Source organism: Tachyglossus aculeatus, chromosome 3, assembly GCF_015852505.1.
Source record: "Tachyglossus aculeatus isolate mTacAcu1 chromosome 3, mTacAcu1.pri, whole genome shotgun sequence".
Taxonomy (NCBI): Eukaryota; Metazoa; Chordata; class Mammalia; order Monotremata; family Tachyglossidae; genus Tachyglossus; species Tachyglossus aculeatus.
In genome coordinates this window covers 74,097,010-74,149,177 of record NC_052068.1, presented here as the reverse complement: position 1 = coordinate 74,149,177, position 52,168 = coordinate 74,097,010, and the positions used below count along the sequence as shown (strand labels likewise).

The following is a 52,168-nucleotide window of genomic DNA, read 5'->3' as shown; positions in this document are numbered from 1 at the left end:
TGGTGGGAATGGTTGACTCTGAGCCAACTTGGCCCCTTGGCCCCAGTAGCGTATCTTGTGATTTTGTGAAATAGTTGGTAGGGAGATCTGGTGCAGGCTGGGATACCAGAACAAAATGTTTCAGAGACCTCAAACACAGCACACATCCCTGGGCACTCCACCCTTTGGTAAACCGTCATTTGGGAAACACTCCATAAACATCATTGATTGATTAATTGAATATGATGCTTCCATGGCCTAGTTGGGGTGGACTTCGTTTGCACTTTCTTGCACAACCAAAGGAAAAGCAAGAAACAAAAGAAAGGGGGAAGACGAACACAATAGCAAGAAAAAAAATGACAACTATCCTCCATAAAACTAGATAGACGGAACCCAGAAAACAGCTAAGACATCAGAGCAGGGTCCATGAGTTTGGTTGTTGTTTCACAGAGGCATTACAGCCTCAGGAGGGGGGAAAAGGTGTTTCCTAGTTAAATTAGAGCACAGGCCTGGGAGTCAAAAGGACCTGAGTTCTAATCCTGGCTCTGTCACTTTGCTGTGTGACCGCAGGCAAGTCGCTTAACTTTTCTTTTCCTTAGTGACCTCCTCTGTAAAATGGGGATTAAGACTTTGACCCCTACCTGGGACAGGGCAGTGTCCAACCTGATTAGCTTGTATCTACCCCAGCACTTAGAACAGTGCTTGACACATAGTAAGCACTTAAATATCCTTATTATTGCCATTATTGTAAGTCGCTTAGATCACTGGGTAATTTTGGATAGCCCTACCCCAGCAATAGACTGGGAAACCACTCCCCATCCCCTTATTTCGAACACGGCTCTGAAGTTGAAAGACCTCTCTCAAACAGCACTTATGTACAGCTCTATAAGTTATTTACTAATGCCTGTGTCCCCCTCTAGACTGTAAGCCCGCTGTGGGCAGGAAACGTGTCTACCAACTCTGTTGCATTGTTCTCTCCCAAGTGTTAAGTACGGCGCTCTGCACACAGTAAGCGCTCAATAAATACCATTGGTTGAGTCCAGCTCCCGTTCCCATGAGCCATACCTCGCCAGGCTGAAGAGTCTCACCCAGTATGTGATAATGACTGCATATCTGGCCAATCTGGGCATCGTGAGTGACGTCAACCCTCTGGGAGATGAATTCTTCTTGTCACAAACTGCCCCGGTCAGAGGGAGTACAACATAGAAGTGACACTTGGGGATAGAGAAGGAATTTGGGGAAAAAGTTCAAAAGTTACTTCCAGCACCACTGTAGCCAGAGCCAGCAGGGGTTGGAACATGATTCCTCAGTAGCCCAGCTTTTTCGGGTCGGGCCAGTGGAAGGGCACAAAAGAGAAATAGCTTTCCCTACTATTGTCCTGTTGCCTGGATTCAGTTTGCACACTATCGCTGATGGAGACTCTCACTTCCAAGATACAGCATACTGGCAATCACTCAGTAATGGAAGGTGCTCAGTAATGGAAGTACCAAAGCAGTATGAGAAGCAGTGTTGCCTAGTGGAAAGAGCACTGGCTTCGGAGCAACAAGGACCTGTGTTCTAATCCCAGCTCTGCTGTGTGACCTTGTGTGAGTCACTTAACTTCCCCATGCCACAGTTGCCTCACCAGTAAAAATGAGGGCTAAATCTTTCTCCCTTCAATTTAGACTACAAGCTCCAAGCAGGACATGGAGTACCTGTCCAACTCTGTTTGCTTGTATCCACCCCAATGCTTAGTACAGTGCCTGGCACATGGTAAGCGCTCAACAAAGAAGCACACTGAGAAGCAGCATGGCTCAGTGGAAAGAGCACGGGCTTTGGAATCAGAGGTCAAGGGTTCAAATCCCAGCTCCGCCAATTGTCAGCTGTGTGACTTTGGGCAAGTCACTTAACTTCTCTGTGCCTTAGTTCCCTTATCTGTAAAATGGGGATGAAGACTGTGAGCCCCCCGTGGGACAACCTGATCACCTTGTACCTGCCCAGCGCTTAGAACAGTGCTTGGCACATAGTAAGAGCTTAATAAATGCCAACAAAAAACAAATACCATCATCATCAACTTGATAAACTTGTACCTGCCCCAGTGCTTAGAATAGTGCTTGACACATAGTGATTGCTTAACAAAGACCATTACTATAAAATGGAGGTTCCAATTGAAGACATTGGGTGAGAAAATGAAAAACAAATTTAAAATATGTGGAGTCTACATGAGCTGAAGCCTAAAGGTATGGGTGTTTGGGAAAGGGGTAGAATTATACTTTCCCAGAAGCCTCCATCTCCCAGGGCAAATCAGCAGTGCAGGAAAAATGTAGTCCAAACAGACAAACAAAAAAGAACAAAACAGGAGGGGTCATACTCCACTTGCTGCTTTTGTGCACCTGCCTTCCCTCAGGCTTTTGATTTTAGAGTGATTCTTGTAAAAGAAAAGACAAAGGCCACATGCAAGAAGGAACACTGCAAGAAGGACACCTATCAGATAATTTGTAAGTTTCAGAAAGCATTAAAAATTCATGTGCCCTTTCTCCCCTGCTCCAAACTAGACTGGATTGCTGAAAAGGGAAAGAGGAAGCCATGATCAGAAGGAAGAAAAAGGGAACTTGAAAGATAGCCACGATAATTGAATTCAGTTCCACTGTTTGGATTTGAGGGCTCTGACTTTTTCCAATAATAAGAGTTTAACGTCCAGAAGGGTATATCTACTCAGCTCTAAAGTATATAGTAAGAGTGTCTGCTAGTTTCCTTTATTAAATTTATTGTTTCCCCACTCTATACTGTAAGCTCATTAGTGGCAGGGAAGGTGTCTGCTAATTGTTGGATTGTACTTCCCTAAGATCTTAGTACAGTGCTCTGCACATAGTAGCCCTCAATAAATACCATTGATTAGATTGTAAGTTTCTTGAGGGCAGATACCATTTCTTCTATCTCCCAAGGGCTCAGTACCATGCTCTGCACAGAGGAGACTCTCAATAAAGACCATGAAGGATAAAAGTGATGGGAATCTCAAGGTGCAAACCATTAAATTAGTAGTTCTCTTTTATGAATTTTTTCCCCTGAAGGACAGTAATGGTTACCTGCCTGCAGATAAGGAAATTCCTAGGTAGATTATATGTGAGAAGCAGTATGGCCTAGTTGAAAGAGAGGACCTGGGTTCTAGTCCCAGAACTACCACTTGTCGGCTGTGTGATCTCAGGCAAATCACTTCACTTCTCTGTCCCTGTTTCCTCATCTCTAAAGTGGGGATTGAATACCTGGTCTCCCTCCTCAAACTGTGAGTTTCATGTGGACAGGGACTGTTCCTGACCCGATTAACTTGTATCTACCCTAGCACATAGGATAGTGCTTGATGCATATAGTAAGCACTTAAATAGTATTATTATTATGACTGCTTAGAAATCAATGCCAACACTTCCCCATTAAAGGAGAACAATGTGAAAGAACCACAGAAAATAAAGCTAAACTTAATTATCATGTCCCCAAATGACTGCCTTGTAATTGCTTAAAAACATTTCAATTATTATTACCATAAAACTAGAATGAACATTGTTTTGAAAATCTTCTTTGAATGAATGGAAAGTTTTGAAAATTACAAGCTGAGCCCAGCTATTGAGTAAAACTGCAGGGATTCAGGGAGGCATCTAAGCACTGAGTGATGGCATGGGCTAGTTTGTTATTGGAGTAGCAGGGGTTGGAGGAGAAGGGGTTGGTGAAAAAATCTAAATTTTCTCTGACACATAAGCAGGCTAGAGAAAGACCAGGACAACAAGACTGAATTTCCGAGCCAGGCAGATTGAGCTAACCTATAAGCCAGTGTAGGGCAGAGATCATGTCTATCAATTCTGTTGTACTTACTCTCCCAAGCACTTAGTACAGTGTTCGACACATAGCAAATGTTCAATAAATTCCGTTGTGATTGATTGAACTGATGAAGGCTGGGTGTTTGTTCTGGAGACCATCCAATTATCCACTAGAGTAAACTCTTCTGTGGGGTCTCCTCATCCCCCACAGCTAGCCTGGGGACCATAAAGCCCCCCATCCACCAGGAAGGGGTTTTAGAAATGCCCCAAGGGCAGGCTGTCAATCACGTAGATATATGTCACCCCTGCCCCCTGTTTCCTCTGATCGCTGAGTCCCACAGGCCTCAAAGGGAGGAAAACTTGAAGTGGTCGTGGGACGGGAGCCAAGATTCAGTTGCGTTTTCTGGGAGAAAACTGGACCTAAGTAGCAGCAACTGCTCATGACAGATTGGGCCCGTACCCAGAAATAACTGACCATTCAAGCTGGTTCTCTGCCCTGGTCTAATAACATTTTTTGGGACATTGGTAAAAACATGTGGGACCAGGCTGGTCACTTCCATTTGACCGAGTCCAAATCAGAAAATTTTGCTCGTACACATCTCCAAATCCGTTCTTTGCATTCCTTTCAAAACTACCCCACCGGTGTTCAATCCCAGATTCCCCAAAGCAGCAGCAATAGCCAAAGTCATAAATTCCAAGAGTTTGTCATCATTAAAATGAAGTAGACATCAGAATCGATGGAAGCACTGACGCCGGAGTAATACTCCAAAAACTCTTCTTTTGTAACCTAAATGCACAGCAAAAGAAAGAGGAAGAGAGACATTGTCAACATGACTGAAAAAAAAATGCTAAAAGGCCCAAAGACCTCCTAAAGGGCTTCAAATCCCAACCCGAAAATTCAGATGACAAATTCATTACTTTTTGGGTAAAGCAAGGTAGTTGTCCCAAATTCAAATCTAAATTTTAGGATAGATAGCAAGTGTGGATCTTAAAAATCACCCATGAGAAAGTTTGATTTAAATAGCACCGCATCCCTTGCAATAGAAAATCAACATCAGCAACTCAAAGATTGCAAAACCAAGATTTAAAAATGATTCCAAAATAATTCCACTTCCATTCCTTAGAGTTATGTTGTGCGATACATTCGGGAGAGGAAATACATTTGGAAATACTTCAAACTGCTGCTACAAAGACAGTTAATTCTTCATAGTCAAATAGTTGGTGCCTTAAACTTCTTTAGTTGGTTAAAATTTCTTCAATCAGAAATGTCCTCATTGGAACATATTGTAATCCACATTAATACCAGATGCCAAAATAATTATGAATAACAGAGACATGAAAGAGTTACTAGATTCAATTATGCATACAGTGAACACAAGCATATTATATATATGAATATATTACCTGGATAATTGACATTGTCAGGGGCCACCTGTTATGTACTATTAAGCATAATTGTTTTGTATTCTGCAGCAATATATCATATTTTAAAATAAATGCCACGAAGAGCTGGAAAATATATTTTCAGAACCTCTTAAGAACAGTCCTACTATGGACTTTTTACATCTTATAAGTCCATGAGCTAAACAATTCCCTGAAAATTACAACAGGGATCCAGTATATTCTGTGTGAATGTCAAATTGAATGAAAAAAAAAAAAAAATCTTCATTTTAAACAGGGGACTACTCAATGGATTCTTGGCTCAGTTCATCCATTGTGAAATAATTCATTATGCACTCCTATCAAGCTATTTGGCCTATTTGGAATTCCCATAAACTCTTGGAAATCTTACGGGAAAACAGGGAGTCGGGCACGTATGAGCCAATTTTTTAAGGTATTTTTTAAGCGCTTACTATGTATCAAGCACCATTCAAAGTGCTGAGGTAGATACAAATTAATCAGGCCGAATTCAGTCACAAACCATGACCCCTATGTCGTTGCTCAGATAAGGTAGTAAGAGAAGTTAGAGAACCAGCATACACAGGCCTTGGAATCAGAGGACCTGGGTTCTAATCCCAGCTCTACCACTTGCATGCTGTGTGGCCTTGGGCAAGTCACTTAACTTCTCTGTGCCTCAGTTACCTCATCAGAAAAATGAGGATAAAAACTGTGAGCCCCACGTGGACAAGGTCTGTGGCCATTCTGATTATCTTGTCTCTCCCGTAGTACTTAGTACAGTGCTTGGCATACAGTAATCACTCAAGAAATACCTAATAATAATAATAATATTGGCATTTATTAAGCACTTACTATGTGCAAAGCACTGTTCTAAGTGCTGGGGAGGTCACAAGGTGATCAGGTTGTCCCACATGGGGCTTACAGTCTTAATCCCCATTTTATAGATGAGGGAACTGAGGCACAGAGAAGTTGTGACTTGCCCAAAATCACACAGCTGACAGTTGGCAGAGCTGGGATTTGAACCCATGACTTCTGACTCCATTGAAAAAAAGGTAAATGGCATCTCTGCTTCCTGCCATCTTCCTGGCTTTCTTGAGCCATATAACTATAGTGATGCCATCTTCCTGACTTTCTTGAGCACTACTATAGTGAAAGAGTCACTTAGTTGACCTGGAAGCTCACTGACCATTCAGTTACTATTCTTCCAGAGCAACAGTAGTCATCTGGGCTACATCTTCAAGTGTATACTGATTGGGTCAGCTTCTGCTCAACTAGGTAACTTACAGCTGAACCTGTGTTTGGGTTTTTCCTCCAGCTGTGAAGAACGGGCATTTGTATCATTTGGAAAGGGGGCTCTGTAAGGGTTGGACCTAAACGTCTCTTTCTGCGTGTGTGACTTTAGACTCTCTTTTCTGACACAGAACAGGGCTGCATTGTGGCTCCGGCTCTCTGAGTCAGTTGCTCTTTAAAGCCCACAGGCGTGTCATGAAGTTGTCCACGGAACCTATACCACTCAAGGAAAATCAAAAGTTAAAAAGGGAAAGAGAGGGGGGAAAAAAAAGAGAAGAGACGCCACATCTTGATCCATCATTTCACATTTTGCTTCAATCCTCCGGCCCCAGAGCAGGTCGTGCTGCGTCAGATCTGTCACTGGATCTAATGAAAAGGCCCAGGACTCCATCTCAGGTGAGTAATTATGATGTAGGTCCATTTACGTGGGAGGTGGTTTGCGTCTTTGGAGAGCCAGCCGGTTCTAGATCTGTACGACGAACCCGCTAGCTTTGAGGAAGGCATGCCACAGAGCAATACTTACTATACGTGTTTGTAAATACAGAAACTTTATTAGTGTTTTTCCAGGACAGCTCTATGTTGGTCTGTCTGTTAGGAAAATAAAGCACTTTTAGTGGGTGATGAATTATCTTCCAAATTCTGCTGTGGAAAGGAAAAAAAATCAGTTGTTTTGATAGATTCCCCGCCCCCCCAGAACAATGTACCTTTCTGTCAGTTACTTTGGAAACCGGTCTGAGCACATTTTCAGTAGGGCTTTTTGCCCCCCGCACCATATCTTCCAGCCTCTTTCAAAGGAGAAAAGAGTTTGTGAGACAGGTGTGAGGACGAGGGAGGAGGGAAGGCTGGCAGCCTTCACGTAGAGGTGGGCTGTTTCACCACAGCCTCTCACCACATTAACTGTGAAGGCCCCATAAACCAAACCCATGCGTGCCTGTCTCACAGTCCAGAGTCATTAATTTGCGTATTAAACCTCTCACCAGGAGTCCCTCCCCTAACAGCACTTTAAAGATCAAAAGGTGTTCGTTCTACTGATTCTGTGTTGTTTTTTTCATATTTAAAAACATAAGCAGCCACCTTTAAAAGTGGGCAGCTGTTTCAGGGAGGCCCTTTTTCAGCTGGCCTGATTTGACATTCTAACAGCACACAGAAAAAACAGAATCCTTTAATTTTGCCTCCCACTCTAGATACTTTTTTCCTTTGAATGATAAACATGCTCAGATTTCTAGCATTGAAAACAATCTTGCTGAGGCAGGCAGCGCAACCCTCTCTTGCAGGAACAGTGAAGAAAGAAAAATAATCCAGAAATCATAATTTATTCTCCATCTTGGGAAACGGTGAAAGTTTTCACCCTGCAGCCAAAGAAATATTTGTTTCAGAAAGGTATATTGTCTGGAGGCGTGTTAGTAGAATTTTAAAAAGTTAATATTGGAAACACACACAAGTGAGGAGGAGGAGGAGGCTTAAAGGAACACTTTTCACTGCACCTGATTAAACACTAGCACGGCAGATCACAGCTGCTATTTAGTTATTGGAAACACAGCCAGCCCACTTTGGATTTTTCACAACTCAAATAAGTTCCAGAAAAAAGTGAAGTGGCAAATTGAAAAGTAAATGGCCCAAGTCATGGATTCCCTGACATTTGCTGAAATTATCTTGAATGATCTAGATTGGGTGTCTGCACCGATTCAACGCTGTTGGGTAAGGACCATCTCTATATGTTGCCAACTTGTACTTCCCAAGCGCTTAGTACAGTGCTCTGCACAGTCAGCGCTCAATAAATACGATTGAATGAATGAATGAATTTTCCAGATAGTTTCTCAACTCTCCTCCTCACAGACTCCACCTGAAACTGTAAGCCCCGTGTGGGCTTAATACAGTGCTTGGCACATAGTAGATGCTTAATAAATAGCTCCATTATTACAGATTCCAGTCTGAGGGGACTGCAAACCTCTTCATTGAAATTATTTCCATCCTGAGTTAGGAGGAAATCTTAGACAAATTGTGCTTTTCTAGTGTCTACGGGGCATTTCTTTAATTTATATCAATTACTGCTCTCCTTGGTCACCAAAAAGTCCAAGATGTCAGGAACGGGTACCCTCAGCCCCACCTCCAGGGTGTTGCACATGTTAGGAATCACTGCTTCAGAAACAACCAGGACCAAACAGTTTGCTTTCAAATTGCCATCTACAACTCAAATGGTGTTTTCAGGGCACTGGGTTGGTTATGCTCAGAAATCCAGTTGATGAGGCAGAAACATTCAATCTATCCCTTCAGACCACAGATTTTGAGGTCGAAGGACAGATATCAAATCACACCAATTCCTCTACAGTTCAGTTTATGCTGCTGTGCTAGAGGCATCTCAGAGGTTCTGAAATGGTCTGGATCTGGGTTATCTCAGAGATCCTCTGTCTTCATGTGTGAGGCCAGTCTCCCAGGCTATCACCCATGGACTCACCCAATAGATCCCCAGGCTGATTCTTGTCAGGGGAGGGGATCAAGTGTTCTGGTCTGGCTAAGTCCCAGACACTCACATTTGCCCCGCACCCAGCTGCTTCAGTAGGGTGACAAATGTGGCCACTAATTTGCCTTGTTTACATAACTGCTTCCTCGGTTAAATATTGAGTCTGTGTGGACCTCCGAGAAGGCTCCCTTGCTGGGTTTTTTTCCAGTAGTTTATATGAATATTTTCTGAACGGGTGGCTTGCGACTGTTCAGAAAAAGGATGTAATCTAAACAATCTCAATCATGAATAAACAATAAAAAGCCCATATTTTAGAAAAAAACTGGGGCTATTGAGAACAATCACTAACCTCTCTCTCGTCCTTCGGGCTGAGAACTCAGTATCTGATTCTGCTAGGAACCTGACTGGCAGGCTGCGTTTCAGGCAAGGGGCTTCAATCCATCAAAGCAGCACCAAAACCCTGCTGAGCTGAAATCTGATAAAGATGCCCCTTGGCCCCAGTACACAGAAAGCCCTTCTGAGGAAGATGAAGCTGATATCCCCTGCTTCCTCCTCCTCATCTTCCGGGTAGCTCAGTCTAGCCAGCAGTGGAAACACTAGAACTAAGGTCCTAAATCTGTGGGGACCCAGGGACGATACCCCTCCATGCCCCAGAGCTTTTTAAGCTGGACTCCCAGTCTCACTCCTTCCAAATCTCTGACAAGACACGGGAGTTTTCAATCAGTACTGAGAAGACCCCCCCCCAAGAGTGGCTTTGTGGCCCATCAGCTCTTTGAACTCTACCCTTCCCAGTTTCTCTAGATTGTCAGCTCATTGTGGCAGGGAAGGTGTCTACCGGCTCTGTTATATTGTACTCTCCCAAGGGCTCTGCACCCGGAAAGCACCCAATAAATACCACTGATTGATTCCCAAACCACCTAAAGTCCTGGCCCCTTTACATCCTGCAGGCTAAATAAAAAGTTGGCACCTATGCCGTGTGCCTAGAACCAAGCTGGCAGTGCCCCGATCCACTCACGGACCCATGTTCTGTGGGCAGGCCGTGATAGCCTGGGAGACGGGCCTCACACATGAATGAGGGGGAAAGGCCCAGAAGTTTCCAGAACAGATAAACAACTAACTCTTCAGGAGGGAAAACTCTTTGGCTTGAGTCACTCTCTTGACGACATCAGTGAAACAACCAACTGAAGCAGCGTGGCTTAGTGGATAGAACACGGGCCTGAGAGCCAGAAGGACCTGGGTTCTAATCCCAGATCAGCTGCGTGACCTTGGGAAAGTCACTTCACTTCTCTGGGCCACATCTCCCTCATCTGTAAAATGGGGATTAAGACTGTGAGCCCCATGTGGGGAGACAGGGACTGTGTCCAAAGCAATTACCTTGTATCTACTCCAGTGCTGGCACATCGTAAGCACTTAGCAAATACCACAATTTATTATTATTATTATTATTATGGAAGCTGAAGATTCATCAGAATGAGCTCCCAGGAAGGGATGAGTGGACAGCCCACCCACAGAGAAGCTGCTGAGGAAAATAGGAGGAGGATCAGAGAGGTCCTTGGTATTTCTCAGGTAAATTCAGGTATTTTCTCCTAACGTACTCCTGCTATATCCTTGTTCTTCCTCCTTTTCCTACTATTTGCAATCAGTTCTCATCTGTATTCCCCTTTGAGTCATTAGCTCCTTTAAGGGCAGGGAACATCTGCCTTGCTTCTGTTGTAATCACCAAGCAGTGTTGCCTAGTGGATAGAGCATGGGCCCAGAAGTCAGAAGGTCCTGGGTTCTAATCCCAGCTCTGCCACTTGTCTGCTTTGTTACCTTGGGCAATCACTTAACTTGACAATCACTTAACCCTCCCCATCCCCCTTGCCTTACCTCCTTCCCCTCCCCACAGCACCTGTATATGTTTGTACTTATTTATTGCTCTATTTTACTTGTACATATTTATTCTATTTATTTTATTTTGTTAATATGTTTTGTTGTCTGTCTCCCCCTTCTAGCCTGTGAGCCCGCTGTTGGGTAGGGACCGTCTCTATATGTTGCCAACTTGTACTTCCCAAGTGCTCTGCACACAGTAAGCGCGCAATAAATATGATTGAATGAATGAATGAACTTCGCTGTGCCTCAGTTACCTCATCTGTAAAATGGGCATTAAGACTGTGAGCCCATAAGGGACAGGGACTGTGTCCAACCTGATAATCTTGAATCTACCCCAGTACTTAGTACGGGGCCTGGCACATAGTAAGCACTTAACAAATACCATTATTTTTATTATTACAGTGCTTGGCACTCAGACACTTAATAAACACCACTGATTCATTCATTCAATCGTATTTACTGAGCACTTATTGTGTGCAGAGCACTGTACTAAGCGCTTGGGAAGTACAAGTCAGCAATACATAGAGACGATCCCTATTCGGCGCTTAGAACAGTGCTTTGCACGTAGTAAGCACTTAATAAATGCCATTATTATTATTATTATTATTATTGATCTATTGAGGAACAAAGTTCCAGATTTGGCATCGGTGGAACTTCCTAGCTCATGGTCAGAGACCCTGTCTACCAACTCTTGTATTGTACTCTCCCAAGCACTTAGTACAGTGCTCTGAACAAAGTACTCAAATTCCACCGATGATAATCTAGTTTAAAATTCTGCTGTACAACTTCTGTTGCTGTTGAAACCTTTACAGAGTGAGTACTCATTACCTGTTTAAAACAGAGGTTGGGCCTGAGCAATCAGCATTTCCATCAATCAATCAATCATATTTATTGAGTGCTTACTGTGTGCAGAGCACTGTACTAAGCACTCGGGAAGTACAAGTTGGCAACATATAGGGACGGTCCCTACCCAACAGTGGACTCACAGTCTAAAAGGGGGAGACAGAGAACAGAACCAAACATACTAACAAAATAAAAGGAGCGATAGCAATGATAAAAACTGTGGCTTTTGTCAAGTGTTTACTATGTGCTAAGCACTGTACTAAGCACTGGGGTATGTACACTGTAATCAGGGCCCACAAGGGACTCAGAGTCTAAATAGGAGGGAGCACAAGTACTGCACCTCATTTTACAGATGAGGGAACTGAGGCACAGAGAAACACAGTGACTTACTTCCCAAGTGCTTAGTACAGTGCTCTGCACACAGTAAGCTCTCAATAAATACAATTGATTGATTGTCCAAGGTCACACAGCAGACAAGTGGCAGAGTCAGCATTAGAGAACCCTTTGACTCCCAAGCCATGCTCTTTCCACTAGGCCACACTGCTGAAGAATTTGGCATTCACCAAGCTCGAGCTTTCAACCCTAAGGGTAGAAGACTGGCTAAATAATAATAATGTTATTTTTTTACCATGATTTTTTCCAAGCCCTGTACTATTCCCATGTTCTAGATGAGGTAACTGAGGCCCAGAAAAGTGAAGTGGCGTGATAAAGGTCACACAGCAGACAAGTGGTGGAGCCAGGATTAGAGCCTAAGGGCTGCTCATGCCTTTCAGGAGTTCCAAATCCAAGAGTCATGGGAAGATGGCTGCAAATTCTTGGGGCAATCTTTGACCATAGTAGCATGAAGCCTAATAGGTACAAGCTGGCCACCTAACCTTAACAGTGACAGAAATATCACACAAACTCCAGATCAACTTCCCAGGCCATCAGAAGACTGGTTCCTGGACTAAGATGGAGAATCCTAAATCAACCTCCCCCCAGTCAGCCACAGTTGTTCTTCGGAAAGAAACAACGAGACTCTCAGCTATCTCCTAGCTATCTCCAAAGATAAATAGCCTCATTCTAAACATCTCCAAAATAAGATCTCAGTAACTCAGGCAAACGAGAACTCTTGCTCAACTCTAAAAGGGAGCTCTGATGGAGCAATAGGAGAATTTTCGGCAGAACAAACATTAATCAATTCTGTTTGTTGGTCTCAGACCCACCCAAACCACACAGGGAGAGAGATGACTACAAAGCAATAACATTTTTCTACAAAACAGCAGAGGCTGAGGCACTCATCTTTCACAGTGATAAAGGGGGCCTGGGATGGCTCTTTTCAAACGGCAGTTTGGGACTGACTGACACCTTATTATTGAGGGAAAAGTCTTCCTTCAAAAAGCTGTTGAGTACTTAAAATATTTACAATCCCCACTCTAGCCTGTAAGCTCATTTTGAGCAGGGAATGTATCTGTTTTATTGTTGTATTTTACTCTCCCAAGCACTCAGTACAGTGATCTGCACATAGTAAGCGCTCAATATGGTTGAATAATATAAAGCGCCTTGTCCAGTGGGATTGTTTCCACCTATACTTCATTGTATTCCTAAATGCATAATGCTCATCACAAGGTAAGCACTCAGTAATTACCACTGATGGATTGATTAATGCTTTCTTTAGAGATTTGTTAAACGCTTACTATGTGCGAAGCACTGTTCTAAGCGCTGGGGAGATAATAATAATAATTAATAATTATAGCATTTATTAAGCACTTACTGTGTGCAAAGCACTGTTCTAAGCACTGGGGAGATTACAAGGTGATCAGGTTGTCCCATGGTGGGGGGGTCACAGTCTTCATTCCCATTTTACAGATGAGGGAACTGAGGCCCAGAGAAGTGAAGTGACTTGCCCAAAGTCACACAGCTGGTAAGTGGCAGAGCCGGGATTTGAACCCATGACCTTGGTCTCCAAAGCCCGGGCTCTTTCCACTGAGCCACGAAGGTGATCAGGTTGTCGCATGTAGGGCTCACAGTCTTAATCCCCATTTTACAGATGAAGTAACTGAGGCACAAAGAAGTTAAGTGACTTGCCCAAAGTCACACAGTTGACAAATGGCGGAGCCGGATTAGAACCCATGACCTCTGGCTCCCAAGCCCGTGCTCGTTTCACTGAGGCACGGTGTTTTGAGGGTACCTCTGGAGGTGTCTAATGCATAGTTTCTTGCCATCAATACACTGACAGTGAGCCATAACCAGCCTAGTGCACACCTGAGATTGAATAGTATCTGAACCGTCAGCATGAGCGTGAAGAAGGTGGTTTTCTTAAAAGGCTAAATCTCAGTCCTGAAAACCCAGAAACAAAATAATTAGATTTTAAGCCTGGGAGAGCAGAGACCTCCTTTTGTATCTTTTTCAAGTCCACCAGGAACTTAGTACATGCACCTGCAGTGTGCTCAATAAGTTCTGTTGTATTGTACGGTACTTAGTACAATGCTGTGCACACAGTGAACACTCAATGAATACCACTGATGAAAAGTACTGCAGATTGACTAGAGAATGGATGTTAAAGCAAGCATGATCTCAGGGTTGAGCCTGTGTTTAATCAGATGCAGTGAAGCAGCTGGAAACAAGGACTTGAGTCCCCTAATTCCTACATTGACTAGAGTTTCCAGGCCGTTCTCATCATGATGATAAAATAGATGTCGGTGTCTATCGAGGCACTGACTCCCGCGTAGTAGTTCATGAATTCTTCAGGCGTCACCTAGAACAGAAGAGTTCCAAACAGAGAAGGAAAACCTTCATTCGCCATCCTTCGATCACTAGGGCCCTGGAAATGGAAGTCAAATTAAAGTCAGAGACATTCAGAGATTTTGGCCCACCTGAGAAACGGACCTGAAATAAAACCAAAGCCCGGGGGTTGAGGGCAAGAGTTGCAAGGAAAATAAAACTCTCTTTCCACGAGGAGGAAGCCTTGCAGAAAAATCAGAAAATTTCCAAACCAACCAAGACAAAGAGAAAAAGGTTTCACCTGACTTCAGAATCAAACCCTCATTTGTTTAAGAGGCACAAGGGAAAGTCAAATCAAGACTATTTAGCTTGATTGCTACAGTCTATTCTTGTCATTAGGTGTCAAAGATCAACAGTACATGGCTATGTAGCTATGAGAATTGGAGAGGGGTTTTCTGTTTTGGAAAGGTTGGCTTTCAGGTCTGAGAACTCAGAAACAAATAGATAGGCATTTCTCCCTTTTCCTTATTTCAAAAAAGCTTTCCTGGTAACCCTCCCTAGAAATTCAGAGGGAAGTCAAATCGCTCTTCCTCAGGAAAAGAGCATTTCTTGGAAAGATTCAGATGATCCATAAACCCATTCCAAAGAAGAGGCTCTCCCCCAGGAAACGTTTTACGTGACATGTTAGCAATTCAAAAAATGGTTTATCTTGAATTTTAGTTCAAGATAATTTTTACCCAAGTCTAGCTGAAGTTCTGATGAGCAGTTAAAAAGAGGATGAGGAGGAGAAGGAAGAGGAAAAGACAAAGCCAAATTCCTGAATAATCCATTAACAAATGACCATTCACTGAATTGCTGCAAGTTGGTTGTAGGAAAACATGAATTAGAAACACTTCCATTGCTCTCCGAGCTGCTAGGCAAGGGACTTGTGCATAAATCTTTTAGTAGGTCCTGAAAGGGTCACCACCGAATGGCCTGCTTTTCTGAGTTTGGTTGATTTGTGGGTGTTTTGTTTATAAAACAAACATTAAGCATATGTACATGATCCATAGTAGAGTACAGGCCTGGAAATGAGATGGACCTGGGTTCTAATCCTGCCTTGGTTACTTGCCTAAGGTCATACAGCAGAAAAGTCACAATTTACCTGGGTCTCAGTGACCTCATCAGTAAAAATGGGGATTAAAAACTGTGAGCCCCATGTGGGATATGGACCATGCCCAACTCGATTAGCTTGTATCTACCCCAGCACTTAGTACAGTGCCTGGCAGATAAGTGCTTAACAAATACCACAAAAAAATTGTCCATGTGCAACCTCCATTTTCATCTGCCTTATCCATCTGTAAACATTCTTATTCCCTTGCAGCATCAAAGCTAGTAGCCACGGGCCCCCTCCCTTAAATCTCCACTTTCCTTGGTCTCCGTGTCCTTTAGGGTTTCCTCTTTTAAAATTTACCTGGCAGCTCCTGGGGTCCCCTGGCCCTACCCCACAACTGCCACCCATCTCCTCCTCACTCCCTCCAACCACCACCTCACTCCCTGATATTACATGAAGCGTTTTGGCTCTCCTGCAAAGTTAGGGGACTGGTCCTGGGGTGAGACCATCAAGGAGTGATGGTATAAAGCCCCTCTTCCCCATAGTTCAGTAGGAACCCAGTTTACTCATATAGATGGTGTGGATTTGGAGAGCTAAAAAAACAAATAATTCTGAAGGAGGAATTACTTCATTTCATTAAAATTTGGGAAAATAATTTGCGGTTGGATATTTTAAGTATGCTAAGTGAAAAAGTGAACAGGTTATCTCTGGTAGTGAAGGGGTGGGGGACGGGACCAATGCCACTGACCCAAGGTGGGAGTGATGGGGGAGTGGGAGCAGGATGGGAAGCAGCGTGGCTCAGTGGAAAGAGCACGGGCTTTGGAGTCAGAGGTCACGGGTTCAAATCCTGGCTCTGCCACTTGTCAGCTGTGTGACTCTGGACAAGTCACTTAACGTCTCTGGGCCTCAGTTACCTCATCTGTAAAATGGGGGTGAAGACTGTGAACCCCCTGTGGGACAACCTGATCACCTTGTAACCTCCCCAGCGTTTAGAACAGTGCTTTGCACTTAGTAAGCGCTTAATAAATGCCATCATTATTATGGTTGCAGCAGGAGTTATAGCAGCCGGGGCTCAACCGCAGATAGGAACTTTCTGACTGAACGGGACTTTCCAACATCTATTAGTTCCTCTCTCTTCCTGCTGCTTTTCCAGCAACTCCTGCCCACACCCTCTCCACCAGGGCAGCTCCTCATCCACCACCTTGGAGTCTGAGGGAAGGAAAGAGGTGCCTGGAAGGGATGACTAAAGTTGCAGTTCCTCCAAGAGGCATTCCCAATTAAGTCTCCCTTTCCCCAGCTCCGCCTCTCTTCGGTGTTGTCCGTGAACTTGGAGATGTGACCTTTAGGCATCTGATGATCACCCCACCCTCAGTCCCGCGGCGCTTCAGTGTGGCCTTGTGGATCGAGCATGGGCCTAAGAGTGTGGACGACTTGGGTTCTAATCCTGGCTCTTCCACTTGTCTGCTGTGGGGTCTAGGGAAAAATCATTTCACTTCTCTGGGCCTCAGCTACCCTATCTGTAAAATGGGGATTAAGAACGTGAGCCCCATGTGGGACACGGACTGTGTCCAACCTGATCGAGAAGCAGCGTGGCTCAGTGGAAAGAGCCCGGGCTTTGGAGTCAGAGGTCATGGGTTCAAATCCCCTCTCCGCCAACTGTCAGCTGTGTGACTTTGGGCAAGTCACTTCACTTCTCTGGGCCTCACTTACCTCATCTGTAAAATGGGGATTAAAACTGTGAGCCCCCCGTGGGACACCTGATCACCTTGTAACCTCCCCAGCACTTAGAACAGTGCTTTGCACATAGTAAGCGCTTAACAAATACCATCATTATTATTATTATTAGCTTGCATCTACCCTAGTGCTTAGAAAAATGTTTGACACAGTAATGCTTAACAAATACCATCATTATTATTATCCATAAGTTAGTTATTTGTACTACTAATGATAATAATATTGGTATTTGCTAAACGCTGACTATGTGCAAAGCACTGTTCTAAGCGCTGGGGTAGATACAAGGTAATCAGGTTGTCCCATGTGGGGCTCACAGTCTTCATCCCCATTTTACAGATGGGGGAACTGAGGCCCAGAGAAGTGAAGTGACTTGCCCCAAGTCACACAGCTAAGTGGCGGAGCTGGGATTTGAACCCACAACCTCTGACTCCAAAGCCCATGCTCTTTTCCACGGAGCCATGCTGCTTCTCTCATATGATACTAATGCCCGTCTCCCCCTCTAGACTGTAAATTCACTGTGGACAGGGAACATGTTTACCAAATCTGTTATATCATATTATCCCAATAATAATAATAATAATTTTGGTATTTGTAAATGCTTACTATATGCAAAGCACTGTTCTAAGCGCTGGGGAGGATACAAGGTGATCAGGTTATCCCACGGGGGGCTCACAATCTTAATTCCCATTTTACAGATGAGGTAACAGGCACAGAGAAGTTAAGTGACTTGCCCAAAGTCACACAGCTGACAAGCCGCAGAGCCGGAATTTGAACCCATGACCTCTGACTCCCGAGCCCAGGCTCTTTCCACTGAGCCACGCTGCTTCACGAGGTGCTTCCCAAGAACCTAATATAGTGCCCTGTACACACAGCAAGTGCTCAATAAATACCATTGATAATGATGACAAAGAGAACGCCTGCCCTATCCCCCTCCCTGCCCCACAGTACTTGTGTGTATATATGTACATTTATAATTCTATTTTATTAATGATGTGTATATATTCATTCAATCATATTTATTGAGCGCTTACTGTATGCAGAGCACTGTACTAAGCGCTTGGGAAGTACAAGTTGGCAACATATAGAGACGGTCCCTACCCAACAATGGGCTCATATCTATAATTCTATTTATTTATACTGATGCCATTGTTGTCTGTTTACTTGTTTTGATGTCTGTCTCCCCCTTCTAGACTGTGAGCCCATTATGGGCAGGGATTGTCTCTGTTGCTGAATTGTACTTTCCAAGCGCTTAGTACGGTGCTCTGCACAAAGTGCTCAATAAATATGATTGAATGAATGAATGTTCTGCACACTGTAAGCACTCAAATACAGTTGATTGGGTCCACTCCAAACTTTTTGCCTGGGGGGTTGGGTTGCGGGGAGGGGAGTTTCTGGGAGGCAAAACCAGAGGAAATTTGGTGATAATATCAAGATATTATGCAGTTTTGCACAAGGGTGGTCTAGTATACAGAGACTATGGCTGGAAATCAGACCTGGCTTCTAATCCTGGCTCTACCACTTGCCTCCTGTGTCACCTTGGGCAAGTCACTTCTCTGTTTCTCATCTATAAAATGGGAATTCAGTACCAGTTCTTTCTTCCCCTTATACTGTGGGAACCGTGTGGCCCACCTGATTATCCTGTGGTTACCCCAGAACTTGGCACATAGCGCTTAATACAACAATTTTTCCTAGGGGCAGAGCCAACCTCATATATATATTTTTAAAGAGTGTTAAAACCAAAATATGGATTTACTGATCAAAACCAATTAATACAAACCAATGATAAAAGGTCTTGAATCATCTTTTGCCTTTTAAGATAAATACTTAGGGGTTTTTTTGTTTGGTTTTTTATGGTACTTGTTAAACATTAAGTGCTGGGGTAGATACAAGATAATCAGTTTGGACACCTTCCCTGTCCCGCATGAGGTTCACAGTCTAAATAGGAGGGAGAACAGGGATTGAATCCCCACTTCACAGATGAGAAAACTGCATCCCAAAGAAATCAGGTGACTTGCCCAAGGTCACACAGCAGAAATGTGGAAGAGCAGGGACTAGAACCCAGGTTTTCTGATACCCAGGCCCTGGCTCTTTACATTAATTCATTGAAAAAAAAACTCCTTGATTTAACACACTAAAGACTTATCATTAAATTAATGGCAGACAGAGCAAATAGTCGTTAAAATGGGCTTTTAATCTCTCTAGCCAAGTCAGAGAACTCCAGAGGTTGAAGAGACAGGGGAAAAGAAGAGTGCCTGGAGTTTAACTCGCACCGGCTACAAAATCGGAGTGTTACGGAAAAGAAGAAAGTTTAGCATTGGAAAAAAGAATCAGTAGCGCAGCCACAGAAGATCATTGTAGTGGGGGAAAAACTTTTATACACTCACACACTTCTTTATAATAATAATGACAGCATTTATTAAGCGCTTACTATGTGCAAAGCACTGTTCTAAGCGCTGGATGTGTAGGAAGATTTTATATGACCCTAACTTTGATATCTGGCAACTCATCAGTCGGAAAGCTCTGAGAGCCTCTATACTTGGTTGATAGATTAATTCCTTGTGGAGAAGGAGTTTCCAGTGTCCGAGTCCTCCCCAGGGGATATGCACTTCCCATGGCCTATCTGCCCAATCATTGTGTGGCCTAGTGGATAAAACATAGGCCTGAGAGTCAGAAGGATCTGGGTTCTAATCCTGACTCCTCCATTTGTCTGCTGTGTGACCTAAGTCGCTTAACTTCTCTGTGCCTCAGTTTCCTCAGTTGTAAAACAGCATTAAGACTGTGAGCCCCATGTGGGGCCGGGACTGTGTCCAACCTGATTAGCTTGTATCTACGCCAGCATTTAGAACAGCGCTTGACACATAGTAAGCTCTTAACAAAAACTATCTTGGTTATTATCGTTCTTCTTTAATTGGCAAACAGCATCCCCTCAATTCTCCTAATATGATCAGTAACTCTCTCTGAGCTGCTCTAGGATTGTAATCTTGGGTGTGCAAGTGATTCTGTTCCCGAAATACTCAGCCTTATCATTGGATTCAGCATCATCAGCAGCAGTCTTTTTCCAAACCAAAGGACAACTCTACTAACGCAAAGCCCCTGATGGGCAGCCCTGTCTCCTTCACATCTGACACATTTGATTTATCCGCAACTCCCATTCACCGACATCACAAGTAATAAAGCTATTTCTGTACATATACATGGAACGCTGGAAACTGGTTGGTGGGGTGAAGACACTAATTAAGAAAACAAGACAAACATCACTTGCTTCCTATCTGTTGATCATTCAAGATATGCCTTTAATCCAGATTTGCTTTAGCATTTTAGCCCTTCCTCATGTTTAATGCCATGAAACCAAATAGAATTTTGAATATTCCCTCCAATTCATGCTCGTTTACTTACCAATCCATCCTTGTCATAAGGGGAGTCAAAGTTATCGAGAAATTTCCTAAACACTTGTTCTTCTGTCCATTCTCCATTCTGGTACTTGGGATGGTGTTTTCCATTATATACGCCTCGAAGGTCCTCAATCGTTATAACCCCATCCCCCGTTTTGTCTAACTTTCTGAACGCCTGCATGATGACCTCTTTTCTGGCCGTAGACATCGGAGGCTGCAGGAATAAGAGAGCGGTGGCCCTGAATTAGCAGTTCTGAAGATGGAAACCACTTACTATGAAAACCCAGACTGTGTTGGTTTTCAAATCGTACGCTCATTTTGGACAGAAAATGTGTCTACCGATTCTGTTTTATTGTACTCTCCCAAAACACAGTAAGTGCTCAATAAATGCCTTTGATTTGCAGATCACTAAAATGATGGGTACGGTGTGGGATGCAGGAATGATGAAATTGTACTTCCTCCTATTTCCATAATGGGTGATGGAATGAGCAGCGGTGTGACCAAGTGGAAAGAGCATGAGCTTGGGAGTCAGAGGATGTGGGTTCTAATCCCATCTCCGCCACTTGTCTGCTGTGTGGCCTTGGACAAGTCGCTTAACTTCTTTGTGCCTCAACTAACTCATCTGTAAAATGGGGATTAAGACTGTGAGCCCCACATGGGACATAGATTGTATCCAACCTGATTAGCTTGTACCTACCCCAATGCTTAGTACAGTGCCTGACACATAGTATGTGCTTAACAAATACCAAAGAGAAGCAGTGTGGTTCAGTGGAAAGAGCACAGGCTTTGGAGTCAGAGGTCAGGGGTTCAAATCCCGGCTCCGCCAATTGTCAGCTGTGTGACTTTGGGCAAGTCACTTAAATTCTCTGTGCCACAGTTCCCTCATCTGTAAAATGGGGATTAAAACTGTGAGTCCGCCATGGGACAACCTGATCACCTTGTTTCCCCTCCAGTGCTTAGAACGGTGCTTTGCACATAGTAAGCGCTTAACAAATACCATCTTCTAGACGGTAAGCCCACTGTTGGGTAGGGACTGTCTATATGTGGCCAACTTGTACTTCCCAAGTGCTTAGTACAGTGCTCTACACATAGTAAGTGTTCAATAAATATGATTGAATGAATGAAATACCATTAAGTTGGAAAAAAACTGGATGTCAAGGAGAAAATGAGCACATTAAGAAACTTGGGTACATTGTCACCGATATTTAGGCCAGAATTTGGACCTGTAAGAAACCTCCAGGGGGTAGTTTTGGAGAGGCAGAAAATATTTCCATACACCTCTCGTCAGTTCTGGAAGCAGCCAGAGGCAGCTACATGGACTACCCGTGTCTGAGAAGCAAATTCACTCAAACCCAAAATAACCTTCCCTGAAAGGAACTGAAAATATAAAAGAGAGGGTAGAAAAAGTGTGCTCTTTCTGTTCCAGTTCTGGAGGCTACGTATGTATGTACATGCACACACAGACACACAAAAAAAAACCTAACCAGGGTGTGTGTCTAAATTCCAAACTCTAAAAGCATGGTATTAGGGGACACTTACTCTTAATGTGAGGAGAAATTCATTAAAATCAATTGTCCCGTTACCATCCCGATCGAACCGATTGAAAAGCTCTTGTGCTTCATCCTTTTCCATCACCACGGCATAATCATTTAACCCTTTCATGAATTCTTTGAAGTCAATGGTTCTGCTGTTGTCGTCGTCCATGATCCGAAATGCCCTGGGACAAAAAGAGACAAGAATAAGGAACTTGCAAGGAAGAGAGTTCAAGGAAGTACCCCAAAATCCTGAGGTGGTGAAAATAAACCATAAAATTTAGTTACAGCATTTACTAAGCACACTGACTCACACTCTAAGAGGTAGGGAGAGCAGGATTATCTCACCCTCATTACATAGATGGGGAAACTAAGACAAAAGAGGATGGGTGACTTGCCCCTGGTCACACAGCTGGCGTGTGATATAACAGATTAAATTAGGACCCAGGTTTCCAGGAATCAAGTCTTCCCACCAAACCATGAACAGACTCAGATCCTTCTCCCCCCACAAAGGAACATTTGTCCCAACTTTCCAACACCAGGAAGCATACCGAAAACAGATGCTCCCGGGGCCAACCTGTGACCTCTCCCCAAAGACATAGGCCCTCAGCCAAATGACCCAGTTCTTTTGGAATATTTACTGTTAATTCTTCAAGGAAGAACAACAGAAAATTAGTAAAGTGAGCTCTTGTCCTGGTTTTCCTGCTCTGCTCAGAAATAGTTAACACCCTACCCAAACAGTGAATTGTTAGCCCTTACACAGGAGACATAGAATTCAAAAAATTTGAGACCCAAGTGAAAGTAAACCTTCAATGCTTTCAAACCATACAGGCCTTGATATTTATATTCATTCATTCAATTGTATTTATTGAGCGCTTACTGTGTGCAGAGCACTGTACTAAGCACTTGGGAAGTACAAGTTGGCAACATATAGAGATGGTTCTTACCCAACAGCGGGCTCACAGTCTAGAAATGTGGTGTTGTATGAAGTATCTCCTTCTTACTTATAATAATGATGGCATTTGTTAAGCGCTTACTATGTGCCAAGCACTGTTCTAAGTGCTGGGGGGGATGCAAGGTAATCAGATTGTCCCACGTGGGGCTCACAGTCCTAATCCCCATTTTCCAGATGAGGTAACTGAGGCCCAGAGAAGTGAAGTGACTTGCCCAAAGTCACACAGCTGACAAGAGGCGGAGCCGGGATTAGAACCCATGACCTCTGACTCCCAAGCCCACGCCACTCTTCTCTCATTACACCCAAGATCTCACTCCTTGTTGCTCTCTGGCTCACCTTCTAAATGTGGCTTGTTAGTCAATGGTATTTATTGAGTGCTTACTGTGTGCAGAGCACTGGACTTAGGTCTTGGGGGGGGTACAATACCACAACTTTGCAAAGACCATACAGTCTAGACGGCTTCATTCTTGATTCCCCCACCTCTGACCCCTTCCCTACCTTTGCTCTCCCCACTGCCTGGAACTTGCAGTGACCTAGCAGAAAGAGCACAGACCTGGGAATCAGAGGACCTGGGTTCAAATCCTGGCTCTGCCACATGCCTGATGTGTGACCTTGGGCAAGTCACACATCCCGGCCCACGTCATCCCCGAGGCCAGGAATATCCTCCCTCTGCCCATCCGCCAAGCCAGCTCTCTTCCTCCCTTCAAGGCCCTACTGAGAGCTCACCTCCTCCAGGAGGCCTTCCCACACTGAGCCTCTTCCTTCCTCTCCCCCTCGTCCCCCTCTCCATCCCCCCATCTTACCTCCTTCCTTTCCCCACAGCACCTGTATATATGTATATATGTTTGTACATATTTATTACTCTATTTATTTTACTTATACATATCTATTCTATTTATTTTATTTTGTTAGTATGTTTGGTTTTGTTCTCTGTCTCCCCCTTTTAGACTGTGAGCCCACTGTTGGGTAGGGACTGTAGCTATATGTTGCCAACTTGTACTTCCCAAGCACTTAGTACAGTGCTTTGCACACAGTAAGCACTCAATAAATACGACTGATGATGATGATGAAGTCACAGCATCTCAGTGCCTCAGTTACCTCATCTGTAAACTAGGGATTAAGACTGTGGGTCTCATGTGGGACAGAGACTGTGTCCAACCTAATTATCTTGTATCTACCCCAGTGCTTTGTACTGTGCCTACACTTAAATACCATTAAAAAAAAAAAGTTTCCAACAAACCAGAGCTTCCCATTTTCACAGCATTTCTGAAATCCCACCTCCCCTAGAAGGCATCCCCAAAGATTTTTTCTTCTTGCTAAGTCATACCCTCTCAACCTACAGCTCAGCTTGTTTGGACCACCTCCCTGTTTCTGCACCCCCAACTGACAGCATAACACCAATCAATCAATCAATTGTATTTATTGAGCACTTACTGTGTGCAGAGCACTGTACTAAGCGCTTGAGAAGCACAAGTTGGCAACATATAGAGACAGTCCAGAACACAATAGAATTTATTACTCTATTTTAGTTGTGCATATTTATTCTATTTATTTTATTTTGTTAATATGTTTTGTTTTGTTCTCTGTCTCCCCCTACTAGACTGTGAGCCCACTGTTGGGTAAGGACCGTCTTTATATGTTGCCAACTTGTACTTCCCAAGCGCTTAGTACAGTGCTCTGCACACAGTAAGCACTCAATACGATTGAATGAACGAATGAATAACACGTCTTTACATATTCTACTAAAGCATTCTAGACTGTGAGCCCACTGTTGGGTCGGGACCATCTCTATATGTTGCCAACTTGTACTTCCCAAGCGCTTAGTACAGTGCTCTGCACACAATAAGCGCTCAATAAATATGATTGAATGAATTTATCTGAATATCCACTTTTCCAATCTCCTTTTCCTCCCTTCTGAAGTGACTTTGCTTCAACCTCTACTACATGATAAAATGCTTGGGGTTAAAGATTGCCTCTTTTAACTATTTTGCACTCTCTCATTCGCCCAGAACAGTGCTCTGCACATGGGGGCCCAGTACAGTGCTCTGTACTCAATACAGCATTCTGCCAACACTAGGCACCCAGTTCAGTTCTCTGCTCCCAGCTGATGCTCAAACACCTTCCTCTTCTTCCACTCCCTTATGTGTTGCCGACTTGCTCCCTCTGTGCATCTCCCCAGCAAGAACGCTTATGTACATATCTTTAATTTATTTATTTATATTAATTTCTGTCTCCCCCCCATTAGACTGTAAGCTCATTGTGGGCAGGGAATGGGTCTGTTTTTTATTGTATTGTACTCTCCCAAGAGAGTAGTACAGTGCTCTGTACACAATAAGGGCTCAGGAAATATGATAGGCCTTCCCAGACTGAGCCCCTTTTTTCCTCTCCTCCTCCCCAATCCCCCCACACCCTACCTCCTTCCCCTCCGCACAGCACCTGTATATATGTTTGTACAGATTTATTACTCTATTGATTTTACCTGTACATATTTACTACTCTATTTATTTTGTTAATGATGAGCATTTAGCTTTAATTCTATTTATTCTGACAACTTGACACCTGTCCACATGTTTTGTTTTGTCTGTAGATATATATATGTATACCTGTATATATGTTTGTACATATTTTTTACTCTATTTATTTATTTATTTTATTTGTACATATCTATTCTATTTATTTTATTTTGTTAGTATGTTTGATTTGTTCTCTGTCTCCCCCTTTTAGACTGTGAGCCCACTGTTGGGTAGGGACTGTCTCTATATGTTGCCAATTTGTACTTCCCAAGCGCTTAGTACAGTGTTCTGCACATAGTAAGCGCTCAATAAATACGATTGATGATGATGATGATGTCTGTCTCCCCCTGCTAGACTGTGAGCCCACTGTTGGGTAGGGTCCGTCTCTATATCAATCAATCGCATTTATCTATATGTCACCAACTTGCACTTCCCAAGTACTTAGTACAGTGCTCTGCACACAGTAAGCACTCAAATATGATTGAATGAATGAATGAATGACAATGATGGTGACCCTGGGGAGCTGGGCTGCTATTCCCTGGGTTTTTTTTTTGAATGCTAATTGTAAAGCACCTACTATGTGCCCAGCACGGCACTAAGTACTGGGGTAGGTACAAGTTAATCATGTCAGACTCAATCCATGTCCCACATAGGGCTTCACAGTCAAAGTAGAGGGAGAACTGATATTAAATCCCCATTGTACAAATGAGGAAACTGAGGCACAGAAAAGCTACTTGCCCAAGGTGACACAGCAGTCAAGTGATGGAGTCAATGTCAGAACCCAAGTCCTCTGTCCACTAGGTCACATGCTGCTTCTTATCTCATCCCTTGAGGGGCAGGAGCCCCTGAAAAATTGATGGGCAAGGAGCCTGTGGAGGTCTGGGGCAGAAGGTTCACTGGTCAGCCAAATTGCCTTGCAGAGACAAGCAGCATCAATAAGCCAAGAGAATTATTTGGGATGACTCTGTATGTTCCCTTGGGAGCAAATAATCCCCAATAAAATATTTATATCTCAGCCTTGAGCCACTAATTGATATGCCCCAACAGGTCTGAGGAAAAGCCACCTCCTCCGTTCAGCTTGGGGAGTATGCACAACCAGGTCACTGCATTAAGTGGAAAGACAAAGGTCTATATGTATATATGTATGTACATATTACTCTATTTTACTTGTACATATCTATTCTATTTATTTTATTTTGTTAATATGTTTGGTTTTCTTCTCTGTCTCTCCTCTCTAGACTGTGAGCCCACTGTTGGGTAGGGACCATCTCTATATGTTGCCAACTTGTACTTCCTAAGCGCTTAGTACAGTGCTCTGCACACAGTAAGCGCTCAATACGATTGATTGATTAGAAATCACACTCAAAGTGTCCACTCTATTCCTCTATCCTCTTACCAGTCTGAAGCTTTGTACGTGCAGCAGCAACCTGCTGTGGCTCAGACTCACTGATAAGCGCTTTGTGCCAAGCACTGCGCTAACTGGTGAGATAGGTATGAGATCAGCAGACCAGCCCCAGGCCCTGTCCCATACAGCTGAAGAGGGAGGGAGGGCAGGTATTGAATCCCCATTTTACAGGTGGGGAAACTGAAGAACAGAGAACGTAAGCAACTTGCCCAGGGTCACAGGGCAGGTGAATGACAGAGCCGGGATTTGAACTCAGGTCTCTAGACTCCCAGGCCTGTGGCCTTTCTGCAAAGTCATGGGGGCCGGCCGTGTGGACTGGCCCCGGGGTAGGGGGCTGGGTGAATGACTGACCCCCCCAGACCACTGCCGGATTGAGTCCCCTTACCTGCCAAGGCCCTTGATGCCGGCCGACCCACGGGCTAGGCACTGGAGCCGGAGCTTCTCGATGGGATCCGTCGCCTGCGAGAGGCTCTTCTTGGCCTGGATTGCCATCTCTCTGTCGTGCCTTGCTGTGCCAGCCATCTAGAATGGGGGCACACAAAGACGCCATGGTGCCAGTTAGAAGCAGCCACCCAGCCCCACCAAAGCACTACTGGACACCCTCTGCCACCGACCCCAGCCCTCTGAATTTCCCCATCTGATTCAGGTCCGTGAGTCTTAGTTCACGGATCTGAATCAATCAGTTAATGGGTATTCACTGAGCACTCACTCTGTGCAGAGCAAGATACTAACCACTTGGGAGAGTATAATGCGATCGATTTGCTAGACGCGATTATGCCTTCGATTCACGAAGAACTCACTACGGCTGAAAATCTGCTAGCCAACTTCCACCACTCTAGAAAGACGGTTCTGCAGGGAGAAATTGGTCCAACTCTGATTTCTCATTTATGGATCCATCCATTCTATTTATCCATCCATCCATTCTATTTATAGATCCATCCATTCTCGGTCTCCCCCTTCTAGACTGTGAGCCCGCTGTTGGGTAGGGACCGTCTCTATATGTTGCCAACTTGTACTTCCCAAGCGCTTAGTACAGTGCTCTGCACACAGTAAGCGCTCAATAAATACGATTGAATGAATGACTGAATCCAGTTGTTGTCAGCATCTGCCTTAAGCCCAAGAGTGGCGAGTAGAAAAAACTCTCCTCCCTTCCACCCACTTGACATATACCCACACAACACACACACACAACCTTTGTAATCCTTCAGTCAATTAATCAGTGGTATTTATCAAGCATTATCAAGCATTATCAATTTATCAAGCATTGAGAAGCAGCGTGGCTCAGTGGAAAGAGCCCGGGCTTTGAAGTCAGAGGTCAGGGGTACAAATCCCGGCTCCGCCACTTGTCAGCTGTGTGACTTTGGGCAAGTCACTTAACTTCTCTGGGCCTCAGTTCCCTCATCTGTAAAATGGGGATTAAGACTGTGAGCCCCCCGTGGGACAACCTCATCACCTTGTAAGCTCCCCAGCGCTTAGAACAGTGCTTTGCACATAGTAAGTGCTTAATAAATGCTATCATGAATGAATGAAGCACCCAGTGTGCACGGAGTACTGTACTAAGTGCTTGGGAGAGCATAATTGAACTGACCACCCTGGGAAGGGTTCAGGAGCTGAAGAGCTTGGGGGAAGCCAGCTAGACCCAGCAATATAGCAGGGCCGCTGGGATCAGGGTGAAGAGGGGGTCAAGGGGACATGCCAAGGAGGAAGGTGAAGGGTATTGGAATGTGAGAAGGAGAGAAGGAAGAGAAGAGGAAGGAATGTGAATGTCCCAATTGAGCACCCCGGGAGAGACACTCCCTCTAATACTCCAGTACAACTTTGCCCAGCCAGAGAGAAGATGTATTGAAGTAGAAGAGGAATTGGAGGTGAATGCCCAGAAATGTAGAGGAGACCACCTCCCCGGAGTGTTCTTTTAGGGCTTGAGAAGGCAGAATCAGACTAACCAGGAAGAAAGAGAAATCCCTTCCAACACATCTTCAGAGCCCAAATCTGCATTTTCCATTGTCTCTGGGTGCCACCCTGTGCCTCGTGGAAGAACAACAAGGCAGCCCTTCGAAGTCACTCAGAAACCACCGACTTTGGAAGCTCTTCTGAGTCGGGTACCAAGTCTCCAGTTTCTTTCTACCCAAGCCTAAATGATCAAGGGACTAATCATTCACGTTGGCGTTCTTTACCATCCCTCTGCCAGCTGCAAGCCTCATCCCCTGTAAGAAATCATTCATGTCATGACAATTCCACAACGGAAAGGGCCCAAGAGGGCAGACACCTGTCTCCAGCAGGACCAAGAGGAAGGACAGGATGGCAGGGGAAATTATAATAATTATAATAATAATGGCATTTAAGTGCTTACTATGTGCAAAGCACTGTTCTAAGCGCTGGGGGGATACAAGGTGATCAGATTGTCTCACGTGGGGCTCACAGTCATCATCCCCATTTTACAGATGAGGTAACTGAGGCTCTGAGAAGTTAAGTGACTTGCCCAAGGTCACACAGCAGACATGTGGTGGAGCTCTGATGGGAAGGAACCTTTTGAAGATATTTCTGGGAATCAGAGGGAAGAGAGCAGAGAGGGTGCATGACAGTCTCAATATATTTTACTCATAATTTTTACATTTCCCATTTGTTCCTTAAGCGTGTTTAATACAGTAAAAATGTATTATGAGGCTGCCTTTTATTTCATAGGATCACTTACACGCCGGGTTTGGTCTGTTCCCCAACACACACCTTCCACCCCCTCCCCTAAGCCCACCCTACCCACTCTCCCCTACCTCCGGCCACCTGGCCCACCTCAGCGTGGCATGTATGACCTGTGCTCAGGTACTCAAGTATTCGAGTGTTTAGGTGGTGCAGAACTGATGAAGTGCTCCAGGGTTGAAAACGGCTGAATTCCTCTCCGTTCTGCCCACTCCATGAGACTCATTCACTCTCTCTTTTTCTCCCTCTCCCTCCCCACCCCTTCATCTCTCCTCCACTCCCCCTCACCCCCAAACTGCGGGCATCACCACCCACCCTGGAAATGAACTACGACTCCAAACTGTGCTAGGGAAGCCCCTGTTTCCCCACCCAGATCCAGCTGGACTTCAAAGTTTTAACTAATGAACAGTTTAAAACAAAAACTTGTTGGACTAGTGAGTGATCCTGTCCCCAAGTGGGGCAGAAGTGGTGCCGCTATTTTCTTTCTCCCCTCCCCAGCCAATCAGATCTTCTTTGATAGTCATTGACAAATATATTCAGCTCTTACAATGTGCTAAGTAATCAATCAATCAATCGTATTTATTGAGCGCTTACTGTGTGCAGAGCACTGTACTAAGCGCTTGGGAAGTACAAGTTGGCAACATATAGAGACAGTCCCTACCCAACAGTGGGCTCACAGTCTAGAAGAGGAAAAACAGAGAACAAAACAAAACATATTAACAAAATAAAATAAATAGAATAGATACGTACAAGTAAAATAAATAAATAAATAAATATGTACAAACATATATACATATATACAGGTGCTGTGGGGAAGGGAAGGAGGTAAGACGGGGGGAATGGAGAGGGGGACGAGGGGGAGAGGAAGGAGGGGGCTCACTCTGGGAAGGCCTCCTAAGTACTCGAGTAAATGCCAGGTAATCAGGTTGGATGCAATCTTTGTCCCACATGGGGTCTAGGAGGAAGGGAGAGCAAGTATCTTATTCCTATTTTGTAGATGGGGAAACTGAGGCTCAGAATGGTTAAGTGACTTGCTCAAGGTCACACACAGTAGGCCAAGGGCAGAGGTAGGACTAGAACCTAATTCTTCTGACTTCCATGCTCTTTCCTCCAGTGACCAGGATGGGTGGGATGGGTTGGGACCAAGATTCCACCCTTGTTACACTTAAAAACAAATAAATCTGACTTATGCAGGGGGTCAGTGGCATATTTAACTAGTAAAACCAGAATTGATCAGAATTCCCCTTTCAGCCAAAACTTCCTTTGGCCCAGTAAAAAGTATTGAAATTTTTTTGGCTATGTAAACTGCTTTCCAAACACAACACTAGAATTCATTGATCACGTTAATATACAAAAAGTGTTTGCTTTGAGTTACCTAATGGAAGAGAAATGTGTGCAGGAATTCTGGGATACTAGAATTGACCTTCTTAACCAGTGTTACTTATTGAACTTAGTCAATAATATTTACTGAATGCCTACTGTCTGTAGAGAACTGTACTAAGAACACTGTATGCATACTAAAACTAGTAGGCATAATCCCCGCCCTCAAGAAGCTGGAAATCAGCAAGGGAGAGAGACAATGAAATAAATTACAGCTAGGGGTGAGTAATACAGTATATAAGCAGAAATGCCAGCTTCTCATTTGGAATGAGAGGAGTGAAAAGGAGGCTGGAATTATAGGGGAAGTGAGGACTGGGAGGGGCAAACTTTAAAAAATTCTGGGTCATTTCAGCTCTGATTGGAAACTCTCAGATCTTTTCAGAAACCAAAGTAGCTAACAACAAATACCACAATCATTATTAAGTGCTTACTATGTGCCAAGGCACTGTTCTAAGTGTTGGGGTAAATAAACGCTAATCAGGTTGGACATAGTCCCTTTCCCACATGGGGCTTACAATCTTAATCCTCATTTTATAGATGAGGTAATTGAGGCACAGGGAAGTGAAATGATTTGCCTAAGGTCACCCAGCAGGCAGAGGCAGGATTAGAACCCAGATCATTTTACCTGTCGGAATTTAGTTCACAAAGTGGTACGGGCCATCGCCCGTCGATATGAACATAATTGCCATGAGGGTGGTGAGTGGCAAGTATTCGAGTGTTTAGGTGGTGCAGAACTGTTGAAGGGGCAATTGTGGGGAATGGAAATTCACTGGGAAGGACCTGCCAGAGGAGCTGTGCTATTTTTTGAGAGCTTACTGTGTGCAGAGCACTGAATAAAGCACTTGGAAGAGTACACCACCACAGAGTTGGTAGGCATATTCCCCGCCCACAGGGAGCTTAAAGGTGTAATGGGAGAGAAGAGTGGGCAAGTTGAGAAGCAGCATGGCCTACTGGAAATCAATCAATCGTATTTATTGAGTGTTTACTGTGTGCAGAACACTGTACTAAGCGCTCCAGCGCTTAGAACAGTGCTTTGCACACAGTAAGCACTTAATAAATGCCATTATTACTATTATTATTATTGGGAAGTATAAGTTGGTAACATATAGAGACGGTCCCTACCCAACAGAGGGCTCACAGTCTAGAAGCGGGAGACAGAGAACAAAACAAAACATATTAACAAAATAAAATAAATAGAATAGATATGTACAAGTAAAATAAATAGAGTAATAAATACATACAAACATATATACAGGTGCTGTGAGCAAGCAATGGCCTGGGAATCAGGAGAGCAGGGTTCTAATTCTAGCTGCACCACTTGTCTGCTGTGTGACCTTTAGCAAGTCACTTCACATCATCTGTGCCTCAATTACCTCCTCTGTAAAGTGAGGTGGGACAGACGGGTGGGATGTAGACTACGTCCAACCTGATTATCTTGTATTCATTCATCATATTTGAGCGCTTACTGTGTGCGGAGCACTATGCACTACAAGCTTGGAAAGTACAATTCAGAAATAGAGACAATCCCTGCCCATGTCGGGTTTACAGTCTGGAAGGGGGAAGACAGACATCAAAACAAGTAAACAGGCATAATATAAATAGAATTATAGATATGTACATACACACACATGCTGTGGGGCGAGGAGAGCAGGTAGAGCAAAGGTTGTATCTACCCCAGTGCTTAGTACTGGGTCTGGAACATAATAAATAATAATGGCATTTATTAAGTGCTTACTATGTGCAAAGCACTGTTCTTAGCACTGGGGAGATTACAAGGTGATCAGGTTGTCCCACAGGGGGCTCAGAGTCTTAATCCTCATTTTACAGATGAGGTAACTGAGGCCCAGAGAAGTCAAGTGACTTGCCCAAAGTCACACAGCTGACAATTGGCAGAGCTGGGATTTGAACCCATGACCTCTGACTCCAAAGCCCGTGCTCTTTCCACTGAGCAAGTGCTTAACAAATACCACTAAAAAAAAAAAAAAAACACCAAAAAGTAGGAAAGAGAATGCTGATTGAGGGCTTAAAAACCAGTCACTGATCAGGGGATTTGGTGTGATGCAGAGAGGAATAGGCCACCACTAGAAGTTTGGGGAAAATTAAAGATGTATAAAGAATGATAATTTAGAAAAATGATCTTGGCAGTAAGGTGAAATATAGAGTGGAGAGGGGAGACAGGGACATCAGCAAGGAGGCTGATGCAGGGATGAGCTGTATGAGGAGTCCCACTCTCATAAAGGATATCTCTGTTCATAATTCAGGGGTCAGCCCCTCTGTCAAAGAAGAAAATCCTTTCTTTGGCCCTTTTGGAATAGCAGATAGGGCAGGCCAAAGAGCTGCTGTCCTGGTGTAACTGGCACCGCCCAGTTATGCCGTGAATTATGAATTGGTGCAGCCCCACCCTGATAGAGAGTTGGACACTTTGGGAGGAAACCTGTCCCTTCCTGACCTCTGGAGAATTGTTAATAATAATAACAATGGCATTTATTCAGCGCTTCCTATGTGCAAAGCACTGTTCTGAGCTCTGGGGAGGTTGCAAGGTGATCAGGTTGTCCCACGGGGGGCTCACAGTCTTCATCCCCATTTTACAGATGAGGTAACTGAGGCCCAGAGAAGTGACTTGCCCAAAGTCACACAGCTGACAATTGGTGGAACCAGGATTTGAACCCATGACCTCTGACTCCAAAGCCCGGGCTCTTTCCACTGAGCCATGCTGCTTCCCCTAACTGTTCCATTCACTGCTGCTATCTACGGTACTACTTGATCCAAAGTACTACAAGAATCAGTCAGTGGTATTTATTGAGCACTTACTGTATGCAGAGCACTGTCCTAAGGTTTTGGGAAAGTACCAGCTCATTGTAGGCATGGAACATGTAAACCAACTCTGTTCTATTATTCTCTCCCGAGCGTTTAGTACTGCGCTCCACACAGTAAGCACTAAGTACAAATACTTGAAAACGAAACGAGTGGATTAGACACACTCCTTGCCCACCAAATGGACCCACTCTAATTTGGAAAAGAGAGTATTTCTCCCCAAAATGCCTGGTTTGCTTTCACAGAGTAGCCTGGGACTCTGGAAGAATCAAGCTCATTGATAGCCTTTGCCTTCACACTAGAAGACACAAAAACAGTATACGGCTCTGCAAACTCTAATATTCTACTAAAACAACACCCAGAAAACAACAACAGAGGAAAACAATACCTGATCCACCTTCTGTTAAGGCTGCAAACACCACCAGTCAGCTTGAGGGAAGATAAAAGGCTGACAGTCTCTAAAGACAAATGGACATGATGAATTGAGGAAATTTCCTGGATCACACACACACACAAACCTAAATTTTGCCTGGAATATCCAGATATTTAAGGGCAAAGTGTAGAGCTTTTTAACTTGTACTGTCAGGCTACTCTTCCACCTCCTACCTAGCCAATGGCAGTGGAGTTAAATGACAGTATTTCAGTACCTAATAATCAGCATCATCATAATTATAGTATTTAAGTATTTATTATTTGCCAAGCACTGTAGAAAAAAGATACTCAGATTGGATAGAGTCCCTGTCTCACGTGGGACTTGCAATCTAAATAGGAGGGGCGACAGGTATTTAATCCCCATTTTTATAGATGAATAAATGGTGGCCCAGAGAAGTTAAGCGACTTGCCCAAGGTCACACAGCAGACAAGTTGTGGAGTTATATTAGAACATGTGTTCTCTCCAATCCTTTGCTTTTTCCACTAGGCCACAATGCCATAGAACAAATACTAAAGGGATAAAAATTCAAATTGTGAGGTAAAACTGGAGTTTTGTAAGTTCTCTTCAGTGGAGCTGGAAGAGATTTTGTTGAGACAAGATGAAAAAGCATGAAGTCAGTCAACACCTGAAAAGCAGCATTGCCCAGCGAAAGGAGTCAAGCCTGGGAGTCAGAGGACCTGGGTTTTGAGTTCTAATCCTGGCTCTGCTGCTTGGTGTGTGACTTTGGCAAGTCATTTCACTTCTCTCTGCCTCAGTTCACTCACCAGTTAAATAATAATAGTAATAATAACAATAATAACAACAACAGTTGTATTTGTTAAGCTCTTACTATGTGCCAAGCACTGTTCTAAGCGCTGGAGTAGATACAAGGTAATAATAATAATAATGTTGGTATTTGCTAAGCACTATGTGCCAAGCACTGTTCTAAGCTCTGGGGTAGATACAAGGTAATCAGATTGTCCCACGTGGGGCTCACAGTCTTAGTCCCCATTTTACAGATGAGGGAATTGAGGCATAGAGAAGTGAAGTGACTTGCCCAAAGTCACACAGCTGACAAGAGGCAGGGTCGGAATTAGAACCCATGACCTGACTCCCAAGCCCTTGCTCTTTCCACTAAGCCACGCTGCTTCTCCAATTTAGTACCTGTTTTCCCTGCTGCTTGGACTGTGAGCCCCATGTTGGGCAGGGACTGTGCCCAACCTGAATAACTTATATCTACCCAAGTGCTTAGGACACTGCACGATATACAGTAAGCAAATAAACACCATCATCACCCCACCACCTTTATCACCTATAATTTGGCCTACCTAAACAAGTTTGACCCTCTGGCAGCACTGTAGAAAATCCCAGAATTTTCCCCTCAACTGTCTGTCAAGCTGGACCATTTGACTCCCCTTCCCACCCAGTGTGCTGGGTGACATCTTTGTGCCCTGTGCCACCCACAAAGCTTCAGTGCTCTGCTGATCAATACTGATCAGCACAGAAATCCACACACATCCGCCAAACTAGCTCTCTTCCTCCCTTCAAAACTCTACTGAGAGCCCACCACCTCCAGGAGGCCTTCCCAGACTGAGCCCCCTTTTTCCTCTCCTCCTCCTCCTCATCCACCCTCTGCCCTACCTCCTTCCCCTCCCCTCAGCACTTGTATATATTTGTACAGATTTATTACTCTATTTTACTTGTACATATTTACTATTCTATTTATTTTGATAATGATGTGCATAGAGCTATAATTCTATTTATTCTGATGGTTTTGACATCTGTCTACATGTTTTGTTGTCTGTCTCCCCCTTCTAGACTGTGAGCCCGTTGTTAGGTAGGGACCGTCTGTATATGTTGCCAACTTGTACTTCCCAAGTACTTAGTACAGTGCTCTGCACACAGTAAGCGCTCAATATGATTGAATGAATGATTAATAATAGTGGCAATTGTTCAGTACGTATGTGCCAAGCACTGTGCTAAGAGCTGGAAGTATCATGGCTTAGTGGATAGAGCATGGACCTGGGTTCTAATCCATCTCCACCACCTGTGTGATCTTGAGAAAGTCACTTAACTTTTCTGTGCCTCAGTGGTCTTATCTGTAAAACTGGGATTAAGACAGTGAGACCCATGTGGGACATGGATTGTGTCTAACCTAATTATCTTTTATCTACCCCAGTGCATAGTAGAGTCCCTGACACATAGTCAGCACTTAAATAGCATAAAAAGGAGGAGGAAGGGGATATTCATTCAATCATATTTATTAAGTGCTTACTGTGTGCAGAGCACTGTACTAAGCGCTTGGGAAGTACTATTTGTTGGATTAGAAGGAATGTAGAGTGTAGGCTCATGTGACATCACAATAGCAAAAAGATATCAGCAAACCCGGGATGAAAATGGTTCTTTACTTTTCATATATTCCTTAGCATTTTCATCCATTCATTAGTACTTATTGAATGTCTATTGTACTCAAAAGCACTGTACTGGGCATCTATGAATACTTGTTTGCTGAGCATTGTTCTGGGTACCTATGGTGTGTAGAGTGCTTTCCTGGGTAGCTACTATATCCAGTGGACTGTACTGACTGCCTTCTGTGTGCAAAGCACCTGTTTTGGTCACCTGTTTTGTGCAGGGCACTGCATTGGGTAGCTACTGTGTCAAGGACTATCTTCTCTGTGCAGAGTAATACTAATAATTGTGGTATGTTAAGCACTCACTATGTGTCAGGCACTGTATGACATACAGTCCCTGTCCCACATGGGGCTCACGGTCTCAATCCCCATTTTACAGATCAGGTAACTGAAGCCCAGAGAAATGAAGCGACTTGCCCAAAGTCACACAGCCGACAAGTGGTGAGCAACTATACCGAGAGTCTAGTGTATGCTGCACACTTATAGTAGGTCAATGAGAGTCAAAGACACAGTCCTTAACCTCAAGGAGTTTGCAATCTAATGCTCAGTGGCCTAGGAAAAGGTATATGTTGCGAAGAACGGGGTCATTCAGCATTAGATCCATGTGGGCTTTCGCCTGGCCCTGTCTGACCCACCCTGGGAAAACAGTTGAGATACTTTCCTGAGGAGTGAATTCCAGCTTGGCTACCTCAGAGGAAGGAAGGAATGAAACCACTCCCAACTGCTCTCCTCCTTGCCCATCCTGACCAATACTTACCTCTGCATAGCCTCCACCCGAGGACGGCCTCTCTTAGAGACCTCCCTTTGGGGATTGATTTTACCTGAATACGGTTTTCTCTCAGAGACAGGCACAAAGCCATGTGGTTGGCTGGGCTGAGTGGGGCTCCATGTTCATTTATTCATTTAATTGTATTTATTGAATGCTAACTGTGTACAGAGCACTGTACTAAGCACTTGGATGAGTACAATATAACAATAAACAGACATATTCCCTGCCCACAACGAGCTCAGTCTAGAGTACAAGCTAGACAATGGAGGTCAAAAAGTAAGCATCGGCCTCCGTTATTCAGATATATTTCAGACCAAAAGAGACTCAACTAAAATATTCAAGATCGCGGAGGCCAAACTAATGATGATGACAACTGTGGTAATTGTTAAGCACTTGCGCCAAGCACGATACAATCAGGTCAGACCTGTCCCACAGTTTTAGTGGGTCCCATTTTGCAGGTGAGGAAAGAGAGGTTTGGAGAAGTTTTACGTGACTTGCCCACGGTCACACAGGAGGAAAGAGGTGGAGCCAAAACTAGAACTCAGATTTCTGACCCCTGGTCCTATGCTCAACAAGGTAATGCTATGTTTCTCTAGGCCAGCGAGGCTTGGATTGTGTAGACAAATCACATAGCCCCAGTCCATGACCCCGAGTTTAACAAATAGTACAGAGGAACCCTTGAACCAGGGGACCTTCATTTTAAAGAGTTTCTATTGTTCACTCACCCAAGAGTATTTACTGAGCAACTACAGTGTGCACAGCACTGAACTGAGTACCTGCTGTGTGCAGAACACTCCACTATTATTTTTCCTCTATATCCTAAGCCCCCGTATCAGTGGTCAGATCTCAGCAAAGGATGATAGTGCTTAGAACAGTGCTTGGCACGTAGTAAGCGCTTAACAAATACCATCATTATTATTATAAGCAGCCACATAGACAGACCAAATTAATCCAAAAGCTCTGTTAACCCATAGAATGCTCACTGTTTTTCCTGCAGGGGCTTTGGATACCTCATTTTTCACTCAAATTCGCAGCCCGGGAGCTATTAAATAGCCTCAGGGTGGCATATTAGGATTCTTCTGCTTTTCATATAAAGAGCACTTGCAACAAAATAGTCCTAATGTGCACTATACGAAATAGAGAGGGCACCTAACAGCCGACGGTGGATATTTGCAAACCTGCGATGATGGGCAGAGTCTTCAATCTGGCGTGTGTGGGGGCGGCAGCCTTTTCTGGCTCCTAAACCACTAAAAGTGAGACAGTGGTTTCCATAAGCCTGAATCAGAGGGCCAAATTTTGCCCTTTAATAGCAGTTATATGCCAAGCGCTGCTAGGGTGAGTACAAAATAATCAGGCCAGACACAGTTCCCATCTCACATGGTGCTCACAGTCTATGCAGAAAGGAGAACAGGTATTAAGTCACCATTTTACACTTGAGAAAATGGAGGCACAGAGATTTGACCAAGGTAACCCAGCAGGGAACTGGCAGAGCCAGGATTAGAACCCAGGTCCTCTGACTCCCAGCTCTAGGCCACTCTGTTTCTCAAGTCCTCTGTGGGCTTTGGTAATTTTGCAACGGTAACATCCAGATCCTCCTTTCCATTTCCTTGTTTCCAAAGGATGCTTTCTCATGTTACACCTTGACCTCCATTCGAACGGATAGCCGTTCAGCCGACACAAGAAGCTGCTTGGAGCCAAAACTAGCTCCAAGTCGAAAGGCGATACGTTCGTAAAGCTTTGTTCCTTCTGGGTAAAGTCTGGAAATTTGGGGTTCTCAGAAGAAGGAGGTCAGATCGTATCCCGCTGCCCACGTCTTGCCACCCACACTTCCTCCAGCCCTGTGACCTTTGAACTTCCTTCCCCTAGAAGTACCAGCTTTTGGAGCTCTGTCCTCCTACAGCTGAGCTCAGCCTCCTGGCTGGAGACCAGCCAAGAATTTCCTTAACGATAACTAATACACACACACACCTCCCCACTCCCATCACCGGAGAGATGAAGGAGGTCCAAAGCCACCATCTCCCTAATTGACTGGTCATAAAACTTGGAAAAGAACCAAGAGCTTCAAAAACCCATCTCCATCCTCAGTTCCCTGAGACTGTTGAGGGTGGTTTCAGCCCCTCGGAGTCCTTGTTCTGGCCCTCTGATTCAGTCACGGAGTGGTAGGGAGGAGGGGAGAGGAAATATTAGCTCTACTTCCTCTTCCTTTACTAGTGGTACCTAGCCCAACCACACTGTTTTCCATTAGGGTGCCAGGAACACCCACATATTAAAGCAAATTAGTATGTGGGTGATGTAGGGCACCCTAGATACTTGCCATAACAAAATAGACATTTTTTTGAGTTTTTAGAACCACCAATGACGACATAACCTCCTGTTTCCCTTCCCCTTGCTGCCTTTCCCCGCAACAACCAAGCCCCGGCTATCGATTAGAGAAGCAGTGTGGCTCAGTGGAAAAGAGCCCGGGCTTTGGAGTCAGAGGTCATGGGTTCAAACCCCGGCTCTGCCAATTGTCAGCTGTGTGACTTTGGGCAAGTCACTTGACTTCTCTGTGCCTCAGTTACCTCATCTGTAAAATGGAGATTAAGACTGTGAGCCCCCCGTGGGACAAGGTGATCACCTTGTAACCTCCCCAGAGCTAAGAACAGTGCTTTGCACATAGTAAGCGCTTAACAAATGCCATCATTATTATTATTATTAATAAGTTCAGGACAGGAAAGGAGAAAGGAAGGATGATGTATTGTGGGGTGTTCAGAACCTGGGGTACCCCTGTACACCCATACCCTGTCCCCCACAATGAACACTTGGAGTATTACACACAGAGGACACCCCAAGATATAGCTGGGTTATACTCCTCAAAAACGTGGCTGTATCACAAATGGTCATATTGTGGAATACATTTTCCAATAGATGAACATCCAATTCATTAGCTTCCATTCCAAAGCCATCCCCAAACCTGACAGCCAAGCCCTTCAGATAATTAAATAATAAAAATAATAATAATGATGGCATTTGTTAAGCACTTACTATGTACAAAGCACTGTTCTAAGCGCTGGAGGGGGATACAAGGTGATCAGGTTGTCCCACGTGGGGCTCACAGTCTTAATCCCTATTTTACAGATGAGGTAACAGGCACAGAGAAGTTGTGACTTGCCCAAAGTCACACAGCTGACAGGTGGCAGAGTCGGAATTAGAACCCATGACCTCTGTCTCCCAAGCCTGTTCTCTTTCCACTAAGCCACACTGCTTCATTAAAGTGAAGCTCTACATCCCCTCTCCTATTCTTAGAGGATTTCTGGCTCCTCGTTGTGCCGAACTTGGTCTCCTCCTTCCATCTCACCAGCTAAGCCTCCCCACAACATGGTCAGATGTGGCCACCAGAAACATGGGGACACCGCACGCGTTATGCCGGGCCTGCAGAGCAATGTAATGAAGGAGCCTTCCGCATGAATGTCCACCCCAACTTAGAGAATTTCTCCTGGGTACCCCTGAGCTCCCAGGTGGTTCCAGAGACTTTCCATTCCTCTCCCAGGTCCCCGTGAACATGGGCGCTGCTTCCAAGTCCTCCTGGAAGTCGGCGGCAGGAGCTGACATGGAGGGAAACTGAGTGCTTAAAGTATAAATACCAGACACAAAGGTGCTTAGTGCCACACCTGTACCAGACAGGTGACAGGTCAGCTGAAAACCAGACTGCCCTGCATACATAGGGATAAATGGCCACTCTAGATTCCCCCACCAAACCCCCAGACTTCCCCCTCCCCATCACACAAACAGCTCCATTATTCTTTGTTCATACAAGTAGATACCAATGATTACTGTGTGCAAAGCACTGTACTAAGGGCTCGGGAAAGTACAATACAACAAAAAACAGACACACTTCCTGCCCAAAGTGAGCCTGCAGTCTAGAGGGGAAGACAGACAATATGACTAAATAAATTACAGCTATGTACACAAGTGCCTTGGAGCTGGGAGCGGGAGTGAATAAAGGGAACAAGTCAGGGGGATGCAGAAAGGAGTGGGAGAAGAGGAAAGGAGGGCTTACTGAGGGAAGGCCTCATGCCTCACCCCGTTTCACTTCCCCTTGCTTCCTGGAAAATCCCCCCACCCCATGAACCCTAGCTGTCCATAAGCTAAGAACTGGGAGGGAAAGAGGAGGGGTATAAATAAACTCACCATCAGCCCCACAGCACTTAGGTGCATAGCCATAATTTATTTTAATGTCTGTCTCCCCCTCTAGTCTGTAAACTCCTTGCGGGCAGGGAATGTGTCTTCCAAATCTGTTGTACTCTCCCAAGCGCTTAGATCAGTGCTCTCCGCGCAGAAAGTGCTCAGTAAATATCACTGATGGATGGGTAGCTCAGAACCTGGGCGCCACTGAGGCAGACTATCCTCAGCACCGATGCCGAAGCCTCCTTTAAGTTTGAGGATTCCCTTGAAGAGGGGAGTATACCTACCGCTCATTCAGTAGATGAGGGAGAATCAGCAGTGTCACTTATCAAATCACTCAAACGGTCGAAGCGGTTTACCTGGCACTCGATCCTAAGGCCGCGCTCTCCTCCAGGTAGGAAAAGTGGTCCCTTATGAGCACCCCTTGGCTCTTTCCCCACCCTCACCTGCTTTTCCTTCCTCCTTCCCACCTCCAGCTCTCTCCCTCTCGGCTTTGATTGGCTTGAATGGTGTCATCGCTCCTTGCCCGAGGTAACCCAAAAGGCTGACTGGAAGGACTCGCTTTCAATCTTGGCCCCGCTCCGCCTCCCCCGGAGATTTGAGTTTACAATCTGGTTGGCAAGGAGATCACAGCCCGGAATTGTTTGCTGTTCTGATGAGGCGAGCTGGAGTTATGCCTCTATGCCATTTTTGTGCACTTACCTCTCGGATTTCTTTGCTATGACGATAGCTGCGTTACCGTTGCTTATTCACTGGTTTTATTTATTGTGTTATTGCCTTCCTGGTGTGCCAGTTCACCTCTACTCACTTTTAGATTGTGAGCCACTTGTGGGCGAGGGGCCATGTGGGAATGTATTTCCTTTATTATTAATAATAATAAAAATGATCATAATTGTGTCATTCATTAAGCACTTTTGTGCCAAGCTCTGGGGTATGTACAATATAGTCAGCTCTGTTCCACAAGGAGCTCACAGTTTAAGGAGAAAGGAGAACATTCATTCATTCAATTGTATTTATTGAGCACTTACTGTGTGCAGAGCACCGTATTAAGCGCTTGGGAAATACAAGTTGGTAATTAATTGAATTGGTAATTTAATTTGAGTAGCAGATATTTTTATTTTAGCTCAAAGAGGTTTTTATAAAAAAAATTCAAGTTGGGACTAACAGCTCAGCTTAGAACAGTGCTTTGCACATAGTAAGTGCTTAAGAAATGTCATTATTTTATTATTATTATACATATTTATTATCAATGGAATTTATTGAGCACTTACTGTGTATAAAGCACAGTACTAAGCACTTGGGAAAGTACAAAGATAATATTGTCATTTCATGCTCAGCATGGATATCAAAATCATTATCGTTATTATTGTTTTATTATTATTGTATTTGTTAAGCACTTACTACTTGCCAGGTACTAAGTGCTGGGGTAGAGCCAAGTTAATCAGGTTGGACACAGTCCCTGCCCCACATGGGGCTCACAGTCTAAGCAGGAGGGAGAGCAAATTTCTAGCTCCTTCCTGCCTTTTTCCCCCCAAAATCAGGAAATGAGTTTTACTGAAAAGCGAAACCGTCAAACGCATGTGGAGCAAGGTAGATTTCCAAGCCAGTATGACCATGTGACTATCCAGTATTGAATTCCAATTTTACAGAGAAGTCAAGTGACTTGCCCAAAATCACACAGAATGCAAGTAGCAGAGATGGGATCAGAGCCCTTGGCCCCTGATTCCCATGCCCAAGCTCTTTCTTCCAGGCCCCACTGCTTCTCTCTAGTACCATATTATGTTTCCGGCACTTAGTACGGTGTTTGGCACAGAGAACACACTAAATTAATGCAATAAGAGCAGAGGCATAGGGGCCCATTTCATTCAACCAGGCAGGGGAGAAGCTAAAATTTGAATCCAGACTTGATTTCAATTCTCCATTTGAGAACGTTGCCTTCCTTTTTATGGATTTTTCCCTTGCCAACTTGAATTCCAGTTCAGGAGGCCACTTGAGCCTGGAAGGTAAATATAATCTCCATTGTAGAAAGGGGGAAGGTGGAAGCAGAGAGGTTGAGTCCAATTGGTTGCCCCCTTCTCATGATCTGATGAGGCCATGCAGAATGCTGTGCCATGCTGTTTGCCCTGCCCAGATGGCAAACAGGGAGCCAACTCTCAGGGCCCTGCTAATTTACCCAGGCATCTGACCACAGGGGCAGGCAGGCTCTGGTGGCAATAGAGACAGTGGGTACATGACCCTCGTCCTCCACTCCGACTCAATTTTATCCCCCTGATTTGTATGAAAGCCACCCAGAGGGTGGAGCAAAGTTGGGCACTTCCTTCATTGCCCACACTAACCACTGCACAGGATTAGTATAATAATAATAACACCAATATTTGTTAAGCACATATTATGTGCCAAGCGCTGTTCTAAACACTGGGGTAGAAACAAGGTTATCAGGGTGTCCCATGTAGGGCTCACAGTCTATCTCCATTATACAGATGAGGTAACTGAGGCACCGAGAAGTTAAGCGACTTGCCCAAAGTCACATAGGTGACAAGCGGCGGAGACGAGATTAGAACCCACGACCTCTGACTCGGAAGCCCGTGCTCTTTCCACTAAGCCACGCTGCTGGCATATTGCATAAACTTGGCATGACCATCTAAAAAAGTCTTTTACTATGCAAAAATTGTCATCTTTTCCACTGTGCATGTCTGGTTGCTACGGCCACGGCACAAGTCAACTCCCACTTGCTCAATTCCACCTCCACGTGGGGTGGTTTTTATATTTATATTTATACACACACACACACACACACACACGGGTGGGGGCGAAGGAGGTTGTTCTTTAGCCAATTTCAAACTAATGCCAGTAAGTTTGTTTCTGTTTTGTCTCAGCCTTCCTCCCTCTCTACGCACAATCCTATCATCATCTTGGGGTGTTAGTTCCCCAAGGAAGGGAAACCCCAACCCCCGACATCATTATTCCCCTATTGTTATTCCACAGTGGGTAATCTAAAACATCCTGTACTGCTAATAAAAATAGCACTAAGAAATAAGTGCTACTGAGGATATGAGATGATTAGGAATGAAGGTGAACAACCTGTTACTCTGGGATGAATTATAAGCACCAAGGCATAGTGGATAGAGCAAGGGCCTGGGAATCAGAAGGTCATGGGCTCTAATCCCAGTTTGTCCCCTCTAGACTATGAGCTCGTTGTGGGCAAGGATTGTCTCTCTTTATTACTGTATTGTACTTCCCCAAGCACTTAGTACAGTGCTCTGCACACAGTAAGTGCTCAATAAATGAATGGTCTGCTCTGTGAACTTGGGCAAATCATTTCACTTTTCTGTGCCTCAGTGACTTCATCTGTAAAATAGGGATAGAGACTGTGAGCCCCAAGTGGGGCAGGGACTGTAGCCAATCTGTTTTGCTTGTATCCACCCCAGTGTTTAGTGCAGTGCCTCGCACATTGTAAATGTTTAACAAATACCACAATTATTATTATAAATGCCAAGATATTCCTTGTGCCTAAAGCCAAGCATAATGGATCAATCAGTGGCATTTGTGGACTGCTTGCTGAGGGCAGAACATTTGGGAAAGTGTAATACAACAGAGTTAGTTGACACGTCCCCTGCCAACAAGGAGTTTACAGTCTAGAAGGGGAGAAAGACGTCAAAATAAATTGTGGCTTTGTACCCAAGGGCAACGGGGCTGAGGGCGGAATGAATATCGGGTTTAAAAGGTACAGATTTAAGTGCATAGGCAACACAGAAGGAAGGAGGAGTAGGGGAAATGAGGGTTTAGGTCAGGAAAGCCCCTTCACTGGCTTCTCTGTTTCCCATCTCTGGTAGTAGTAATAATAATAGCAGTAACATACCATGTTGATTCACACATTTATCCTAGCCTGCCTTGATTACTTTATCAGCCTCCTTGTTGACCTCCCTGCTTCCTGTCTCTCCCCACTCTGGTCCATACTTCTCTGCTGCCCAGATTATTTTTCTATAAAAGTCCATGTTCCCCACTGAAGAACCTCCAGTGGTTACCCATCCACCTCTGCAAACAAACTCCTTACCATCGATTTTAAAAGCACTAAATCACCTTGCCGCCCGCACCCCTCACTACTCTCCTAGTACAACCCAGCCCACATACCACCCTCCTCTAATGCCAACCTACTCACCGTACCTCCATCTCGCCTTTCTCACTGCTAATCTCTCTCCCATGTCCGGCCTCTGGCCTGGGACACCCTTCCTCCTCACATCTGACAGACGATTACTCTTCCCTCTTTAAAGCCTTATTGCCCAGACTGAGCCCCTTCCTTCCTCTCCTCCTCCTCCCCATCCCCCCGCCTTACCTCCTTCCCCTTCCCAAAGCACCTGTATATATGTATATAAGTTTGTATGTATTTATTACTCTATTTTATTTAGACATATTTATTCTATTTATTTTATTTTGTTAATATGTTTTGTTCTCTGTCTCCCCCTTCTAGACCGTGAGCCCGTTTTGTTGGGTAGGGACCGTCTCTATGTATTGCCAACTTGTACTTCCCAAGCGCTTAGTACAGTGCTCTGCACACAGTAAGCACTCAAATACGATTGAATGAATGAATGCACATCTCCTCTAAGAGGCCTTCCCTGACTAAACCCTCTTTTCCTTTCCTTTCATTCCCTTCTAAATCACCCTGACTACCTCCTTTATTCATCCGCCTTCCCAGTAACAAAGCACTATGTATACAAGCACTTAGTACAGTGCTCTATAAATACGATCAAATGAATAAATACCTGTAATTTAATGTCTGTCTCCCCCTCTACACTGTAAGCTCATTGCTAGCAGGGAATGCCTGTTATATTGTACTCTCCCTAGCACTTAGTACAGTGCTCTACACACATAAGCACTCAAATATGACTGATGACTAATAGGAGTAATAGCATTAAGAATACACAGGTGGGAATTGCTCACCTTCACTGTCCCTCCAGAGGCTCACAATCTAAAAATCTACACAGAAATCCCCTTGATAGTAGAGAATTATGGGTGGGACGGGGGGGGCGGAAATGGGACAGAAGGATCAAACTGGAGTAGCAAAAGTACGTAAGTCACTTCACTACACCTCAGTTACCTCATCTATAAATAGGGACCATCGCTATATGTTGCCAACTTGTACTTCCCAAGTGCTTAGTACAGTGCTCTGCACACAGTAAGCGCTCAATAAATACAATTGAATGAATGAATGAATTGAGAGCCCCCATGTGGGACACAGACTTTATCCAACCAGATTAGCATGTATCTACCCCAGCGCTTAATACAGTGCGTGGCACATAGTGTTTAAAAAATATCACACACACACAAAAAGAACTATGTTTCAAAAGGCACACCTTTCTCTTGTAGCTCCCCGAGGATCAGTTTTCTTCCTCAGGCTGCTACTGAATCAACAAGTTTTCAGTCAGTAATACATCCTTCCTGGGGAAGTTTCTTAAACCTCTGGGGGGTTCAAACCCAGCCAGCAGAGGAAGGGTAACAGCAAGTTACCTGGATATTATCAGGATTCCTCAGCTGGACTTATTGCTGACCAAATGGACAGCAAAGGTGAAGAAACCCCAGGGTCTTGCTCTCCTCTGGGACCCTTGTCCTTGCAACCATTTCCAGGCCAGCACAGGGCAGATAGTGTAGACCAGGAGTGGGGAGTAGGGAGCTGAAGTTTAGCCCCCCACATTTGCTGGACTTTGTTTCCAAACTTTCCCCTGTGAAACGTTCACCCGTTCAACTCCAGGATAACCTGCCTTGGGAGGTTTTTAAAGGGAACCCAGGTGCTCCTGCTGCCGTTCAAATTGCATACCTTGATCACCAGCTGATCCTATTTATAGTTGCTGGTAGGACGTTTTGTTGATGACCTCGAGACCTCTGCAGGTCTAACTTCACTCACTATTGCAGGGAACATGTCTACCAACAATGCTGTGTCTCCTCTCCCAAGTGCTTAGTACAGTGCTCGCCACATTGTAAGCATACAATAAATACCGTGGATTGATTGATTGATTAAATGCATGACCCTGGGGCAGGTGAGAGCTGACAGAAGAGAAAACAGGAGGGTGGACAGCTGATGTGGAGCCACGCAAGCCCAAACAAGTGCCCCAATAAACCCATTTTGGTTGTCCCCATTTCACCTGGGGAAAGGTTTTAGCTTGGAGCCTCCTCTGGCAGTGTAGGAAAGAATGGTACAAACTGTTCATAATAATAATAATAATAATAATGGCATTTATTAAGCACTTACTATGTGCAAAGCACTGTTCTAAGCGCTGGGGTAGATACAAGGTAATCAAGTTGTCCCACGTGGGGCTCACAGACTTAATCCCCATTTTCCAGTTGAGGGAACTGAGGCCCAGAAAAGTGAAGTGACTTGCCCAAAGTCACCCAGCTGACAAGTGGCAGAGCCGGGATTCGAACCCATAACCTCTGACTCCAAAGCCCAGGCTCTTTCCACCGAGCCACGCTGCTTCTCTAATCCCATGTGCTCCCTTGTGGGCAGGGAATATGCCTGTTTGTTGTTGTATTGTACTCTCCCAACTGCTTAGTAGAGTGCTCTGCACACATTAAGCGTTCAATAAATACAATTGAATGAATGAATGAACCGCTTTTTCCATTACATGGAAAGTTCCTGGAGCTGGGAGTCAGAAGACCTGGGTTCCAGTCTCGTCTCGGCCCAAGCCTGCTGTGTAACCTTTCTCAAGTCGCTTCACCTGTCTGGGCCTCAGTTTCCTCACGTGTAAAATGGAGATAAGATGATTGTGAACCCTCCCCAAGATTCCTCCCGGTGCCACCACCTGCAATGGTGGCTCTCAGGGTTCTGCTCCTGGCATGCCCTGGACAATGCGGGCCCATTTCCATGGACTTAAATCCATGGCACTGATGGCACCCCAGATCTTAGAGAAGCAGCACATCATTGCCTAGTGGATAGAGCAAGGGCTGGGAGTCTGAAGGTCCTGGGTTCTAATATCTCTGTCATGTAACCTTGGGCAAGTCACTTGACTTCTCTGTGCCTCAGTTACCTCATCTGTAAAATGGGGATTGAGACTGTGAGCCCTACTGTGTCCAACCCGATTTGCTTATATTCATTCAATCGTATTTATTGAGCGCTTACAGTGTGCGGAGCACTGTACTAAGCACTTGGGAAGTACAAATTGGCAACATGTAGAGACACTCCCTACCCAACAGCGGGCTCACAGTCTAGAAGGGGGAGAAGACAACAAAACAAAACAAGTAGACAGGTGTCAATACCATCAAAATAAATGGAATTATAGCTATATACACATCATTAATAAAATAAATAGGGTAATACATATGTACAAACAGAAACAAGTGTTGTGGGGAGGGGAAGGAGGTAGGGCGGGGGGGCGATGGGGGGAAGGAGGAGAGAAAATGGGGGGCTCAGTTTGGGAAGGCCTCCTGGAGGAGGTGAGCTCTCAGTAGGGCTTTGAAGGGAGGAAAGAGAGCTAGTTTGGCAGATGTGTGGAGGGAGGGCATTCCAGGCCAGGGGGAGGACGTGGGCCGGGGGTCGACGGCGGCACAGGCGAGAACGAGGCCCAGTGAGGAGGTTAGCGGCAGGGGAGCAGAGGGTGTGAGCTGGGCTGGAGAAGGAGAGAAGGGAGGTGAGGTAGGAGGGGGTGAGGTGATGGAGAGCTTTGAAGCCGAGAGTGAGGAGTTTTTGCTTGATTTGAAGGTTGATAGGCAACCATTGGAGATTTTTGAGGAGGGGAGTGACATGCCCAGAGCGTTTCTGTAGAAAAGTAATCCAGACAGCAGAGTGAAGTATAGACTGAAGCGGGGAGAGACAGGAGGATGGGAGATCAGAGAGAAGGCTGATGCAGTCATCCAGTCGGAATAGGAAGAGAGATTGAACCAGCAAGGTAGTGGTTTGGATGGAGAGGAAAGGGCTGATATAGGTGATGTTAGATCCACCCCAGTGCTTAGTACAGTGCCTGGCATATAGTAAGGGCTTAACAAATACCGCAGTTATTATTATTATTATTATTATGACTACGTGACTCCTCCCTTCCACCCCCCATCGCAGCTCTCGGTGACCTCGGCGTCCTCCTCGACCAGACACCAAAGTTACCTCCCCGGGACCCTGCCCCAGCTCTCCTCCACATCCTGACCTCTGCAGAACCTGGGGAAGACCGTGGAGCTACTGCTGGAGCGCTCACTCTGATCGTGCTTCTGATCCTGGAGATGAGCTGTGAGAGCCCTGAAGTTCTGCTCATTCAGTCAATCAGTCAGTCGCATTTTTTGATCACTTGCTATGTGCAGAGCACCGTACTAAACGCTGGGGAGAGCAAAATATAACAATAAATGATACATTCCCTGCCCACAACAAGCTTACAGTCTAGAGGACTGTGCTCCTCTAATAAAAATAATATTTGTTAAGAACTTACTTTGTGCCATGCACTGAACTAAGCACTAAGGTAGATAAAAACTGATTGGGTTGGACACAGTTCCTGTCCCATATTGGGCTTACAGTCTTAATCCTCATTTTACAGATCAGGCAACTGAAGCATAGAGAAGTGACTTGCCCAGGGTCACTCGGCAGATGTGGCAGAGCTGGAATTCGACCCCATAACTCCCAGGCCCATGCTCTAGGCACTAAGCCGGGTTGAGATTGGCTTTTGTCTTCATGTTCTCTTGTCTCATGTTCTTCTTGTGTTTGGTTTCATCTCTCTGTATGTACTTTGCCAGTCCCCTCTCCCGCTTTCCATTTTTAGATTACAAATCCCCCAAAGGGACAGGGACCATGTCTGATCCTTATCTGGATATTCTTTCCCAGTGCTTAGTGCTCTGCACACAGTAAGTGCTCAGTAAATGCTATTCCTACTATTACTCCATGAGTCGGGGACTTTGTCCAATCTGATAACCTTACACATTACTCCAGTGCTTAGACCATAGTTAATGTTTAATAAACACTGTAATTAAAGAAACTCCCCCCATGCCTGAATATACCAGTATACATAGAATAGATTTCTGATCTCCCAACCTCCTGTCTCTCCCCACTTCAGTCTGTACTTCACTCTGCTGCCCAGATTATCTTTCTACAGAAACGCTCTGGGCACGTCATCCCCCTCCTCAAAAATTTCCAGTTGTTGCCTATCAACCTTCGTATCAAGCAAAAACTCCTCACTCTCGGCCTCAAGGCTGTCCATCCCCTCGCTGCCTCCTACCTCACCTCCCTTCTGTCCTTCTCCAGCCCAGCCCGCACCCTCCGCTCCTCTGCCACTCACCTCCTCACTGGGCCTCGTTCTCACCTGTCCCTCCGTTGACCCCCGGCCCACGTCCTACCTCTGGCCTGAAATGCCCTCCCTCCTCACATCTGCCAAACTAGCACACTTCCCCCCTTCAAAGCCCTACTGAAAGCTCCCCTCCTCCAGGAGGCCCTCCCAGAGTGAGCCCCACTTTTCCTCTGCTCCTCCTCCCCTCCCCATCGCCCCGACTCCCTTCCTCTGCTCTACCCCCCTCCCCGCCCCACAGCACTTGTGCATATATGTCCATATTTATTATTCTATTTATTTGATTAACAAAGTGCAAAATCTATAATTCTATTTATCATCATCATCATCAATCGTATTTATTGAGTGCTTACTGTGTGCAGAGCACTGTACTAAGCGCTTGGGAAGTACAAATTGGCAACAATTATTTATTTATTTTGATGCTATTGATGTCTGTCTACTTGTTTTGCTTTGCTGCCTGTCTCCCCCCTTCTAGACTGTGAGCCCGTTGTTGGGTAGGGACCGTCTCTGTTGCCGACTTGTACTTCCCCAGCACTTAGTACAGTGCTCTGCACACAGTAAGCGCTCAATAAATACAATTGAATGAATGAACAAATAGCTACTTGAGCCCTCTCCTTCCTCTCCCCCTCCTCCCCCTCTCCGTCCCCCCGCCTTACCTCCTTCCCCTCCCCACAGCACCTGTATATATGTATATATGTTTATACATATTTATTACTCTATTTATTTATTTTATTTGTGCATTTTTATTCTATTCATTTTATTTTGTTAATATGTTTTGTTTTGTTCTCTGTCTCCCCCTTCTAGACTGTGAGCCCAATGTTGGGTAGGGACCGTCTCTATATGTTGCCAACTTGTACTTCCCAAGTGCTTAGTACAGTGCTCTGCACACAGTAAGCGCTCAATAAATACGATTGAATGAATGAATGAATGAATACTCAAAAACTCTGGACCTCCCTTTTCTTCCCCCGGCTAATAGTACCACACAAGGGCAAGCTGACTGAAAACTTCACCGTCTGATAGAAAATCAGCACTGCATGAGAGAAAACTGCAGGACTGCCTGAGAAAAATTTCTATTATCTGATAGAAATCCAGGACTCTCTGAGCTTGCGGTGGATAGGGAACTTGTCTACCAGCTGTGTTGTACTGAACTCTCCCAAGCACTTAGTACAGTACTCAAAAATACCTTTGATTGATTGATAGATTGGTACCTTCCTTCCTCTCCCCCTCGTCCCCCTCTCCATCCCCCCATCTTACCTCCCTCCCTTTCCCACAACACCTGTATATATGTATATATGTACATATTTTTTTTTACTCTATG

At 44.7% G+C, this 52,168-nt stretch overlaps 1 protein-coding gene across 2 annotated transcripts; it reads right to left on the bottom strand.

The window, feature by feature from the left end:
* Window positions 1-3,547: 3,547 nt before the first annotated feature.
* Window positions 3,548-34,305, bottom strand: CAPSL (calcyphosine like). Of its 2 annotated transcripts, none has more exons than XM_038744136.1 (5): window positions 34,235-34,305; window positions 27,344-27,480; window positions 22,093-22,270; window positions 20,558-20,767; window positions 3,548-4,554 (listed from the first exon to the last, which is right to left on the bottom strand). In XM_038744136.1, the coding sequence occupies exons 2-5, from the start codon at window positions 27,478-27,480 to the stop codon at window positions 4,453-4,455; spliced, it is 627 nt and encodes a 208-aa protein (XP_038600064.1). In that variant the 5' UTR covers window positions 34,235-34,305; the 3' UTR covers window positions 3,548-4,452. The 2 variants fall into 2 exon arrangements, with proteins under 2 accessions (XP_038600064.1, XP_038600063.1); XM_038744135.1 differs by lacking the exon at window positions 3,548-4,554 and adding an exon at window positions 14,267-14,368.
* Window positions 34,306-52,168: the final 17,863 nt, after the last annotated feature.

Coding starts and splice junctions, on each gene's coding strand:
- CAPSL (XM_038744136.1), bottom strand. CDS start 27,480: ATGGCTGGCACAGCAAGGCACGACAGAGAGATGGCAATCCAGGCCAAG. Junction 22,271..27,343: donor GGCATCAAGGGCCTTGGCAG/GTAAGGGGACTC, acceptor TTTTTGTCCCAG/GGCATTTCGGATCATGGACG. Junction 20,768..22,092: donor AATTTCTCCTCACATTAAGA/GTAAGTGTCCCC, acceptor TTATTCCTGCAG/CCTCCGATGTCTACGGCCAG.